Source organism: Ascaphus truei, chromosome 3 (genome assembly GCF_040206685.1).
Source record: "Ascaphus truei isolate aAscTru1 chromosome 3, aAscTru1.hap1, whole genome shotgun sequence".
Classification (NCBI taxonomy): Eukaryota; Metazoa; Chordata; class Amphibia; order Anura; family Ascaphidae; genus Ascaphus; species Ascaphus truei.
In genome coordinates, this window is record NC_134485.1 from 236,771,169 (window position 1) to 236,833,794 (window position 62,626).

A 62,626-nucleotide genomic window follows, 5' to 3' on the forward strand; every position below is an offset into this window, starting at 1 on the left:
AGTTGGAGGCCCCACGCGATCACCCAGCATTTAATTTAAATGCCTCCGGGAAGAGCGCGGGGCCTCTGCAACCACCCGTGCCCCCCTCCAGACAAATTCAGCGGCCTCCTCTTTGCTAACCCGTAACTGCACTTGATGCATGTGCACCAATGTGAAAGTTTTTTGCTTTTGTAAGCAAAGTCCCAGATGATTGTCAAGCCTAGGGTTTGCCCGTCTAACCAACGTAGCACAGAAACAAAGGCAGATTTTTAAAAAGCATAAAAATTATTGTTGATGTACATAATTAAAATCATCCTCATTGTGGTGCGTTTGCATTGGATTTTTATGGCCTGTGATGTATACATATTTAATTGCAAGCGTTCCCATAGTTGAACTATGAAGAGAATTGCTCACGAATCACAAGGTTTGGGTTCAATCATTTAATTGTCCCTTTTGTTGGTAATGGGGAAACACATTTTGATACCTCTCTTGTACTACAAGTATTTATTTTTTTGTTGCGATTAAACTGAACATATTTTCAACTAATGCTTGAACTTTCCAGTCACCATGGAGATTAAAAGAATAACGGAAATATTAACAATGATAATTTGTGCAGTAAAATGGATTAGCTTTAATTATATCGGGAAACAAACCTTGGCATTTGGAGATGGCAACGCTCATTATGTAAAGGACTTGTAGGTTTCTTTGATTTAAAATAACTTGAAAAATATAAAAGCATAGTTTGAATCTGAATTGGACCAAGAAGCAAAGATTAAACAAAAAGCTGTATCCTTTGGAAGATAATTCTTTAAAGTAGAAACAGATTTTTTAATTTTTTTTAATTTTTTAGAGCCTTCAAATTGAGGTAAAAAAAAATAATGATAAATCCCCCAGACACTGAAATTTACATTTCTGGGAATCATAACCACAGTGGCTATCAACACAACCCAAATCCATTAATTAGAAAAACAAGAGTCTGGATCTTTTTTTTTCTTTTTCTTTTATTAAAACGTGGCTTGTTCTGGCTCTACAAATTGGAGTTCAGCAAATGTTAAAACGGTGGGGTTTATGCATCGAGCAGTTTTGGAATAAAACGAACATTCATCCTGTCAATGTATCAAATTACTTTTCTTCAATTAATTGTCTTGTCTGCACCAGCTTGCGGGTCAGTGTGTGAGCCGGAGGAGGAGTTGCAAGAAGAATTATCTGCTGTATCAAATGCTGCATGTCTGAACATTGTACTTGTCCCCCTTTAAAGCAGCAATATGGAAACCATGTATAATTCTAGATTCTTACCTAAACTGGCAATTGTTTGGTTTCCTGATATAAATCTGTAAAAATTATCAGTGTGCCTAATTAAACGGCTGCCTTTCAGTTCCATTCAGTCAGAGTAAGATGGCGTCCATGCTGCCGAAGACTGCGCAGAGGCGTGATCACATTGCTGTAAGGCATTAATCGCGCCCACAGTAGGAGGGGGTGCGTGAGGAATCGGTTAAATCTAATTCCTCGGCGCGACGGGCTGGTCACGTGAAGGGTTCGACCAATGAGGGCAAACCAGCTCTGTGACATCCGGCACGCCACTGGACGCCGCCACCGCGCATCTACCTTGCCCACAAAACGCTCCCGCCTCACGCGGGTGACCAAGTGCACGCCTCCGCGCGGTCGAAGGCTGTATGGACACAACCTAACCGTTCCCTAACTCAGCAGCTACGATGCATCCGGATATTACTAAGGCTGCGTTTATAGTGCCGGCGACGCGATGTCGTGGCAAAACAAATGTATTGCCGCCGTCGTGTGCGCTTATAGTAAGCGCGACTGAGCGAAATTTTGAAGCCGGTCAAATTTGATTTTTTAGAGGCTGTTGCCACGTGACAGCTTCTGAACCAATCAATTGTGACGTCGCTGCAAAGCGAAATACAACTTTCGTGGGTGGCGACGACGACCGGTGACGTCATCTGTCGCTGTCGCGCGCACTATAAGTGCGGCAAAAGGTAACATTAACTATTACGGTTCATAGCTCAAACGGCTGGGAATATTTGCCAGAAATTATCACAAACAGGAAAGTGTTACAAAGATCTTGCACTGCGGGGGAGGTGGGCTAAAACCTGCTATAGCAATCAAAGGATGCTTAGTATATTCAAACTCCTTACAAATTGCATTAAAAGTTGAAAAAAATAAAACCTACCACGTTTTGCTCCTTTAATACAACCAGAAAATACATAAGTTGCACAAGTCCTACAATCTGCATAAGATGTAAGAAAATGTTTCTTATGGTCAATGCCAATTTGCTCCAAATAAAAAAGCAGTTTTCTGCGCCGATACAGACACTTACTTTTTTTTGCAGAGGTGAAATAATTATAGCTACATTCATACTGTATTTTTCTCTTTTTGTGTGTAAGATAATTAAACTGCTGTGTGATCTACTTCTTGCCATCTTATTCCAGCTTTAATGGGAATATAATGCAAATTTGCATTATTAAGAAACAAAGGAACAATCCCAACCATCTCCACAGTCACTTCTCATTCATACAAAACAAACAAAAAAAGAGCAGTATGATTCAATCAGACCATGTACAAGGTGGTCGTTAACATGGAGATGTAGGCCACGTTTACTAAGCTATGCAATTTCATAAGACATTTTAGCACAGCTTACTAAACATGTCCCCTTACAGCTTGTTCGAATTAATTTGCTGTAAGGTACCTACCGGCCCAAAAGGTGTCCTCTGGAATAACATCGCTTAGTGTCTCTTTATGGCCCACTTACTTGAATAGGCCGTACAGCGTCTTCCAGCATAGAAGTTGTCTTAGGCTGGATCCCCAGTGGGCACGGCGTGGAGTGTGACACACACCAGGCCCAGCCCTCTATCGAGCAGGCCCCAGTGGGCACGGCGTGGAGCGTGACACACACCAGGCCCAGCCCTCTATCGAGCAGGCCCCAGTGGGCACGGCGTGGAGCGTGACACACACCAGGCCCAGCCCTCTATCGAGCAGGCCCCAGTGGGCACGGCGTGGAGCGTGACACACACCAGGCCCAGCCCTCTATCGAGCAGGCCCCAGTGGCCGTGTGTGTGCGAGCGCTCACACATCACGATGGCAGGGAAGACCAGAATTTGTCTTTCCGTACTGCGATCAAGTGGTCGGCGGGCAGCCAATGGAAGGGCAGATATGCCCAGTCATGGCTGCGCCTGCCCCCCCCCCCCCCCCCCACACATCCAATCACTCCCCTCCCCATCCGGCTTTTATCTGTGCACGCGCCGCCAGGTGCTCATGCAGCAATAAACACGGGCCGTAGCCTTATGTAGTACTATTAAATACCTATAGCCCTAATTCTCAAGATATTCTTTATTTATTGGCTATATAAATAATATATAACACTTGTGAGCACATTCACATGTCTTAGACAGGTCTGCAACCCGCCTTTCAACAATTATCACCAAGCATACAGTGCTCCCACTGCAGCAAGGGATTCTGGGAAATGACATGCAAATGAGCATATATATATATATATATATATATATATATATTAAAAAAAAAATATATATATATATATATATATAGATGAGATATTACCAGATGGAGCAACAAAGAGACAGCACACCAGTGGTATATTCAAAGTAGTATGTATTGTAGAAACATACAGGCACCTCAGCCAACGTTTCGGTCTGCAGAGAGAGACCTTCCTCAGGGCTGTGCACAGTGTGCTGTCTCTTTGTTGCTGGACCTCCATCTGGTAATATCTCATCTATTTGATTTTTTATGGGATTAGCATCTGGATACCTTGTGACATGTGAGTGCTGGTTGTTGCAATTATCTATCTATATATATATATATATATATATAGTGCTCGACAAATCCGGTCGCCAGGGGCGGCCGGATTTGCCCCCGTGGCGACCCCGCCTAATGGCCACTTAGCGCACGCGGTTCTGTGATTAAAAAAAAAAAATTTTATTATTTTTTTTTTTTACAAATCCAGCAACCGAGGCGGGAGGTGGTAGTGGAGGTGATCCTCTGTCCCCGCGCTCCCACTGCCCGCCGGGTGGGAGGTGGGAGCGGGGATGCTCGTCCCTGGTGCTCGTCCCCACGAGGCGGGAGGTGGTAGTGGAGGTGCTTCTCTCCGTCCCTGCGCTCCCGCTGCCCACCGGGTGGGAGGTGGGAGCGGGGATGCTCATCCCTGGTGCTCGTCCCCGCGAGGTGGGAGGTGGTAGTGGAGGTGCTTCTCTCCGTCCCCGCGCTCCCGCTGCCCGCCGGGTGGGAGGTGGTAGCTGGGATGCTCCTCCCTGTCGATCGTCCCCGCGAGGCGGGAGGTGCTAGTAGAGGTGCTATTCCATCCCCGCGCTCCCGCTGCCCGCTGGGCGGGAAGTGGGTGCGGATGCTCCTCCCCGTTCCGGTGCTCGTCCCTGCAAGGCGGGGGTGCTCGTCTCCGGCGCTCCTCTCCGTCCCTCCCGCTGCCACCGGACGGAAGGTGGTAGCGGGGGTGTTCCGTACCCCCCTCTGCCCCAGCGCTCCTGCTGCCCATGATTGGCGTGCGTGCAGTGATGCTGCTGGTCGCAGCCTTTCCTCTCTTCCTCACCCCCCTGTGTGTGTGTATGTGTGTGTATGGGAGAGTGTGTGTGTGTGTGTGTATATGGGAGAGTGTGTGAGAGTGTATGGGAGTGTGTGTGTGTGGGAGAGAGTGTGTGGGAGTGTGTGTGTGTGTGTGTGTGTGTGTGTGTGTGTGTGGGAGTGTGTGTGTGTGTGTATGGGAGAGTGTGTGTGGGAGTGTGTGTATGGGAGTGTGTGTATGGGAGAGAGTGTGTGTGTGTATGGGAGAGTGTGTGTGTGTGTGTATGGGAGAGTGTATGGGAGAGTGTGTGTGTGTATGAGAGAGAGTGTGTGTGTGTGTGTGTGTGTGTGTATGAGAGAGTATGTGTGTGTGTGTGTGTGTGTGTGTATGGGAGAGTGTGTGTGTGTATGAGAGAGATTCGGTGTGTGGGTGTGCAGGACACCAGAGGTACCCCCCAATCAGTCACCCCCCCCATCTAGTTAGTCCGTCACCCCCTCCCCACCCAATCCCCCAGTCGGTCAGCCCCTCCCCACCCAATCCCCCAGTCGGTCAGCCCCTCCCCACCCAATAACCCGTCGGTCACCCCCCCCCCCAATCAGTCAGTCGCCTCCTCTGTCTCTCTCTCTGAACTCTGTCTCTCTCTACCCCCCTCTCTCTCCCCTCTTCCGTCTCTCTCTCCCCTCTTCCGTCTCTATCCCGTCTCTGTCTCGCTTCCCTGTCTCTGTCTCGCTCCCGTCTCTGTCTCGCTCCCCCCTCTCTGTCTCTCTATCCCCTCTGTTTCTCTCTCCCCCGTCTTTCTCCCGTCTCTCTCCCGTCTGTCGTCTGTCTCTCGTCTCTCTGTGTCTCGTCTCTGTCTCTCTCTCCGTGTCTCTCTGTCTCTCGCCCCTCTCTGTCTCTCTTGCCCCTCTGTCTCTCTCTCTCTCGCCCCTCTCTCTGCCCCTCGCCCCTCCCTCTGCCCCTCTCTGTCTCTCTCTCTCCCCTCTCTGTCTCTCTCCCCTCTCTCTGTCTCCCCTCTCTCTGTCTGTGTCTCTCTCTCCTCTCCCCTCTGTCTGTGTGCCTCTCTCTCTCCTCTCTGTCTGTGTCTCTCTCTCCTCTCTGTCTGTCTCCCACACTCTGGATCTGGATATCTAAGTTTACCCTATATATCTTAATTGAAATATACCTACACTCAAGCTTCACGCGGGAGACAATCGGAATCCCCGCTAACCCAGAAGATAGGTAGGGAACACCTCCCCTCCAACATATAACATTGCGGGAAAGCGGGTACCTGGACATTGAGGGACTGCGGATCAGGTAAGATCCCAGGCGGGATTGCTGCTTTAGATATTGTGAAGCGGGGGCATCCAGACACTGGATAATGGGTGCAGGAAACTAGTCACACACGCACCTAACGAGGGCTAATTGTAATTTTGGGGGGCGGGACTAGGGGCGTGGCTATGGGCGGGGCTAGGTGGCGAGTAGATTTTTTGGTTCGGCGAGTGGATTTTTGGGTGATTTGTCAAGCACTGTATATATATATATATAGATATATAGATATATATATCTATATATACCATAATACTGAGTTAAGTTATGGTGAGTAAAAAAAGTGACAAAAACCCTCAGTATTATGGTATAGCCTATCCCATAGCCTCTTTGCATACCCAGTTAAATCAGCCCCACACTGATGAGACCCATTAAGGTCGAAACAGCTGTCTGTGGGTGGTTTTCTGGGTATGCACCTTAACCCTGGCTGTTCTCAAAGCTGTGACCATGCAGCAAGCTTAAGCCTATAGGGAACCATGTTAAAAATGGTTTTTGAGGCAAAAAGTGACACTGTGTGTTCATTTGCATGTCATTTCCCAGAATCCCTTGCTGCAGTGGAAGTGCTGTATGCTGGGTGATGATGGTGAAAGGCGGGGTTGCAGACCTGCCTAAGACATGCAAATGAGCATACAGTTGTATTTGCATATATATATATATATATATATATATATATATATATATATATATATATATATATATATAATTGGTGCATTCATTGAGTGTCAATGTGTCAGTACTTATGTACAAGAATATCAATATAGTTTTCCCCTTAGTCTAGTAAAATGTATCATCACATCCTGCAATAACGCTTCATGAAAAACATTTGTAACCGTTCCGCCATATGACTAATGCAAACAGCGTCCTTAACACAGGTAACTATAACATTTATTAAGACAATGTATGATTAAAGATGTATTTAAATGGTTTTGTAGCAGCTAAGGATTCTGCTGACTCACTGTTCTGCAACATCCCTATAATTAATGGCGACTTCATTTGACAAATGCTTAGTTGACTTTATTGCAAATCCTTTAACTGGTTTGTGTCTTGGAAACAGGAACATCGGGTTGTAATTGGCTGTTAGCCGCTTGCTAGTTATGGCTCATGCCCCTGGTGTCTCCAAACACCAGGAGGAAAAGCCCAAAAGTATACTCTGTTATTAAATTGTAACAAAAAAAGGCCTCCATAATTATCACAATAAAACATGGGATGTCCTAGTCTCTGAGACTCCGATTTTATTACTCAGGCACTTCACACTTTTTCATTTCCTCTATTTGTGCAAAGCATCATACAATTCTTATTTCACACACACCACAAATATAAACAAGAGTGAATGTGGACGTGATAAGAAACTCGGAAACAAATGAAAGTCATTATGAAAAGAAATGTGGATGGGCATTTATTTTTATTTGCTCAAATTTGGCCTTGGGAAAGTTGTAATGATGAACTTGAAGCGTCCCAACTTGTCAAAGAAAACCCTTCAGGGTGCAGAAGCCCTGCCCTGCTATCGCCTAATGGTCAATGTTCCAACCTGCGGAGGCACAGGAGACTGACAATGGGGTCTTACAGTGACAGGAGGGACATAGACACTGGGAGATATAGAAACTGACAGAGGAAATTGAGTGACCAGTGGAAAGGGGTCATAAACAGAGACAGATGCAAAAAAAAAAATGGCCATTTTCCTGCATCAATAACCTAATTATTATTTTCAAGTTTGTGGAATCTTTACCCTTTTAAATGGGATTTTTGGGGAATTCATCCCCCGAATCGGAGACATCTTCTTTGTGTGCAATGAATACAGAATGGGTGACCCAAAGTAAAAACAAATGTTTTTGTGGGGCTGATTTAAAAAGATTGAGATCCATAAGGTAATGGTTTCAACCAGAGTAGATTTACTTTCTATATGGTTTCAGACAGGATTTCTATTGCTGCTGATTTTATTTCTACACAAATCACAGTAAAATGGTAGCGAAACATGTTTTCTTGTTTTCTCAGCATTTTAAAAATGTTCTACAGCAATAGCATCATGGCTGAGTGTATATTTTAAGTCTCAGGATCCTTCTCAATGTCACCATCGCATAATAGTCACTATTTCCAAGGCTTTGTGGTAAGGTTAAAGCCTGTCTCGTGGGAGCAATGATAAATGTGTAGGCAGTGTCAACGTTGACCTCTATTAACATTATAATAAGGAGAACGTAGAAGCCTGTCCCTGGGATGAATGAACACACATACTTATACAATGCCCGCCACCATTATGTTTAATGTATGTAACATGTCTTTTTGGATTGCCAGACTCCTGCAAATCTTGTGTTAGATAATCACTGTTAGCTGATGCAAATTGTAGTTTTGTTGTGGAAGTGGAAGGTTGAAGACTGAGAAACATATTTATCAGGTATCAATTTGAAGCACTTGGTTTCAAAACATACACATTATAAACACACATACACGCAAAACATCACACCCCATTCAATTTGTTACAGCCAGTCAAAAAGCTTTAATTTCTCTCTTTTTATATGTTCAGTGCAGTACATGATGATGTGAATGTTTGCCCTAGGTGTGACTGCGAAATGTAAACAGAAAATAAGGTTGAGCAGCCCCATGTCAAACTAATGAGTAAACCTTTAATAGATTGCAGTGAGTTATGCAAATCCTGGGATACTAAAAGCTGTGAAATCTTGCAGAGTTTGCATTGTGTTTTATCCAAGAGAATGTCAACTGGTCGCCGCTTTTGTACAGATTCCGCCGGTGTGGGATATTCTAGAGTCCTAGAAAACAATCACCGATACTTGTTCAGTTATATTTTGCACGGCTGATAAATAAGAAGAGACGCGTCCCAGCCTTCAGCTCATTATGAAGAGTCCTCTGCATTATTTTGTTATAACAATTGTAATGTAATCAGAGAATAGTGATGGGAAGTTATGATCAGGAGTAAGATCAGGCCAATGGTGACACGGACAGCAGAAACACAATATGTAAGCTACTCTGCTGCCAAGAGTCTCCAGTGCAGTGAACTGCGCGACTCCTTTGTAGCTTGAGTGTCAAATATCTGGTGCACAAAAAAAGAATTGTACAACGGTGGGTCAATCTGCCTCTTTTTTTCTTTTTTCTTTTTCAATCAAAGTTCAATTTATGGTTTGTTTAAACCTGTGAAATAAAAAAATAAAATCGTTCTAGCATAGTCTGTTTGAAAGGTCCCCAATGTAGAAGGTTAATAAGAGCTGTAGTTTCCAGAGGAGGGTATGTGTTCCCCTGATCCTTCATCATTGCCAGGATCATCATCTGCAGAGGGAGAAACGCACACGTCATGTTATATTGTTTAGAAATGCAGGGTTTACATGGAAGATGAAACTACCTGGTTTCATGTGCACACACTCGCATCAGTACAAGCATCACCCACTACAAAATGCTCAGCTCTGAGTGCTTCGGTGCCAATATATTTCTCCAATTCCCTTGTACAGGAATGTCCTGCCGGCTGCTCTGATTTATATATAAAATTTTATTCTTCTCACATGTAGTTTGCCAGAACCGATTCTCATTTCTAAATTCGGGAAACTGAATCGTTGATACAATTCATCATTGAAATATGTGAGCCAGATTCACTAAACAGTGCTAACTGATCTTATTAGGGGTTTTTTTCTAGATCAGCCGAAGCTGCCGATTGGTCATTTTGGCTGAAAATGGCCCAATTGATTTCAATCGGGAATGTCACCCAAAAACAGCTTGAACAGCCGCTGCAAATTCCTCCACTGCACGTGTCTGAACCCCATTTAATAAAGTAAAACAGACCAGCAGGAATTATTTAAATTAAAGATCAACCTATATTTTTCAGTATATGGGAGTGTCGGTGCTGAAAACAAAGTACAATGAAGACAGCACAAGCAGAACACAACGTGTGTGCACTAAGTAAGCTAGTTCATTTCTATCCAGAATATTACTGCATTTTTACTTTTCATGAACACCTCTGTGATCTAGAAAAAATAACACATTGTTGCCAAACTAATTCCCTACAGAGAATCTGGCCACACATATCACATATGTATCTAGAGAGGCAGTGAGTTTATTATGAGTGATTTTAGCGCCCGGAAAAGAAGCATGCTGCTCTATATAGAGATATCAGCCCTGTCTAGTTAGAACAAAGAAAGGAATGCTTTCCCCATGTGTGGCATTTGGTTCTGCTTGATGCCTACCCCTCCTGCCCTCTAAATCACAGCCAGTATAAGGTTTCTTTCACAGCAGGGTTTTTTAGATCAGTCCACGGAGGGGGTTAGAGGGCATTTGAGTGGCCATAGTTGTTTGCAGCTGTAAATATTAAAGGATCAAAAATATCTCCAACTTGAGAAAACTGCAAACCAAGCACAATATCAGTGTGAGACATTCATACGGAATACATGTCTTTTGCCTTGACTGTGCTCTTCAAATACGCTATGTTATTCCCCTGAGTTATTTCTAGGACATCCCAGAGTTTGCTGTAGTTCGTTTGTTGTAGTTTAATTTGAGATAGTTCTGTTCTAGATTGTAAGCTCCTTCCTATTGTCTCAGTTTGTCTTCACATATATGTACTCTAATCAGAACATTTTATTGTCCTCCCTCTCACATTGTACTGCTCTGCGGAAAATGTTGGCACCATACAAATAAAAGATAATAATACTACTACTTGGTTTGACACACAAAACAGCGCAGGTATGAAATGCTACAATAATCAACACAGTAAAAAATAATAATAGGGATAGCCAAAATCCCATGACAATATGCCATTCCAGACCAGGAGATCACGCGGAGGAGATGTGCAGTCTGCAGTCGGGTAAGGAGATCCAAGAAGCAGGAAAACAACCTGCACCAAATCTGTCCAACTTTATGTCAGACAAACGGAGACATCGCACAAATCCTTCTGAGGGGGCAGCCACATTCCCCGATGAAAGTTACTGCCCATGATGCACCGAGGCAGTCTGCAGGCCAGATTCCGTGCAGTCACAGACCTCTAGAGGGATAGTTGAACATCACTGCCTGTACACACCTAGTAATGCTGTGGTCTCCCCTGCATCTTCCTTGGGACTATTACATTGCTGTAATGTGTCGCCTGTAGAAGAAGACGCCAGGTTGTTCACTTCACTTCTGTTCTCCTCTTGAGGAATATTTAAAGTCACGACGGAGAGGCTGCTGCCGGCAATGGATTCAGGCACAGGGATCTCCAGAGTTTCTTCATTCTCCACCTGTGGCATTTTGTGAAGGGGGGGGGGGGAAGGGAGCAGACTTGTTAGGCAGAGTCGAAAAATGATTGTCACATTTAAACCAGCAGAGAACATTTAAACCGCGTTCACGTGAAGCTGCCCCTGTGGATTTTGTTCCGACGGAGGCTGTGTCGGAGAACGCGGGTCTCCCTGCTGATTGCAGTTTTCCTATGTAAGTAGACTGCGTCCGGACACCCTTGGTATATCAGCAGTGAGCTTCCCTGGTTCTCTCACCCCTCCTTGTCCCATATATTAGCGGTTATAGAATTTTGTGTGCCTATTGTTATTGTACCTACCCCTTGAGGTTATTAAACATTGTGCTTCTCAGTGCGCTATTCTGCCTGTTTGTTCTTTTTTGTGTGTCCATGAAAGCATATCAGAAAATTAGGCTCAAATGGTCGTAAACCATTTAGCTTTCTCTGCAATGCCTATATTGTTCAATGCGCTTGAATATGAGAGCACCTTATGCAGAAATAACAGATGTTTTGCACAAAAGGTGGGATGAGTTTTCAAAGTAATGATTGCCTCATTTCCATCTCATCTTGCACTTCCAATTTGAACTGGAAATCACTTTATTTATTTGGTTAAACAGAAGGCAGCCAGTTTCATCTGTAAGCAAGTTACAGGGGTTTATTGGAAGTTCAACGCATTTTCACCCTCTTACAAGCTCCATCACACCACATGCGACTGATTTAATTTGCCATGACACCGATTTTGTGTAATTCTCTGTTACTTAGGAACTAGTCTGCATACTTTATTACATTTGGAACAGAAAAGCAATGGACACCAAAATACAGAAGCACACTAATTGCTTTCAATAATGACAGAATATCTGTTTGTATTTCCTTTCCCTGATACAGACTCATGTAGAACAGAAAGTTGCAGAGAAAATTGACCGTGTGGCATAGAGCAGGGGTGCTCAACTCCAGTCCTCAAAACCCCCCAACAGGTCAGGTTGAGGATATTCCAGCTTCAGCACAGGTGGCTCAATTACTGTCTCAGTCTTCAACTGAGCCACTGATTGAGCCACCTGTGCTGAAGCTGGACTAATCTCAAAACCTGACCTGTTGGGGGGTCTTGAGCAGGGGCGTAGCTACAGCCCCGGCAGCCCTCCCGCACTCATGAAGCACCCGCTCTACGGTGAACAATGCATATATGTAGCGGCAGCGTGGAGTGCACATGTGCAAAGAACACTTGCCGACCGTGCACGTGCGATCTGCGTTTGCCGGTTGCTCATGCGCGATTGGAGCTTGCCGGTTGCACATGCACATGAGCGACCGTCAAACGCCGCTCGGGCAAGCGCACGAGCAGCCGGGAAGTGCCGCCCGTGCATGCGCGGCCAACTCAATACAAAAAGTGTGCCTGGCAACCCGCGCATGCGTTGCTACGCCGCTGGTCTTGAGGACTGGAGTTGATCACCCAAGGCATTTGCGATAGCGCCATCACATGGAAGTCAATGAAGTCGACGGGGCTTTTCGCGTAATAACAGTTTACAGAATTAGGGTTAGAGTAGAAAAAAAAATATGCTTAATGGGAACTTTAGATATGCATCGTAGTTGTACACATCTGTAAAGCAACATATTCAATTGAAACTCAATTCTCTTTTTACATGACAGCCCCTCATTGGATATGTTTCATCAGAGTTTAGCCTATTTGTAGGCAACAGAGTGAATATCATGTGGTTCATTTATTCTGGAGACTATATATGTGGAGCTTGATTAACTTATGCTGGAGCTTATAACAGACTCTAGTTGCAATCGACATCTACTATAATTGATGGTTACAGGCCTAACATTTATATGGCAGATGTCTATCTCTGTTATATAGACTGTAGGCAAGATGGCAATATAACCGCCACTATACTTTATTAAAGGTTTTAGGGAATATACCATCCTTTCACTATAATAGAGCTAACACATATCTCTTTCAGTAGACTACTATAGAGATAGCAGCACCACTTGGGATTTTAATATTTGTATTTTTTATTCACTTATTTCGCTTTATGTAGTCATTATATGTAAATATTATGACAAAAATTAAAATGCGCCTAGGAGTGTACCAATTAAATGTACTTTCTTTTGATGATTCCCTGACCTTGTGTTAGTTATTCATCTGTTTGGTCTCTCTTTTTACATTAATAGTCCCTACTTCATCTGAAAGCAATTATTGTCATCACGGAGTAAAAAGGGAATTACTCATCATCAACCTGAAACTTTCTGCAGTTCTGCGTTATATTACCTTGTTAGATGCGTCAGACTATACTACACTGTGCCTGTACCTCAATTTAGCTGGGAACAGACCTCTCATCATATTCACATACCCAGAATCCGAGAGCTTTGATGACATCCAGCTTACACATGGGGCACGTTCTGTGTTCCAGCAGCCACGGATCTATACACAGTCGATGGAAAATATGTCTGCAATAACACGAGCATAAACTTTTCAACAACTGGCTTTTATAGTGTATCAATGCAGTGTGTTACAATGTTTCCGTTTTCTACATTTTCTTCTTTTGTCCAGATTGGAGGAAAATCCCGACTTTCTTTGCCGTTACAAACACATTTCTTTTTTTTTTTTTAAAGATGTACTTAACCCACCCTAACTATCCTCCATTTTATTACAGGGTGCGAAATGGGCAGTCCTCCAGAGCTAAACCGCACTATTCTCAGCTCTTGGGACTTACTGGTAAATTTACAGGCATTACTTCCTGTTTTTTAAAGGGGCTTTAAATGACCATTCAATAGGAAGCTACAACCAATGATGTTGAAGTTTCCTATTGGAGAAAAAAATATGGCAGCAATTTTGTTTCCCCTGACAGATTTAAACTTGCCTAGTTCCTTGGTATGTTGAGTACCAGGGGGACCCGGGTTCTCACCCTGTAAAAAAATGGAGGGGAGGGGGTTTACATATTTTAATTTTTTATTTATTTATAAAAATGTTTTACCAGGAAGTAATACATTGAGTGTTACCTCTCGTTTTCAAGTATGTCCTGGGCACAGAGTTATGATGACAAATACATGGTTACAAATACATAGTTACAATAAGTGAAAAGGGTTATACAGAACATTACAGGCATACCCCACATTAACGTACGCAATGGGACCGGAGCATGTATGTAAAGCGAAAATGTACTTAAAGTGAAGCACTACCTTTTTCCTACTTATCGATGCATGTACTGTACTGCAATCGTACTGCAATCGTCATATACGTGCATAACTGATGTAAATAACACATGTGTAAAAGGCTCTATAGTCTCCCCGCTTGTGCACAACTTCGGTACAAGTAGGGAGGTGGTATTGCTGTTCAGGACGTGCTGACAGGCGCATGCGTGAGCTGCCGTTTGCCTATTGAGCGATATGTACTTACTCGCGAGTGTACTTAAAGTGAGTGTCCTTAAACCGGGGTATGCCTGTATATACAAGACATCGCATGCACAGTTAAAGATAATATATATTAAAGGTGTATATAGCAGTTACAGACCAGATTAAAATGTGAGACAGCTTTAGTTTTGAAAGAACATAGACTGGCGGCAGCTGTGAGAGTCTCCGGTAGACTGTTCCAGTTGTGGGGTGCACGGTAAGAGAAGGAGGAGCGCCGGATACTTTGCTGAACCTTGGGACCATGAACAGTCTTTTGGAGTCAGATCTCAGATGATAAGTGCTGCATGTGGTAGGGGTGAGGAGCTTGTTCAGATATATGAGTATTTGAAAGCAAGAAAGGAGAAATGAATTTTGCGCCTAGACTAAGTGATGACCAATCTAATTCTTTGAGCATTTTGCAGTGATGTGTGTTGTAGTTGCATTGGAGAACAAAACGGCATATTGAATTGTAAAGGGTATCAAGTTTGCTAAGGTGAGTTTGGGGTGCCGAGCCATATACTATATCCCCATAGTATATAATTAGCATTAACATCTGCTGTGCGATACGCTTTCTGACCAGCAGACTTTGGGAGGATTTGTTCCTATAAAGTATACTTAGTTTGGCATAGGTTTTGGATGTCAGGGTATCAATGTGCATCCCAAATGTTAAATGGGGGTCAAACCATATGCCCAAGTATTTAAAACTAGTAAGAGGAGCTAGGGTGGTGGTAGCGTTGGTTAGAAGTTACTTGAAGATGTGGCTTTGGGTGAGGCATTTTAGGACCTGATATTGTGAAGAAAAACAAGGAAAGATTTCTTAATGCAGCAATAGTAGACCACATACCTGCACGGCAGAATGCGAACCACGTCTTTGAGTTTGTAGTTTTCAATACACACAGCACAGTTTTCAGCGTCTATGTCGATTCCCTTGGAACACAGAGAAATGCAAAAGAGTATATGAATACATCTCCTGAACAATTGCAGCAGTAACTGAAGAAAAGCAACAAAGGAGTGGAGTCACATCCTGTGCAGTTTAGCTTGCAACTGTTTAAGTGGCTAAGTGGTGAATGATCACAGCTGGAATTGCTACCACTCCTGAGAAGTAAGTGACTCTGCAGTCAGTCATGAACTCAACCTCAACGAGTCTTTACTCTTAACAGCTCACAACCCAATCCCGCATGAGATTATGCAGCCTGCTCCTGGCAAACTCCCGGCATCTTTGCTGACTTTGCTACGCATCCAGTGCTGCGGCCTTTCCACTAGTATATTCCCCGTATCGTTTCTGCCCATGAAAATGGAAATGTTATATATACAGTGCATGGTTAAATAAATGAGATTTTCTAAATGGTAGTGATTGTTTTGAACCATGCTGTGCCCAACAACTGATAAATGTGTCACAAGAATTTCTGCCTACCAGATGGCTAATATCTCTTGCAGGCATTCATAACAGTTTTGCTCTCAATCTGGATCAGATTTTACATCGCAAACAGAAATAAAGCGTGAGAGGTCAGGATTTCCCAGAGTGAACTACTGTAGATGTAGTAAGAACATTTGGTTCCCGGTTTTGAATCCCCTGACTTTTTCTTTCCAATTTCACATAACGCTGGAGAAGATCACAGTGCAGGGGCAGTGGGATGCTTAATTACGAGTCACAAACGCTGATCCAGACTGCAAACAAGATTTTCATGACGTTTTAGTGGAGGGTTGTTTGAGAACAGCGACGAGCTGCTTTTCCCACATTGCCTTACAGCAAATACAAATATCACGTGTGGGGCATTTGCAAGTCTTCGACAGGTCTGCAATTATGTCTTTCCCCATTATGTGTCTGTAAATATACCTATGTGCTGTGTATCGCGCACTATACTGTAATTGTGAAGCGCTTTGCGTCCCATTGGGAGAAAAGCGCTACATGAAATAACGTTATTATTATCTCTTAGCATACAATGCTACCCCTGCAGCCAGGGATTCTGGGTAGTGACATGCAAATATGCACTCACAGTGAGTCACTCTTGACTTCTTATCCATTTTGACATGCAGTGCCCTATAAGCTCATGCCTGCCGTATTACACAACTTTTCAGCACAACATGGGTTAAAGAAGTGCATAGCCTTGAAATCTTGACTTCTGCATGGTCAGAACGGCAAGTGAAAATATTGATGATTTAATTTATTATTTATTTTTATTATATATCAGAAGCTTATTGTGTCCAATGATGTAAATTATATAGTTTTAAAATGTCTTAATACATTAATACCGGTAGGTACCCCTTCAGTGGCATAGCTAGACGTTCGTAGGCCCCGGGCAAAAATAAATTAATTCAGGGCCCCATTAATATTAATACTGATTGCAATTTTTTCTCCCTCGCCCCATCCTCTCCCTCATCATCATCACCCAGGAGGGTGGGGGGGGGGGGCCCAAGAGCACAGGCCCCCGGGCTGCCTGGGCTACAGCTACGCCCCTGTACCCTTTACAGATTATGATCCAAACATATACATTTGCTTGGATAGGGCCTGACATAAGAGAACATTAAAGTCTATGCACTCTGTATAATGGAATTTTAAACAATTAAATGTGATACATGTAAGATAAAAATGAAATAGGAAAAAACAACGTACAGATAATTTGGCTTCACCAAGTAACCAAAGCCATACTTTACTTTTCCATGCTTTGCAGCAAATTCTGAATAATTAACACCATTGGTGCTCAAGAGTGCTGCCAAATACATCTTTGAAAAAAAATTGTCTCGTTAACCCTCAAATATTCAGGGAAAGTACAACGAAATGCTAATCTGAACCCACTGGCTCAGGGGTGGCCCACTCCAGTCCTCAAAGCCCACCAACAGGTCAGGTCTTAAGGATATTCCAGCTTTTGCACAAGTGGCTCAATCAGTGGCTCAGTCTCTGAGTAGGGTAGCTGCTCTCAATGCAATCTTTTCCCAGCTCGCATGGCAGTGAAGTGGTTGACCAACTAGTTTAACCCCCACCCCACAAACATCAACCAGTACCTATTGCCCACTAGGAACACTAAGGACACAAGTATTCCATCTATGTCACCATCCTGAATGGAATGCGCACAGGCGGCGGGTGTGACCAGGCAAACCCATCTGACAAGTTCTCTCAGTTTCTAGTACGTGTTAATCATGGGGAAGTGCCAACATTTCCCAATACTTATTTTCTTACAGGTGCACCTCCCAGAGTTTGACGTGTGAGTATTGACCTGAGGACTGGTACATATTAGAGGTGTAGCATGTGGCACTGCACCCCCCCTCCCCCACGATAATTAAGTATATCCCACCTTAACTCGCAATATTGGAAGTTTGCTTAGGATTCAGTTGTTTTTTTAAGTAAGTAAACTAAGATTCGTACAAAGAGTTTTTTGTTTAGTATGTGTTTTTTCCCCATAATTAAAAAAATATAGACCGTGTTCCAGCAAAACTAAAACACAATATATTTTTAGAACCGAAACCAACCCCAAAACACCAGCAGAAGTGCACACCCATAGAATATTTAACTGTTAAGAAGAAAAACTATCAATTCCCCCCTCACCAGCAGAGATAAATTCGAGTTGTATTTGTAAAACTTGTAACTAGCGGGAAATACAACTGGAAACGAAACTTACCTTCGCTCCACGCTTTACTCTGTGTAACTGAAGCTGGCTGATTGCCTTTTTAGTTTCTTTCCTCTTACCCTTCAACAACAAAAATATACATAAGACATCAACTGTAATAATAATTGTTCAAAGAATTTTACATCTTAAAAGTGAAGACACTGATATTATTGTCCAGTTGCTGCTGCTATTCCTTGGAAAGTGAAAGCAAAGTGACGCAAACAACCTAAGCCCATTATTCTCAGGTTTGCAACTACACTACAGTACAGTATGTGGACACCCCAGAGAGCATAATCTTATCTGACTACTGTACATGCAAACTTTATATGTAATTGTAGAGCAAATAGAAGCTAGGTACGTTCAGCTACCCAATGTAATGTTAGTGAATCTAGATGGTGTCGAAAATAAAAAATAGAAATAAAGCATTCTTTAAAGAACATACATCATTATATGGAAGCAAGTACTTCAGTGATACCTGTGTTATTCGGACTAACAATTGATATTTTAGGACAAACGTTTGAGAGTTCTCTCTCTTCCTCAGGACAGTAATACTGATTTACAGAGATTCCAGGAGTTTAACGTTTAACACAGGTGTAAAATCCAAGATAACAATCTAGGGCAGGTTGTTCTAAGAAACACACACCACACTCAAGGTGGACTTTAATGTTTTAATGTAAGTGTGCTTCTTTAACATCTTATCTTCAACATACTACTGTGATTTAACCCTTCCTGATTGTGGTCCCTTTATCTGTTTACATTGCATGTGTCCTGGAAATCTGAGTAAGACATCGCGCCGGAGGATCCCCCCCCCTTCTCTATCATTATATATATATAAAATAAATGTCTATTTAAAGTAAGGAGACAAATATTACACACACACACACACACACACACACACACACACACACACACACACACACACACACACACACACACACACACACACACACACACACACACACACACACACACACACACACACACCTAACATTCAGGGACCATTTAACACCTTAAGTCATACATTGCATACAGCACAGGGGGGAGGGATAGGTTTCAGTCACAGATAACATTCCAGTATGCACTGTTTTTAAGTAAAACCCTTTCCTGCTTTATCCATTGTAACATCGCCGGAAGAAGAGATCAGTGTATCTCGAAAGCTCGCACAAATAAAAGCATTTCGTTAGCCACAGAACGGTATCGTCTATCCATTTTTGATTTTATATATATATATATATATATATATATATATATATATAGTCCATATTATAACAGTGTTGCATACTAGCCTTCTCAAAATGCTGATGCTTGCCCCATAAAGCAGATAATAAACTTGTATAGTTACCAGAGTAACCAGAACTGGTCCGGTGATCCGGTGACAGAGAGACAGCACACAGTGGTATAGAAAAAAACTGTATTAAAGATAACGCAGGTCACCAAAACCAACGTTTCGGTCCTCAACAGGGACTACCCTACCCTGAGGAAGGTCCCTGTTGAGGACGGAAACGTTGGTTTTGGTGACCTGCGTTATCTTTAATACAGTTTTTTTCTATACCACTGTGTGCTGTCTCTCTGTCACCGGACCACGGACCAGTTCTGGTTACTCTGGTAACTATACAAGTTTATATATATATATACAGTGTTTGACAAACCTATACATTTGCACGCCCAGGGCAAGTGGATTTAACATCGTGGCGAGCTCCTATTGGCCCAAGCAGCACACGTGTGGTACTAGGTGGCGAGTAGATTTTTTTGTTCGGCGAGTAGATTTTTGGGTGATTTGTCAACCACTGTATATATATATATATATATATATATCCACAGTTTTGCCTATTAAGACTGAAACTGCAAATAACTATAGCTGACAAACTTTATACCCATCTACCCATTCATCTTTGAACCTCATTACTATTGATTTCAGCTACACAACCTGTAGTGGACAGTTCCAGGAACCACGGTGTGTATGCCACTAACTTTATATGTTTGATCATAAGCGTATAGTGCTTATTATAGTGCCATGCTGTGCGACCCCAGTCTCCATATCATGAATATGTTTACGGACTAATCCCAGTATACTTTTGATATTTGTTGTGTTGATTTCTTGTTCTTTTTGTTGGCTGTGATTTTATACTGTTGATACATAGTTACCAAAACATTAACAATTAGTTAACAACCCAAAATTCTGTCATAACCACCTGTCATTAAGTCTGTTTATGCAAAAAATAAATAATAAAATAATGTTATTGTTTATGTGTTTGCTACTCCTATCCTTAGATGTTACTACTGTATGTAACGGTTATCCTGCGCCACATGGATTCTTTCGTTACCACTGTATTTGCTACCTTTTTTTGCTACTTCCTCATTTATCTCGTTTGTATTTTGTGTTCACTTTGTGTTACTGTTTTAAGGTTTTCTTTTGTCCATTACTGTGGTTGCTGTATTCACAGTGTTTACCTACTGTTGCACATTACTGTGGCAGCGGATTTTTCCGCCACGATTCCTTTGATGAAGTTCTGCACTCGCTATTTAAATGTTCTTTGGAGTGGTCAGGGTATCACTGATGGTCTGGAAAAAGGTCCCAGTACAGGGACCGAAACATTGACTTTATAATAAACCACTTGGATCAAAGTCCTCTGGATTGCCTGATGAAGGATAAATCTGATGAAGGACCCAGAGAGGTTTGAAAGCTTGTAACATTTCAACTACTTGTTGGTGGAATAAAAGGTATCATACCATCTTTTCCCTCTCCCTCCTTTGTTACTACTTGGAATAAAGGACCAACACAGTTACCCACTATTCTTTGCCTAGGCAATGCTGTAGTCCGTAAGACACCTTCCAGCACATTTTAGTAAATATGGCCTCTTACCGCACCTTTAAATAAACGGACTAGACGTTTTCCAGCATGGAAGGTGTCCTATCACACAGCACCACTTAGAAAAGATGGCCCTAAACCTATTACAACAAATCAAACAATAAAAGCTGTCACAGCCACCTGGTTTCCAAACTGTGCTCCGGTGTACAGGAAGCGCTGAATGTAGTAGAATATTAGCCAGGCCAGTGAGATAATCATCATGGTGATAAATGCAATGGCAACAAACACCACAGACTGACCGCTGATGAATTCTTGGACGTGGCGGGTACCCACGGTGATGACCATATTTACAGGAATGTCTCTTCTCAGGGGTTCCAGAATCTCCATCCCCTTTGGATACCCCACCATGATCACCACTGTGTTTCCAGTCCCTAAAGGGAGAAAATAAGACGTCAGCTGTTATCTAGGCTCTTACATTGTTTTTTAAACTATTGAGTCGCAATGCTGATTTTGTATTAATGCCCTGAAGATCTTGTGTACACAATCAGTGCATTAAGAGAAAGTCAATGCAGGGGCCAGAGATATTAGCAAACAGCTTACACTTTAAGAAGGCCCCAGGCGGGGACACGCGAGACCCTTGTATGAGACTGTGATAGGGTAGTTTCACTGCCTAATTACTTTGCATGTGTAACTTCCGAATCCAGCGCTGAGCTGGTTAAACCTTAGGCTGAAGAAATTAGCCAGTTCTCAGCTGCATCGTTAGCAGGGATTAAAAGGCCTGGGACTTGCTGCAGTTTGTGTTTTACCCTGGATCCCGGCAGGACCACGCTGTTACTGGAATCACAGAACCCTTTTCTTGCTTAAAGATGGAGCCTTGTGGACACAGGGCTCAGCCATGTTATGGGCTGTTTGAATGGATTATTCTAATCCTTCTGAAAGTTCGCTGCTTTATGTTATTTTGCACATACGCTGAATGTAAGCTCTTTCTGTGTTCCACGCTTTAAGGCTGAATAAAAAAGCCTATACTCAGAACCTCATGTGTCGTTGCCTACTCACTGCAACAGAGACAAAGTACCACTAGACCTTGTGAAGGGCAGTGTATCTATCTATGCTTTCATCACAAAATAAATATTATTTGTATCAGTTTAGGTCAGAGGTTACTTTCAGCAGTAAAGCGAAATGATGTATATATTGATACAATATCTCGGCTAAATGTTTTTTTTATTAAATCAGATTGATGCATTTGATTTATAGGTAGAGCAGTCAGGGCTGAAGAAGTGGCTTCATGAGTAAAGACACTGACTCTGTACACAGTGACACAGAGTTTGTATTGGGCGACGCAGGGTTCAGATCCTTAAAGTGACGTGCTCAAGGTCACAAGGAGTTATCTCCCTGGGCCTCAGCCACCAAACATGGATTGTACACTCTACAGGGCAGGAACTGTCTATAAACATTCCTATGTGCCGTTTACTGTGCACTATACTGTAATTGTGAAGCGCTTTGAGTCCCATTGGCAAAAAAAGCACTATATGAAATAGTTATTAAGAAACAACGTTATTATTATTATGACATCAACATATCTAAATCTATATGTACACAGATGTATCAATGGTTAATGCGCCCGCTGATATCGCATTATAATGCAGAATATTACAGATTTTCTGTGATTCACTTGCAGTGATAATGTAAAATATCCCAACATATCCCCCATAACGCACCAGTGGATGCCACAACCTTTGGTACATCTGTAGTAATACTGTACTAATCACCAAGCTGCTTTCATGGGCTGAATTCTGTTCACAATCAATAGGGACAAGAGAGACTCTGAGCTCTAACAATCCATGTGACTAACGATCACCATCTAAATAACTGAGTGGGAGCTGAGCAAAACCATCTTGTTTGTCGAGTCTGTGTGGTCTAAAAAGCAATGTGAGATAAGTACCACAAGAGCCTGGAATACTGGGTGCTTCATGTGATTGTGTAGAACTGCAACCACAAGCTCAGAAATAAGCAAAATGAAACCAATATAGGATTGTGAGCTACTGTATAAACAAACAGCCCTTCACAATGACCTCAATGACAAACAATTCATGGCTCTCAGTAGCAGACGTCACTGGGGACTTTTTAAGATATCTGCACAGCAGGAGGGAACTGAAACTTGAATACATTCAGAATGAAACCAACGGAAAGTCCTCCTTTAATAAATAAAATATACACAATATGTAACTAACTGGAGTTGATGGATACAAATACCCCAAAAAAATCACCACACTAAAGTGATCAATATTAATACAGATATATATCTGTCAAGCATGTCTTCTGGCTTATGGGTCATCCAGATGCAAGTCCGCTCTCCAAGCGGGCATGAGGAAAGCAGATGTCTGGGCAGGTGCTCAGAGACCTCTCTAGACACAGAGGAACAGCTGGAGCCTTCCACTCTTGGCAAAACGATGTCACCATCGCCCTTGGGAAACAAACAGTGCATAAGAACCAGCAGAGCTCTCCATTTATGTACGTACGAACTATAGACTAGGTTAACGTAAGCATTAATTTCCTAATTAAAGCAGCTACAAAATGCCAACCAGACAATGTTAAACGTAACCCCTTCAGCGCTTTAAATTGTGCTGCTGTCCCTTCAGTCAGTGAGAGGGCGAAGGCAAGATCATTGCTTTCTAATATAATCCTATTGGTGAATCTATGACACATGGAGATCGAGGGAGGGAGAGAGGGAAGAGAAGCAGCTCAAATTCCATCATCCACAATGTTCTGGAGCATATCTGGGTTTGAAACTGGTACAGGACACACAATGTTGGCACTTTTGTGGGGTCCGTAGCTGCCGTGTGCTGTTTCCAATGGAGTGAGCTTCAAGTGTGCTGCATATAAACAACTGAATTGAGCCGTTTGTACAGTCATAAAACATATTGGCACATGAAATATTGATGGCAATGTTCTTTTCTCCTAAAGAATTTTTGGTGCACCCAAGCAGTGTGGTTACCATAGAAAAGTCTATAGGGATGCTTTCAGCACTGGCTGGCCTACTAGTGTACATCTGTAATTGGCTCAGATTTGGTTAATCCAGTGAGGTTCTCACTCCTATACTCCCTTTATTATTCCTCCCCCACCAATATATCAGCATCCTCCTATTCTGGTGAAGGAGAAAACTGGCAGAGCACTACTGCAGGTATCCAGAGAATAATAAAGGGGAGGGTGCGTGTCCCATAACAATTATTATTTATTGGTCATGGAAAAAAGGGCTCTTACCTTGAGAAAGCGCTCTGTGAAGCGTGAAACGTTGGTGGGGCTATCCTTTGCCCTTTTTTTCCATGACCAATAAATAATAATTTTTATGGGACACGTACCCTCCTCTTTATTATTCACTGGATACCTGCAGTAGTGCTCTGCCAGTTTTCTCCTTCTTCACAAGTTTACCCATCGGACGGAGGCACACCTGGGGACCCCTCACCTGTGGATCACATGGACGTTGCAGCACTCAGAGTGAGTCAATCGCTTGCTACATGTTTTCCTGTTAAGGACTTAATGACATTTGGTACATTCTAGGGTTGTCTTCATGCTCATTTCTCCCGGCTTTATTGCATACATTGGTGTCACTTTATTAGTGAGTTCATCATCCAGGATTTGTTACCCAGTACCTGTCTTCAATCAAGTTTTATGTCTAGGGGTCCCCCCACAAGTATCCGTTTATTTACCTATCTTACTGCTTTGGTCTTTTAGCATTACGCACTCACATGGTTTTCCTCCTATTCTGGGCCAGCTCTATACAAAGTCTTCTATTCACAAGGGGCATAATGCAGGGCCCTTCTAACACATCCCTCCAAGTCGCAATCTGAAATCCCAACAAGACTCATTTAACCTTTAATGTTTTCATTGGCTGAAATGAGCCCCAGTTTGCAACAGTAAAATAATAGCTAAAATGACCTTAGCACAAATGCCTTCGTGCGAGATTTAGGTCAGCCCATCAGCTTCTTCATGACAACATCACACATGAGACCTCTAAGTATTTTAACTTTATTACTGACTAACTGATATACCCGGCGTTGCCCGGGCGTGGAAGGGCAGGGAGCATGGAGTGGAAGGGCGGGGGGGGGGGGGGGCCAAAGGGCGGGGGGGGAGGGGAGTCGAAGGGCGGGGGGGGGGGCAAGGGGCGTAGAAGGGTGGGGAGGGCAAAGGGCAGGGGGGCAAATGGCAGGGAGGGGCGGGGGGGCAAACGGCAGGGAGGGGCAGGGGGGGCAAACGGCTGGGAGGGGCGGGGGGGGGCAAAGGGCAGGGAGGGGCGGGCAAAGGGCAGGGAGGGGCGGGGGGGGGCAAAGGGCAGGGGAGGGAGGGGAGGGCAGAGGGCAGGGGGGGCAGGGGGAGGGAGGGCAAAGGGCAGGGGACAAAGGGCATGTGGGTAGGGGGGCAGGGGGCAAAGGGCAGGGGGGGCAGGGGGCAAAGGGCTAGGGGGGCAGGGGGCAAAGGGCTGGGGGGGCAGGGGGCAAAGGCCAGGGGGAGGGAGGGCAGGGGGCAAAGGGCAGGGGGAGGGAGGGCAGGGGGCAAAGGGCAGGGGGAGGGAGGGCAGGGGGCAAAGGGCAGGTGGGTAGGGGGGGCAGGGGGCAAAGGGCAAAGGGCTGGGGGGGCAGGGGTCAAAGAGCTGGGGGAGGGAGGGCAGGGGGCAAAGGGCAGGGGGAGGGAGGGCAGTGAGCAATGGGAAGGGGAAGGAAGGGCAGGGGGCATGAGGCAGGGGGGTAGGGAGGGTAGGGAGGGTAGGGGGGGTAGGGAGGGTAGGGGGGGGCAAAGGGCAGGGGGAGTCAGGGACGCAGTAAATAACCCATTCCCCTGCGTGTACTCACCTTGTACACGGCTGCGCTCCTCTTCCTCCGGGTCACGGCCGCCCTCCTCCTCCACCTCGGGCTCCTCCGCGGCGAGGCTGACACGCTCCGGTGAGGAGGTGCTGTGCCTCTCGCGTGGAGAGGCGGAGACAGCCGGAGGAGCGCCCTCGGGGACGGGGAGCGGCCTGTGTGAGGGGAGAGCCGTAGAGAGCGTGCTGAGTGTGTGTGTGGGGGGGGGGGGGGGGTTAGCGGGGGGGGGGGTGAGCGAGGGGGTGAGGGGTTGAGCGGGGGGTGAGCGGGTGAGGAAGAGCGCCGGGTGAGGGAGTGGCCTATGGGTGGTGAGAGCCGTGGGGAGCGCTCTCGGGGATGGTCAGTTGGGGGAGCGGTCTATGTGAGTGGAGAGCCGCAGAGAGCGAGGGGGGGTGGTGTGTGTGTATGTGTGTGTTTTGGGCCGTCACTCCGCCTCACGCCAATGAGAGGTGTGCGGGGGCGGGTGGCCCAAGGGACCAATGAGATTTCCCCTAGGGACACAGGCCATACAGACAAACATACAGTGCTTTCACAAATATATAGTAGATAGTAGATTGGCTTTTAACCTCAGTAGCATTCTCAATCCTGACCAAATCTACTTACATATTGTCAGACCAGGAGCTTTGCATCTCTATTAACCACAAATAATTTAGCAAATCAATAAATAGCCAAAAATAACAACCTTGAGTCCTTGATGTCATATTAAAAAGTGTTTGTAACCTTGAGCATGGTGAATATAAAACATAAGGGAGCTAAAGGAAAAGGAACGCCCTTAAATAGTACTTTACATTATGAAGTAAGTTGCCGCACTGGTAAGAGGTTTGCCAATGCATCAAAAACAGCTTCATTATGAGCCACACAATGGCAAAAGCTATGGAATATGTATGCTATTATTATTATCGTTTATTTGTGAATCGCCAACATATTCCACAGCGTGGTACAGTGGGGTACAAAGCGGGTCTTTCTTTTTTGGAATGAGTAACAGGGACTTATCACTGTTGAGAAAACCCTTTTTTCCCAGCAGTCTTTAAAAGAAGTCTTTAAACCCAGCAGTGTACTGATTAATTGCACAGACAATCAACCATACTCCACCTGGCTGATTAGGACTGTGTTAGAAAAAGCCTGTTTGAGAAAAAGGAAGAAGATTTTCTTAGCCCACGACTATATGTTTGGGGTGGTAACTAGCTTAGCTACCCACCCAGTTAGAAAGGGACGGAGTAAAGGTGTAGATATTCTCCAAAGCGGAGTAGGCCTTTATTTGGTTTATTTTGACTGTTTTTGCCATGTTAAAGGAACAGATGCAATAAAGCCTCATTTTAGTTTCACCTTAAAACGGTCTCCATTGCGTACCTCTGCACACATCTCTTTTGTGTATACATAAACCGTTACATACAAGTGAGGACAAACATGCACAAGCAGATAGAGCGGTAATGAGGGCTTGTTCATGAGATCTTACAATCTAGAGGGAATGAGGGTACATTTTGAAACAAGGAGGTAAGGTGGCTGCTTATTGTAGGATAAGTTATGGCTCAGGTAAGAATATGGCCCAGTCTAGGGGGCGGGGGAGGGGGGGGATTGGTCTAGCCACACAGCTGGTCCCAGTGGGGTTGGAAGCTTAAGGGAGTTGGATGTTAGAGGTACAGTATGGCAAGTAGGTTTCTTTAAAAAGGTGAGTTTTCAGGGCATTTTTAAACATCTGAATGCTGGGGGGGAGTCTGATGGTGCATGGTAGGGAATTCCAGAGAGAAGGGGCAGCAGGGGAGAAGTTTAGGAGTGGTCACTAAGATAGGGAAAAGAACAATCACAATACATATTAGTGGGCCAAGCAGAATTATTTTGCAAGCAGAATACAAGCTATTTCCTCTGCCTGAGCTTTTTTCTGTCTCTCCGCCACACACCCACATAATTTCAAATGGAGTAATAAAGAGGACACCTTTGCTGCCTGAAGGCTTTCAGTATGTCTCCTTGCATACCGCACAGGGAAACCTTGCATTTGTGTTGCAGATCATCATGGCAGGGTGAAGTTACTGAGGAAATTCATCACAAGTACCCTCATATTAGATACATCTTCGCTTGGGAATTTCAGTATAGAATCCAGGTGAAAAAGAGAGTCCAATGTTTAGGCACAAAGTGGAAGGCACCTGTGCTACAGATTTCTGCCCCCCAAAAATGGGAGTTATTTATTAGTCTTTCAGCTGAAAACTGGCTAACACTATTGCAAAAGAATACAGTAAGTCCTCGTTTTACGACACTTCGCTTTACGACGAATGGCTTATCCGACGCTGTCCAATGCATCCCTATGGCCGGTTTTACGACGCCGAAATGGCCTATCCGACGCTCTTACAACGCTTTGCAAAGTTGCAACATTATGTCAATCAGAAAGCTGCAGTCAGGGAAATCATCCAGATCAGTTTGTGTGAAGGTTTAGTGGTGTATTTATGCCTTTAAACATGTCTAACAGTTTTATTATACAGTTCTGGATTCAATAAATAGAATCTTTACATCATAATGTATGTGTGTGCAGCATAATCTTATTGTTTGAGTAAAATATTTTGTGTATTTTAGCATTAAAAATGCCTTCAGGAACGGAACGTTTCATTTAAACAGTGTTCCTATGGGAAAACAAGTTTCGCTTTACGACGCTTCGCTATCCGACGCCATTTTGAGTAACGCATTGCGTCGGATAACCGAGGACTGCCTGTAAAGAGAAAGATCCCATAGATTTTAATGGCATTCCCTTTCTTTGATAAATAAGGTGCCCCAGTTTTCCAGCTGGAAGACTACTTAGTTAGACCCCTAAAACCCAGTTGTGAGGTCACTCCCAAGAAGGTGAAATTGCAGTACCAATATAAAAATGCTCTCTGATAATTCTGAAACGTACTGTACAAGAAAATGTAATGTACATGCTCCTTCTGACAATGGGCCAGGCTAAGGCCGTGTTCATACTGCGCGACCGCGCGCAGTGCGAACAACAGGCCGCACCTCTATGAGACAGGCCATAGAGCTCGCGACCGCACACGATTAAGCGCAATGGCGTTTTCAGCTTACCAAAATTCGTGATTTTGTCACGCGACGGCCAGGTCACGCGAGCAGTTCAGCCAATGATGGCAAACTGCTCACGTGACATCACGGCCACGCGTCGGCCATGCCTCCGCCACGCCTCCCCGTCACTGGAGATCTCAGGCCACAGATCGCTAGGCCGACCGGCGCGTGACACCAATGGGCGCCCACTATATCCGAGGCCTAACACTTTCGCAGCCAGAGGGGACTACAATGCATTGCAAAATATTTGCCAGCCTGATACAAATGGAGTCAGGCAGTTAAGGATAATGATTCCCTGTTTCCATCAACCAATCTTTAGATCAACACAATGTAAAATGTATCACTCAAAACATTGCTTTTATCTGCTGATGTTTCTGTACTAGTAAGCACTATCAATACTAATGTAATATAATGCAAGGAATGCGCACAGGGCATTGCTCGAGTTGTTTGAAAAGATTGCATCATCCTTCAGCTGAATGGATGCAAGCCAGGTACGCCCAGCAGCATTAAAGGCTGCAGCAGGCAGTTCCACTATCAAAACCCCTTTGTTTCGTTTTTCCTTATTTTTACATTGATTACATACTTCATGTGAAAGCCTTCTGCGGTTTTCCTTGGTGACACAACATCTTAGGGAGACTCCTAAAATGGCCATCTTTGTGATTTGCATGGTGCTATTAATATAAAGACAATTTTATTTATTTATTTATAACATGTTTTACCAGGAAGTAATACATTGAGTTACCTCTCGTTTTCAAGTATGTCCTGGGCACAGAGTTATAACAATACATGGTTACATTAAGAACAGGGGTTATACAGCCAATTCACATACATTTCATGGACAGATGGAGTTGGGGAATTGGGTACAGGGGATAAAAGGGCAGGTGAGTTTCAGGTTGAAATAGAGAAGCTTTAACATCAGCGAAGTTTTTTGCAGTTGGCTTCTGAAAAGCACAGATGATACAGACAGTGAAGAGAGAGAGGGCCCCAGTGGTCTTTCAAAAATAGAAAATGTATTACAGTGCGATCGAAACTGTAAAAATGTTAATATTTTTCAAAGACCACTGGGGTGCCTCTCTCCCCAGTCTCTGTATCATCGGTGGTTCCGTGAGTAGCGGGACTACTTTTGCTGAGCACCCGTGGAGTCTACATCTGGTTCCGTGAGTGCACTGTTACTTGGCCTTCTAAAAAGCACTGCCATCTTCAAACATTCTCTGTGGCACCACAACCCCACTTTGCTGGCTATACAGGGCTATGTTTCTGGCAACACGACAAGAGTAAGAGGGTGAATCAGTATATATGTTTTATAACTTCAAAATCTCACTCACTTAATTGCTTTGGATATTGCTAACAATGTTAATAATTTAAAGTGACCCAAAAATATTAAATGCTATGTGCTTGCTACACCATGTAATCTTGAGAATGGTCTGATAGTGGACTGAAAGATTGATTGACTATAAAAAAAAAAACTTTTTGATTTCCTTCATAACACAATGAAGCAATGCCATAGTTTTTCTCATCCTAGGAAATTAGACAACGAATACCAAGAACTACAGATCAGTCTACTTCCAATCACACAAGATTTATACAAATACTCACTAATCGGTTGCAACAGACTCTGGACGCTGTCCAGCCTAGAGAAAAGGCGTGAATTCACAGTGGATACAACACAATGGACACATCCAAGATGTACATGAAATGGTTTCCTTCATTAATGAATATGATTTACCACTCATTAGGATTCATAGAGTATGAAAAAGCATTTGAATCTGTCTACAACTTAAATGCAATAAGACCCCATGTCACCAGAGATTTCCACAGCAACACAAATCAGAGAACTCGCTGAAGCAAGTAAGAACGTGAGCCTCCATTTGTATCTCAGCAAGACCAACATGGTATTCAACAAATGTGTCAACTCTACAAAGATTGAAATAAACTAGGAAAAGTCAAAGACTAATGTCTACATTTGCCAGCAAGGATCAATAGATGGGAACCGTTAGAATTAAATCAATGGGAGAATGAAGATGGAGCGCATTTTGAAGAAACAAGACAACCTTACAATGGAAACGTCATGTACCTCAAAAGGAAAGGGGTTGAGCAATATATTCTGCCTGTGCTCACATATGGATGTGAAACTTGGACTCTAAACGTGAAGATTCAGATGTTTCATACAACTCAAGGGAATATATAGAGATATATGCTGGGTATTACCCAAACAGACAGAAAAAATAATGAATTGGTTTAGAAGGAAACTAAAGTATGTTACATGATGACATCGGTGAAGGAATTAAAATGGCAGTGAGCTGGACATATCGCAATAGGAAATTATGATCGTTGGACAGAGATAGTACTCGACTGGATTCCAATGAACAACAAAAGACTTAGACGAAGACCCAAAGGTAAGATGGGCGGGTGAAATTAGGAAATATGTTGGAGTAATGTGGAGAACAGAGGCACGCAACAACAGTATCTGGAAGATCATTTCTAAGGCCTTCATCCAGCAATGGCCCGACGGGGGCTGCAGATGATGATATATTCACATACAAAACTCAATATTAATATTTGTATTCAGGAGAATAAAATATCAATCTATGGGGTCACTGTTGAAATGAATGAGATTTTAGCCAAATGGATGAGAATTGTGGTCTGTGTTAAAATAGATTCAGCGCATTTACTGTATGAGCCTGTACATTTGAGACTGTACATTTAAGGAGGCGGAAAATACCTTTTTTCAAACTTCTTAAGACTTGAAATACATAACTATGATGTGATTTTGAAAATTGATTCTATCCTAAGTGATAAAACACCTCTAAATCAACCCTAAACAACAACTCAAACTTGTTTCTGTTATGTTCAAAAAACTAATGTGTAAACCAAAATTAGGTGATGTTCTTTGCACATATGCTGTTATGTTGATAAAATAGTTGAATACTGTATTAGGTCCAAAGTCACACAAAATCCACCTTTTGGATTGAGTTAATCTGTGAAGTGTTGTGTGAATTTCACAGCTAAATTACCCACGAGCTGTGAATATTACTCATATGGGAAACTGATAGGAAGCAGATCTCTTAAGGCCTAACTAAGTGTTAATATAAATTAAGTGATAGCTAGAAAGGCATTTCAGGGCCCAGTGTATGAAAAGGAAAAACACTTTGATCATACAGCGTGGGCTTGGGGAAATGTAAATATTTGATCAGCATCTGCTTGCGCTGTAAGAGTCACGGAGTTCACCTAATGTGTCTAGGTAAGTGGAATAGGTAAATGTATCCATATCACTGGCACTGTACGCAAATTCTCGAACCACTGTGATCTCTATCTTGTTTTCCAAAGCCGCTACCTAATACTACGTAAGAGCATTAGTGTTAGCACAGACAGAGAGCTATCATATTAATGGATTTCCAAATGACCGGATAAAATACAGTGGATTCAACAACTGATAGCCAGGCTAAGATAACTTATACAGACGCGAAGCACAATGAAAGCAAAGTTCCATAAAACCTCTCCATGTTGCTTTTTCATTTTATACTAAATGGATCAAATGTTTCCTTTTGCTTTATTTTATACTTGAAGATACCGGGAAGAGCAAAAGACAGACCATGTTTCAATTTACATCATGCATGTTAATAGAGATAATGAACGTGTAATTTACCCAACTGTAATTTGAACAAGGGTTATTTGCATGCAGATGTAAGGATTGTTCTGGGGGAGGAGGGAACATACACTGGAAAACCTCAGAAAATGTACATTGCTATGATGACGATGATGATACTCTGTAGATGTATGCTATTTTAAGTTGCGTTTCCTGTAAGGCATGCTTGAAATTATACAAAAGGACAGTGTTCATTTTTTTGTTGTTGCAGGTTAGATGTAAGGAGTAAATTCTGCTTTGTACATCACAACTTAAAAGACATCAGTCCAAAGTGATCTCAGATTTTTGACCAATGAAGGCCAAGAAAACCGTAGGCTTTGAATCTAGAGGTATTAAATAATTCATTAATCACTATGTGGATTGACGGTGGTCTAGTTAACTCTAGTAGAACAATGACCGATTTAGATTTCCTTTTCCCATCACCTCCCATATGCTGTTTCATTTTGAGTGTGTGGGTGTTTAACAGCTTTATTATATTTAGCACTGATAAACACGGAATTGCTTCAGTACTTTTTTCCCCCCCCATCCGCTAGATTTTAAATAGGCTCAATATATTTTATATACTGTGATTTTAGTCGTCATATTGTTAACGGATAAAATAGAAAAATGTTGACACAAATCTGAGGCTTTAAATATGTAAGACGCCCCATACCTGAGAGCTTATACTTTAGCATAATTACAATGCATATGTTATGTGCCAGACCAAGTCTCAGCCTGCCTCTTGTTTGTGTGTAAACATTTGCTTTAAATAGCTGCATCTGCTTCATCAATAGCAGAACAATTGAAACATCAATGCAACTCCCTCCCTGGAAGCTGCATGGAACCTGTGATTTTATTTAAATGGCTTCTACCCTTTTTATCATCTAACATGTTAAATGGTTTCTCAGTCTCGTTATTTCACAAAATTATCACCAGTCCGACTGCTTCATCATCTTTGATCCCATGCCGGTTCTATCATTTTATATTAAAACACAGACACACACACACACACACACATTAAATGGATTAAATATCCTGACCAAGCTCAAACTGCTTTCAAAATGAAACAAAAGATATGAACGGTAGTTAATAGGAACTTAATCTGAATTTGTAACAATTGGTCACAGTGAAGTTAATACCAGTGAAAGAGGTAACGGGCATAAAACAAGAATTTGTATTTATTTTAGAATGTGACCTTCCTGTAACTTTCCCAGCCTCCTACTCTTTTCTCAGGCACAAATAAAACTCAAAGGAGTTGCACATCTCTCCGTGACTGTGCCTGTCAGAGGGTGGCATTACTGTGTACAATAGGCTAATTTGGTGCCCCCCGTTGCAGAGCGTAGAGTGCTGTGTAATTGCAGCACTCTGCTACAAACAGTCAAGCCAGTCTATGGTCTTTGCAGAAGAGCCCAGCCCCCTATATGGTGATATATAAGTGATCACCAATATAGAATGTGCAGGCATACCCCGCATTAACGTACGCAATGGGACCGCAGCATGTATGTAAAGCGAAAATGTACTTAAAGTGAAGCACTACCCTTTTCCCACTTGTCGATGCATGTACTGTACTGCAATCGTCATATATGTGCATAACTGATGTAAATAACGCATGTGTAACAGGCTCTATAGTCTCCCCGCTTGCGCACAGCTTCGGTACAGGTAGGGAGCCGGTATTGCTGTCCAGGGCGTGCTGACAGGCGCATGCGCGATCTGCCGTTTGCCTATTGGGCGATATGTCATTACTCGCGAGTGTACTTAAAGTGAGTGTCTTTAAACTGGGGTATGCCTGTACACAGTTTGCTATTTGGACATATCCCTTCATCCTGTTCTCCACGGTTGCATCTATGAATGTTTTCAAAGCAAAACATTAGAAAGGTTTATTAAGGGATGTAGCAGCATAAATACAAATGTACTTTGGCGTCATTGCTCTATTCTTTGCTCTCCTATTGTGTTATGTCTAAGGCTACGGCCTCAGTCAGTGTGCGTGCTCGCGCTGGAGCGCCTGGCGGCGTCCACCTGTTTTTGCAGCGATCAGTGGACTTCTGATTGCTCGTGACGGGGGGTCAGCCATGAAATCACGTGGCTGGTTCACCCTCATTGGCTGAGCCGCCGCAGAGACGTAGCCATGTATGTATGTATGTTTTTATTTATATAGCGCCATTAATGTACACAGTAGTAATATACGTGAAAGTAGTCACGTGACAATCTGATACAGTTCGATAGTTAGAAAGACAGGTAGGGTCAAGCTTGCTGTTTTTGAGTAATGGTATAACGGTTGCATGCTTGAAGGAGGATGGAAAGGTACCAGAGTAGAGGGAGGAGTTAAAAATGTGTGTCAGTGTAGGGATAATAGTAGGAGCAAGAGGTTTTAGGAGATGGGAGGGAATGGGGCCATGAGGGCAAGTGGTAAATGGGGAAGAGGAGATCAGCAGTGACACATCCTCCTCTGTGACAGCGGAAAAAGAGTCAGAGAAGGCAGGAGGAGAGTTAGGAAGAGGTGTAGGATGGGAGGAGGATACAGAGGGGATGTCCTGACGTCTGGATTCCACCTTTTCCTTGAAATGGTCAGCAAAGTCCTGAGGTTAGATGGAGGAGGAAGAAAAGGCAGCTGAGGGTGGTCTGAGTAGGGAGTCAAAGACAGAGAAGAGTCGGCATGGGTTAGACTTGTGCGTGTTGATTAATGAAGAAAAGTAGGTTTGTTTAGCCTGAGAGAGGGCAGAGTTGAAACCGGATGGCATAAATTTGTAGTGAAGGAAGTATGCGAGAGTGTGAGATTTCCTCCAGAGGCTTTCAGATGAACGCGTCGAGGAACACAGCATGCACGTGTGGGAATTTAACCAGGGTCTGGGGTTAGAATGGCGAGAATGGCAGAGAGAAAACGGGGCGTGTAGATCAAGAGAGGAGGATAGGGCAAAGTTATAGTTCTTGATCAGGTTGTCAGGTTCTGGAGCAGAGCTGAGAGAGGGAGGAGCGTAAAGTGGAATCAAAAGCTGGTAAGTTAATAGAACGCAGGTCTCTTCAGAAACAAGGGGTAGATGGAAGTGGAGAAGAGGAGGTGATGGTCAGAGAGAGGAAAGGGGGAAATGGAGAAATAAGAGAGAGAAACGTTTTTAGTGATAATCAGGTCTAGGTTGTGGGCATCCTTGTGGTGCTGGCTGGAGTCCACTGTTGAAGACCAAAAGAAGAGGTTAGAGAGAAAAAGCGGGAGGCCCAAGGGAGAGAGGGGCCATCAATGTGGCAGTTGAAGTCCCCAAGGAGAATAACAGGGGAATCGTGTGACGTCTAAATTCGTAGACAGACTGAGAACTCACCGGCCAAAATGGTATAAAATAAAAACAACTTTATTAAGCTACATAAAAAATGTTCCTTGAGAAAGCGCCAGTGACGGCGTGAAACGCGTGGGAAGAGCTTTTTTCACATGTGGATGTAACACATTTTTTATGTAGCTTAATAAAGTTGTTTTTATTTTATACCATTTTGGCCGGTGAGTTCTCAGTCTGTCTACGGATTTAGACGTCACACGATCCCCCTTCTTTGTACTGTTACTGTTCGGATTGGATACAGATGCCGACAGAGACACAGGATCTACACTGTTCCTGCGTGGCCAAGAGGAGAGGGGACATGGCGACTTATCGTAACAGCGTATTCAACGCCTTACCTGTCTACCGAGTGTTGGGATTTATATGCTTTATTTAGCAACTTATACACTTCAGAGACTTTTTTAGTCTGTTGTTGGCTGATTCGCTCCCCCACGGAGGCTCCCTACAACTCATTTACCGTGATGATACTTATTACCAAATACCTTCTGTGCAGGTTTAATGCCATGTCACACCTGGTGGATTTTATAACGCACTTTAAAGAGAAAGAAATGGAGCAAGATAGGAAGAAAACGTTATACGTCATGTCCCTGTTAACTCACACTTCACAAATTGAAGCCCGATATGCACGAGACTAAACTGGAGCAGTATAAGAACTGAAGTGCATTGATGCAATGAAGCGCAAAGAGAACATTTTACTGTGTGCTTCACTTTTGTTCCACAATTGCCTTAGTGCAGGGGTGCACTCAAATATATAAAACCTAGCAGCCAGGCAGACTTTTTAGGAGCCAGAAACTTGCTGACGGAGGTTTTTTTGGGAGGGGGTGTTGTTTGTTAACCAAAGGGAGGGAGGGATAGGAGAATGTTTAGGGTGTTTATTGAGCAGGATGGAGGGAGTTTCTCAGGGGCAAGACATAGTGACAGAGACACACACACACAGTGACAGAGAGACTCAAGGGGGTAAGAGTAGCCACAGAATGGGGAAGAGGGAATAGTTCCATGAAGAGGTAAGAATTGAGGTGAAGGGGTTGTGACCCTCTGGTCTTTGCCTGTCAAAGGAGAGAAGATCTGTATGCTTGTTGCAGCACTGCACACGGTCTCATTGAGCTGCCAGGCACTCTCCTCCTCTCTCCCTAATACTATGATGCAGACAGAAACATGGCTGGAAGAGGGAGGGGAGCGTGGCTGACAGCTCCCTGAGAGACACACACACACTCCTCTTCCCTTCCTACCCCAGTGCAGCTCTAATGTCAGCATTGGCAGGAAACAGGGAGTGCCGGCCGACATATGCAGCACAGCTTTAAGCGTCAGAGGTAACATTTTAGGCACACAGTAATTTTTCATGCAGTACAAATGTAGTTAGCCTTGCAGTTTTCGGCGCTGCAACCGAAACGTAGGAAAAATCTGTTTTCTTCCTCCCTTACCATCAGTATGAAGACGGCCTAATGCAGGCCTAGTCCTAGCGGGCCGCTCCAGGGGTCCCAGGTATTCCGAAACTGTGGCATTTCTTTATTGAGCATAGCTGTAAGTTTATCCATGGCCATGACCTCGTCTATTCTTCTCAACACCGTGTTTCTCGCTGGGGCTTTGGTGTGTTTCCACGCCGCTGCTATTGAGCATCTGGCTGCGGTTAGGATAGCTGATACTAGTCTACTCAGGGGGGTGGGGGGGCAGGTCGTCTATGGGTTTGCTCAGCACGAAGGTCAAGGGGTCCAGGGGGAAAAGAAGCACCGTAGTTTCTTGTAGGAGCTTCTGGATCTTTGTCCAGTACCTCTGAATCTCCAGACATGACCACCAAATGTGGGCCATGTCCCCCTTTTGGCCACATCCCCTCCAGCACAGGTCGGGAGTGCCGGGGAAGATCTGGCTCAGCCTAGCCAGGGTCAGGTACCACTGGAATAGTATTTTACATATGTTCTCTTTTGTCACTGTACAGATTGAGGTCTTTGTGGCCAACTCTCAGATATCCTCCCACTCGTCCATATCTATCTGTACATTGAGGTCCTCGGACCATTTTTGCATATACTGGAAAGTACCACTCTTTTTAAAGAAAATTGGATTTATTTCATAAAGAATACCCCCTCTCTGTTTCCATAGTATACATATTGGATTCATCTTCCTAAATTGCAGCCCCCAGGCAAACCCCCTCCCAACCCCCCGACCCCCTCCAATGCTTAATCATTGTAGAAGCGACTTTGATACTGGTTTAGGCCAGTATTTTCCATACCAGGAGAATTACATAACCAATTTTCTTGCGTAACTGATGTTTATACAAAAAGTTCACTAGATTAGCTGTATAACAGTGCTGTATTCATTACAGCAAACGCACCAAAGAGAAGGAAATAAGTGACTTGGCACAATGAATATTAAGCTTCCTCGCACTACATGTGATTTCATATCCATTTGCTAAGTCCTGGGACGGCATTTAATACCATAAATTATTGAGGGAAATGAAGCTTTCTACTTTATAAGTCAACATCTCTGTATTTGCAGTACTGACACAAACAAACACATACTCCATCACAAACCTCCATAATAACCTAGTTAGAATATTTCCCTGTTCCTCTTTCATTTGACTTAGTCCTCCGCTCACATATCCAGTCCTGTGAAAGGCAGAACAGAAGACGAAGAGCTTGCAGTTTAATTCTGGTACGACAGGACAGCAGCTAACAGAGTGACCTGCCTAGTCATACATTGCTAGTTTTACACATACAGTAGTTTACTTTCCATGCTTCAATATGTTGTTGTGAAAAAAACATAACGTATTAAGATATATATAAAGAAGCACACAGCTTTTGGCCAATTCTGTCTACACATTTAGTAGACTGATTACTGATTTTAGTCTCGGCTCCCTTGTCTTTAAAGCAGCAGTCCACGCTGCCGTTTGCGCCCCATCCCTTTTAATATGTGCATCAATACAATCCACACAATGATAAGTCATTAGCGAAGTTGCCGATCCGTTCTGCTGTGACCGATCGGTGAAGATTGGTCTCAGGGGTTCACTAAATGGCTGTTAGTGCAGCAAAAGAGGACCAAAGATGCAAAGTTCTGTGGGGAAGATCACGTGACCAGTCACTAGATACAATTGGTGCACTGCTGGAGAAAGGGTAGGGCTCAAAAAGGGGTGTGCTAGAGCCTGTTTCAGAAGAGGAAGGGGATATGACTTTGTAAATGGTTGCTATAGAAACAAAAAAATATAATACATTAAAAATGTCATTCATAGCTGTTTAAAAAAAATGCTACAAGTATTTTCTCATAGTAAAGAACTGATTTATTTAAAAAAATAAACACATGTAGGATATTGCTTGGACTGCAGCTTAATGCTCCTTTCTATCTGAAGCTTTATTTTGTTATTATTCTGTTGCCTTTTGTCCTTACGATCACTGCTTGGAGTCTGATCAGTGGATTCACTAAATTTTTTGTGAATAAGCATTATCACTATATTCCAGGTTCATCACCTGACCTCTTCATGACCTTTTATTTTAAAAATTATTATGTTAAGTTAAAAAGACACTTTGTTAAATTATTTTAAAATGCCACATCTCCCTGTTTTCTGCATCCTGCTCTCATTGTGTATATATTTTGCAGTTCATTATTATATTTCCTGCTACAACTTTCTGTGAAAACCTTGTTTCATTTTAGCTGCTCTTCTCTAGACAAAGGAGAAGTTCCCCCTCTGAGTACCCCCTTTTTTAAATTAGGTATGCATGGGGTCCCTTGAGTTGAACAGAGTTCATTTCAGCTCCAGGGACCCCCTTGTTTCCCAAGATACATACTGTACCGTGCCAATCAGGGCACGATCGCAGTGAAACTCCCATTGACCTCTATAGGAATGTCAGTGCATGATTGGCACTAACGCAGTTTAATTAAGTAATAATCCCCGAAGAACAGGGCATAACTGGCCAATAATGCCCTGGCTGGAAGAGTTGAAGGCCCAAGGCGAAGCCGAGGGACTTTAATCCAGCCAAGGCATTATTGGCCAGTATTGCCCTGTTTTTAGGGGATTATTACTATTATAGGGTATTTTTGTAGTCATATTGATTTTTATCAGCATGATTGTCTACATTCTTATGCTTTTGCTGCAAGTTTATTAAAAGGAAATTGTACATACACCCAGCCCCCTCTACACACACACACACACACACACACACACACACACACACACACACACACACACACACACACACACACACACACACACACACACACACACACACACACACACACACACACACACACACACTCTGCAACCCACCTCTATATACACAAACACACTATGCAGTCCCCCCTACACAATGTGCATTCCACCTCCTCTACACCCACAAAACACACTGCAGCCCTCCTCCACCCTCTACACTCGCAAAACACACACAGCAGCCCCCCTCTACACCCACAAACACTGATACACACACACCAAAACACACTGCAGCCCTCCTCCACCATCTACACTCACTGACACACACACACACACACACACACACACACACACACACACACACACACACACACACTGCAGCCCCCCTCTACAACCACAAAACACACTGCAGACACACACCAACAAAACAAACGGCTGCTCCCTCTATATCCATAAAACACACCAGCAGCCCCCTCTACACCCACTGCAGCCCCATGTAAACCCACACACTGCAGACACACACACACGCCACTCTGCACTCCTCCTCCACCCACAAAACACACACTGCAGCCCCCCTGTGCACCTACAAAACACACACTGCAGACACACACAAATCAACAAAACAGACTCTGCCACCTCTACATCCACAAAACACACAACAGCAGCCCCCCCCTCTACACCCACTGCAGCCCCCTGTAATCCCACCCACTACAGACACACACACCAACAAAACACTCTGCACCTCTCCTCCACCCACAAAACACACACTGAAGACACACACACACTGCAGTTCCCCCTCTACATCAACAAAACACACACACACACAGCAGACACACACCAACAAGACTCGGCTGCCCCCTCTACACCCACAAAACACACACCAACAGAAGACACACACATTAATAAAACACTGCTGACCCCCATTACACCCACAAAACACACACACGCCTTTCCCCTCACTCTCCTGTGCGGAGCTCTCTGCAGGCACGGTGGGGTGGAGTCAGTGCCTTGCTGCTGCCTCCTGTCCAATCACCTCCCCTGTCTGAGAGCAAATTTCACTCTTTGTGAATGAGAACTAAAAGCTGATTGGCAGTAAAACTTGTCAGTGTGCCAAAAATTCCGGCCCATTACTGATTGGATAATGCCCGGAATTTTAATCAATCAGAGAGCAGGGATTTCAATAATGCCCGGAATTTACCAGCTTTAGACTATAAGGTACAACAACAGCTATATTCTCCACTCTTCCCATGACCTTCTGGAAATGTGGTTCTAAGAGCTGCACAAAAGCATCATAGACAATGTATTGCCAGTTAAAGTTACGTGCCATAGTTACCCACTACTCTTTCTGTTGGTGACATATTTTCCCACACAACCCATAATCCTTCTGCCATGTCACATTAGTCAATTTTAGATGATTTCATATGATTTTTCCTCTCCATTTTAACCACCCCATGGAATATCCAATTTGCAGCAGAAACTGCTTCAATCCAATAGCAATGTCACTATAAGGACACTTCCAAATCTACCTGTACTGTATAGTTCCCAATGGAGTTGTAGTACAAGCTTATGGTTTGTGGTGAACGCTCTCTACACATTAATTTATACTACACATAACAGTTCTTTACTTTTTAAACCATTAAACCACAGGTCGTGACAAATTATGGTGATTATTAACAATGCAGCAAAAAAAAGCAACACTTTTTTTTTTACATTCTTTTTTGGTTTGCCATACTAACACTTTTGTTTTCTCATTAAATACACTCCCTCGGTAACAGCAGTCTAAGTATACTAAGCTCACTTATACGGTTTATAATTAAGTAATAGTCACTGAAGAATAGAGCAGGGGTGCGCAAACGTTTCCCCGTGCGCACCCCTGCCTGCTCTCCTCTGTGCCTCGCACCCCTCCCCCCAAGTGTCAAATGATGCGCGGGGTCATGTGACGTCACGTTGCCATGGTAACGTGACCTCACGTGACCCCGCAGCGTCATTTTCCGCTGGGTTATCAGGACGACGCGTCGCTGGAAGGGAAGTCCCCCGGGATTAAATTTAAATTCCTGGGGGGAAAGCCCGGGACCTCTGTAACTGCTGCTGCCCCCCCCCCCCAGAAAATCAAGCGCCCCCCAGTTTGTGCACCGCCGCTGGAATAGAGCATTAACTGGATACTGAGATGTTAGCTTGACAAGTCGTTACGTTAAAATACAGTTAAAGCACCATTCCCAATAAACCCCAACATGCTTAAGTTATAGTAAGGTGAAATAAGCACCTATGCTCTACATCTAGCACAGGATCGTGGCCATCTGCACTACTTACTTCTGTGGTCACAGGTTAATACCATGCCTCTCAACTTCCATTAGGGGTCCACTGAGAATGCTTTACTGAGTGTTTAATAACTGATGCCTTTTCACATCTAGACCCCAAAGCCATTCCACAAGGCACAAATTGTGATGTGAGGAAACGTCATCAATGCTGCTGAAACATGCTGATGGGCATATGTATGGTCTAGCACAGTGGTTTCCAACCTTTTTGAAGTGAAACTTGTTTCATGGCAGTGCCATCCCAATAAATCTCATAGGGAAAAAAAACTGCAAATTGTCCCAAAATAAATAATGGAAGTGACTGATTACGCATGTGCAGAAATGTATTCTGCGCATGTGCAGAAGCATTGCTGGTATTTCGCGCATGCGCACATACATTCACGCTACAAATCTGCTACTTACCGGTCATCAGGGCCAAGGTCACGGCACTAGGACTCCACACACACCTCACAGTCCCTGCAGTCGAAACGTGCACTCCTGCACCGGGCCGGGGCTGCCCGAGTAGGCCCTGCCCCTCCAAAGCACAGTACCGCTGCGTCTGAGATCAGATCATTGTAAGGAACCCCAACCGTCTCTAACAGCGCATCTGATATCAGATCATTGTAAATTCTTCTGTATTTGGTACAATTTAAAATTACCTGAAAATGACAGGAAACCCTTTAGGGATGCCTGGGGAACCCTTGTAGAAATACACTGGTATAGCACAACATACAGAGGCGGATTTCAAAACCTGCCGACCCTAGGCAAAGCTGTTGCGGCCGCCTCCTTACATGCCCCCTCCTCCTTGTGAACCGCAGAGTCGACGTCACGCACGGCATCACGTTGCCATGGTAAGGCAACGCCATTTGACGCTGCGGTTCAGAAGAAGGAGGGCGGCAGGTAAGGAGGCAGCCATAACAGCTAAATGACTTTCCACCAGGCTCGATAAGCTAGAGTGCATGGCAAAAGTAATGGGGGGGCAGACATTTTTGCTGCCCCCATATTTTGCCGCCATATGCCCGGGCCTAATGGGAAATCCGCCATTGACAACATACGAAGCTGCAATAGTTACTATAACAATCATGGTCATGTTCACAAAAACCCGCAAATATATTGTAAGTGAAATGTGAAATTGTTGCGAAATGTTACAATTAAACATTAAAGAGGGTAAAAATCAACTTTATTAAACTACATAAAAACCAAAGAAACAAACAGTGCTAACTACTCTCTCACGCGTTTCACGCCCACTGTGGCGCTTTCTCAAGGAGTACAGAGGTGGGGGAGGTCAAGGGTATTTAAACCTCTCCCCATCATGCAAGACAGCTGTTGGTAATGATTAACTATACCTTGCAAAACACAAAGAATAGATGAAAGGAGAAGGAAAGGAAGAAAAAAAGAAAAGAGGAAAAAAGAAAAACCTAAAGACATGAATAAAACATTGGAAATATGACAAGGGTAATAAATGTATAAATAAAGAATACAAGAAAAATCGAATAATATAGGTTGTATTGTAGTATTGGCGTCCTTGTTATATACAAAGCGACCAACTGAGTGAATGAATTAATCCACTCAGTTGTTGCCAATGATATGTATTAATTATCAAAGGCAAAGCATAATAATCATAATAATTATAACATAATAGATCTAACAAATAAATAAATAAATATCCTAAAGCAAACAACCATAACTACTGTAACAAACAATAACAAGCTTAACACATATAAATATATGTGAGATTAAGTATTGTAGGAATAACCTATGAATGAAAAATGAAGAAAAATAAAAGGAGAGAAAAAGGAAAAAGAAAAAAAGAAAAAAAAGAAGAAAAGAAGAAGAAAGAAAGAGAAAGAAGAAAAAAATGATCAAAACTGACAGATAATAAATAATTAACAAAGGTGAGATAAATGTGACTGTGGACGAGTCCTGATGTGGTGTAATGTAGTCACACTGAGCGGTGCTTTATGCTTTCATGAAGTGCTGCTTTCAGTTACACATTTACGGCAAATCTTTACAATTTCCATTCCATACACACACTTAAACATGATGTCTCTCTAAGAGTCATTCATTAAACAGCAATAGTGGTGATCGAGGCACGGTCACCATTAACTTCAAAGGCAGTTTCCGTGCGATAGTGTCACGCACACATCCAACATTATTTATCTCCATCAAAAATCAGCCCCTGGAAACAATGTCTGCTTTGCTCGTTGTCTATGCCTGTATATACTTCTTAGCTGCATACAGAATTAGCAAGAGCTTCATGGTGAATCCCACCGACACGTGACAATTCATGATCCAACCCATATGCCTGACTGGCACAAAAGGAGTTAGGGGAGAGCCAGATTGTCCAACCCAGTTGCCATTCAGACATGCCGAGTCTTGTTATGAATGATACAGGCAGTCACCACCAGTCTAAGTTCTTTCAAAACTAAAGCTGTCTCACATTTTAATCTGGTCTGTAACTGTTACATTCGTCTATAATATATATTATCTCTTAGGCTGAGTCCCCGCTGGTGCTGAGCTCGCTGAGCTTGGCGTGGTTACATGCATATATATATATATATGCATGTTCCCGCTCACGCGATGCGCGCGGGCACACACGCTCGGCGCTTTAGTAAACACATTTTTTAAACTTTTCCGCTTGCTCGATAGCCCGCAATGCGCCCCCTCCCCCGCGCGCGTGCCCGCAAGTTGCAGGACACCCGGCGCTCATGCTCTAAGCATGAGCACGCTCAGCACCAGCGGGGACTCAGCCTTACTGTGCATGCAATGTCTTGTATATAATGTATACCCTGATCACTTATGAAACTAGATATTTGTAACCATGTATTATCTGGCATCCTAACTCTGTGCCCAGGACATACTTGAAAATGAAAGGTAACTAACTCTCAATGTATTACTTCCTGGTAAAACATTTTATAAATAAATAAAACAAATGCAGGCAGCCTACAAGATATTTCTACAGTCACACAGATGCTTTCACAAACAAATCTTCCACCCAGCCCATTAGAACCGGCACTCCCACTTACTCGGCAATTCGGAGTATGTGGATCTGTGATAACACAAATGAAAACCTTGGCATCCAGAGCAATTTATGCTGTTGGACTTTTTCTTTATTTGAATATTTTTTTTTTTTAACTTTATTTGATCTTAGGAGGGCCACCGGACCTGAATAAAAACTTTGTTTTTCTAGCAATTTATTGAACACATTGGGCATCTCCTAATAGAAAGCGGTAACATCATCTCCCAATACTGTTACGTTGTCTTGGCAGCTTGAGCGAGGCTGACCTCTCTAATCAATGCTTTTCTACCTGTGGTCTCCCCAAAGCCTTTCAAAATATCCTCAATGCTGCTCTCTCCTGCAGCCCATGCATTTGCTATAACTACCAGGGGCTTATTTTAAATACAGGTCCAGTCATTGTTTAATCCATTTTAGAAGTATATATATAATTCCTCAGTGCCGAAATATTACAATGGTGTGAGACTGCTTATGCTGCCCTTGCAGCTTAATTACTTGGTCAAAAAAAAAGACAAACTCTATGTTATTTTAGAAACCAATATTTCCACTGCAGAGTAAATAGGATGCAGGAAAGTTATTTTTAATTGCAATCCTTATCCTGTGGCCAGCACTGTGTTCTATAAAACAATACACCCCAGTGTATGTCTCACTTGAAATGTTTATAGTTTGCCACAGACAACAGAGGCACAAAAAGACTAACAGCATACCACACATGACCTGCATTTGAACCCCTGTTCTTCACAAACAGCCTGGACTACCCTTTACCTACCTCACTAATGCAGTTACAATGTCCTGTAATAATAATGGCACAATATGGTGTATGGCGGATTGGAACCTGCAAGGACTGAGAAGCCCACAAATACAGTAGGGCAGGATTTTAGGACAGCATATACTTTTACATTTATCACCCTATTGTGTTTACATCTAATATAGTGATATATTCAAATGAGTGATGCTTGAAATTTGCCTGCTTGCTGCCTGGATATTCTACCATTTTCCATCTCACATTTGAAACTTGTACTGTATTGGTGAATGTATGTGTTAAATAGCACCACTTGGCTAAATCATTTACTGTCCCTCTAAAACCTCCTATTGATAATCAGGAATAACAGTAGGATTCCAGGGAAAGGAGTAACCCTGATGATCAGACTTGACTTCGTTGCTCAGTAAGTGGCACTGCCGTTTTAAACAAGTTTTAAACATGTACCATCATGCACCAGAAATAGGAGTTATATTCACCATTGCATTAGTACAAACTCTTTCTAATCCAATGAAAGTTGTTTCAAATAAATAAATAAAAGGCAATGCTGCTATACTGTTAAAGGGACAAATATTTGTAAAAAATAATAATAATAAGACTGCTCTATGTAAAGTTTTCAAGTTTACTCTGAAGCCTGGGTGGCCAATCCGTGGCCACTGACTGAATTTGGTATGGCTCGAGTGATGACACTCGGAGATCAGCCGCTCCAGGGGGTGGGAGCTCCACCGGGGGCCTCTATGCACCATGGGGCACCAGCTCCCCTCCGCTGCGGGATCGGAGGGTCTCTCCCTGCCCCCATCTAAAAGGGGAGGGGGGACAAGAATTGAGCGAGAAAGAGGAGGAATTGCGTGAGAGAAGCCTATGGAAACCTGAAGTGACTGTAAAAAATAAATATATTTCTCATATCAAATATTGAAATGTAAACTAGGCTATATGTCCTTAAGATCTCCAAATAATAATATTACTTAAAACCCAGTTTACATCTTCAACAGTATCACTGATAAAAGATGCAATCACACTTATCAGTGTGTGTGTGTGTGTATATATATATATATATATATATATATATATATATATATATATATATATATATATATATATATAGTTGCCTTTTTCACTCACCATAACTTAAAAATAAATAAATAATAAATTTAAAATTATATATATATATATATATATATATATATATATATATATATTACATTTAAGTGAAAGTTAACTTCACTTAAACCTGTAACATCTGCCCTGCTATTAAAAACTTTGAACAGCATGAGAACAAACACCAAGGACAATTAAATACATCATTTTGCATGGACTACTACATAGATAAACAATATTTACAGCTCTGTGAAAATGTTGCAGCCATTCAAAAGTTGCAATGATCATACAATTACATTTATGCTATGAAGCAGCCTCTAGAAACATTCTCCAGCTGCAGTTTCTGATAATAATACATTACACGAGGGGTGCGCAAACTTTCCCCGCTGCGCCCCCTGCCTGCTCTCCCCTCCTGCTCGCACCTCACTCCTTACCTTGTCTTCGGCGTCACACGTGACCCGTGGCGTCGCCAAAGACAAGGGAAGTTGCAGAGGTGTCACGCGACGTAATTTAAATGCCTTTGGAAAGAGCGCGGGGTCTCTGTAACTGCCGCCCCCCCCTGGAAAATCCTGCGCCCCACAAGTTTGCGCATCCCTGCATTACACTCTTCTCTCATATACAGAGCAGCACTAGCAGGGTGCTAGAGGAACAACAAAAGACAGAAATGCCCAGTGCTACATCAAAAGTGACAAAATACATATTATTACTCATGAGAAGATTAGCACTGAAGTATTGTACTGTGTATTTTGTCACTTTGGATGTAGCACTGGGCATTTCTGTCTTTTGTTGCATACATTTGGCCACCCTCAGTAGCTCTCCTTTTTGACATAACTATATATGCTGTATATCTGATGTGGTGGGTTTGGGGGTTTCTTGAGCGTGCTGGGATTTGTGTGTTTGCTAGTGGAAAATGACTGCGCAACTTCCATTGCACAGGCCAATAACATTACCAAGAAGGGCCTCTTTCTTGCTAAAAAAAAAAAAAAAGCAATTTTCAAATGTTAAAGTTAGGTAAAGGTTAAAAAAATAAAAAAGGGTGGGCGGAGGGGGAAATAAAACCACAATGATGTTGATAATGTCTAAAATGAAAAGCCCACATACAAGAAATATATATGGTGTTACATCAGAAAATGTAACCAGAGGATACATTTATATGCATATACACACATATACAGTATATAGAGTTAGAGTGTGTGTATACTGTATATATATACTCTTCCAATGAAAGCCAAGTTTGTTTTGGAAGTTGTGCAATGAGAGAAGGGGGAATATTAAACAATGATTACCAAACTGTATGATTAGTTAACATTCAGGTTTATAGTCAAAGGACTGAGAAGTGAGAACATGGGTAATTATTTATTGTCTAGTGGACGGTGACCAACAAACAGATACCATTCAGTACTACAGAACATCTATTTTCTCCATCAGAATGGGATGGATTATATTAACATGGGAGATGGAATTAAGCAGAGAACATGACCAACTACGGTATTGAGCAACATTAAAGTGGGAGTCAATAACCTTAAGTAATATCTCCAGCGAGCCATAATTAAGGTCTAGAATTTAGTACCCTGAAGCTCTTTTACAGATCACATACCACAGTAAATTGGCCAACTGCACAGAGACATTTCATATTGCCATTTGTTTTAAATGAAACAGCCCTAGAGGCAGAATAATATGTCTAAATTGTGGTTCACCGTCTTCTTCTTTACACATGACAAGGGATACTGTAAATGATCAGTTTATGAATACTGAATAAGAGGGCAGATTAGTAACGAGTTGCCCACATAATTGCCTATTTCCTCACTCCTATGTTTGTCATCCATTATTACATTACATAGATTATTAAGGATAATGCTACAACAGCAGCCTGTCAATGCTGTCATCAGTCTCATCTATAAAAGCAGCAATACAGGTTTTGTTTTCATTATTATTACAGGTTTGAAGTAGAGGGTCTGCAGAGCTGAACTGTTTTAATTTCAGCTCCGGGAACACCCTGCTTCCCGAGATACGGTGCCGGTGTACCTGTGATGCTTAAATATACCTGTCAGGAGGGCCAATAGGAAGCCGCACAGGATGACGTCACGGCTTCCTATTGGCCTGCGTGACAAGGGAAATGTAAACATCGCCATTTAGTAGGTACACAGCTCATTGGCTGCTGCGATACCGGCACCCCTACGGAGGTAAGCATCTTGGGAGGCAGAGGGTCCTTGCACCGGATATAAACACAGTTTAGCTCCGGAGACCCCCTGCTTCATTCCTGTATTACAAAAACAAACAAAAAATGATACCGGTATTGCTGCTTTAAGACTCTTTAAAAAAAAAAAACAAAGAAAAATGTTGTGGTGCTTGGTTTTACTCACTGGGGTAGATCCACTAACTCAGTTTTTTCAGGCTTCATAATGTTATGCAGGGCTGGCTGGGATTCTGGTGCGGGGCCTCTTACCTTCTCCGGCGGCATCTCCTCCTCAGTGTCCCGTCATCATAGCGCTGCAACATCAAATGGCATTGCGTTGCCATTACAACGTGACATCACGGTGCCACATTGTCATGGCAATGCGGTGCCACAGGGCATACCATTGTCATAGCAATGTGACACTTCCTGGCGTAGCATCGTCCCATTGTCATGGCAATGCGACGCCATTTGACGTCGGGACGTCATGATGACGGGACCCTGCAGGAGGAGATGCTGCCGGAGAAGGTAAGAGAGAGTTACAGAGGCCCCGTGCTTTCCCCTGACAATCAGTTTAATTTTTTGGGGGGGGAAGACAGCGGGACCTCTGTAATTGCGGGACTCAGTGCACAGGCACCGACAGCACCGCCATAACGCCGGCACCGTTTTGTGATGTTACATAAAACCGCAACGGACATTAAGTTCCCTGCGCTAATATGTATCCTTAAAGCCAATTATAATCAGAAACAAAGTCCAAAATACATCTCATTAGCATAGGCTTAATATCACATTATTGTTGCATATTGTTGCGTTATCTTCCAAGAACGTGACGTTATACCAGTCTCGTCATTACTCCTCAAATAGAGCTTCTTCTGAAGTGGAGAGAGAAAGGAAAGAAGGGGGAATAACACTACGTTAGTTAACAGTGGCGTTACACCCATGAATACACTGCAAAAGCCCCATTTCACGGTCTGGGTAGGAGTAACACCACATTCAGGTATAACTTCAATAATATAACTTTAAGCCCCTGCATTAACCTTAACAGACTTTGCCTATCCCCTAAATTATGATAATGCCTCATTTCATCTGTGTGTCATTATCGCCAATGTCCATTATTGAACACTATGCTCTCATCAGGAGAATATACGGCTTAACATCATGTAATTGTCCTTTGAAGATATACAGTACTGTTAGTCCTAAATAAGGTTAACGCCACGTTAAGTGACTTAATGGAGCTTTATGGATCTGGGTTATAGTATGTAGCTAATCCTTTAGCTTAGAAGAAATACCGCTTTTGTTATATTTTTTCATAGAGGGAAAAGAAGAAAAAAACACACAAAACACAAACATACACAGAAATAAACACCCATTATATTTACATATATACAAATCTGCAGACACAGGCCCCTACTCAGTATGATGAGACGTGGGGTAATGTACAGGGACCAAAGTTATGTTAAAAGTGTAATATCAATGAACTAGTTTTTATAATGTTATCATTATAATGTAAATAGGCAGTTGAAGTTGCCCTCTGGATATGTGTATGTTTATAATGTCTTTTATTCACCTATAAAGTCAAGGAAAGGAGACAATTGGGGAAAAAAGAACACTATTGTCTAAGCTTAGTATGCCGCTATATCCTCTCCCGCAGCCAAGAATTTAGCTCAGATAACTATCAGCTTAACTTATGTTTCCACATTGTTGTTCTTTTGTCTTCCAACAATAACCTGTTTTGGCTGCAGTCTCCCAGAAGAGCTGAAGCCAAACACCTACTCAATGCTGCACTTCAAAGCATGTCTTCTTAAAAAGAGAAAACAAACATAAGATTACAGCACTGAGACCATAAAAACCACAATGGGTGGATGGCCAGGAAAAGCGGCTCCCTGAAGAACATGTCTGGCGAGGACAACCTTCTGATGTGTCCAACAACAGTATTCAACAAGTGGGATTGAGCACGCAACATACCTTCTCAGAGGCAGCAACATACCTTCTCAGAGGCAGCAACATACCTTCTCAGAGGCAGCAACATACCTTCTCAGAGGCAGTGTTAATCCCTAAAAGGGAAGTATTTATAGAATACGCTTGTGTGAAGACCAATGTGATAAACCAAGCCCCAAGTTTATTTGAACTGTGAAGCAATGCGTAAATTTGGTGTCAGTCCATAGCAGGGTTGAGTATCCAACATAAAACCTCTTGGCATTTGGTACAGATCATTAAGACAGCACATTACAACATAGGAACCCAAACATTGTTCACTGTAAGAGACTCCTGGCATAAAACAAAACAATGGGAGAAGATGTATCTTGAACCAAAGTGTTTACAAGGTCAGTGACTTCTGCCACAATGACAAGACATGATGGGTGTCCATCATTATAATATCTACCAATGGAAGCATCCAATACACAGCCCAGATTCATCCTCAGTGAGGTCATATGCTATAGTAAAGTACAATCTCTTCTGTTATGCTTTAATGGTGAAATCCCACCTACTGTAGGTCCTGCATGAACTCCTGCAAAAGCATATACAGTATACGTAAGGGGTGAGATTTAGTAGGTAATTTATGTCTTATTAAAAATATGCACAAGCATAAGTTTGTTTGTGTTGTAAATTCATACAGTAACCGGGGGCTTCAGAGGCTGCAATACTTATAACATCTCTTGTGATTAGCTCTTGTTTGTGAAGTCTGTTTTTCTCACAGGTAAAAGTGTCAACCCCAAGATATTCCTTTTTTATTCTTCTTCAGGGAAAAGCAGGATGCAATTATTAGCCAAATCATTACCAATATTACGACAAATTGAAAAAAATATAGGGGGTAAATAACCATTATGCAATAAAAAATAAATGAAAATGTATTAATGTAATGTATGTACATTACACAGGCCCTACCACGCAAAATGTTGCAATCTCTTCAAGGCCCATCCTCAAATCACAGGGGTTAGCTGCATTTAGGTTTAGGATATGTGTATATACAAAGCCTGCCTACGTTTCACATTATTCAATCTCGTCATTTGCATAGGCACCTGGTTGTTCTGGTTGTAGATATGAAGAGCAGCAAAGATTCATGGCCTGGTTTACAATACACACCTAATGGAACCTGAACAAAGCGCTTGACAGCTCAGTTCTATGTTGCTGACTGAAGGATGAACAAGCAAAACATCAACCTTTTGCTGCCAGAGGGCTACGTAGCTCATTGGAAGAGTCCCTCTGGCAGTACAGGGGGTCTTCACAGCAGCATATACAACACACACAACAAAGGTGTGTGTAACAGTGCAGAAAAGAACTTCAAAAAAGGCTCTCTAATCAAAGTAGAGGACGTTGTAGGATGTAAAAAACAAAAAAATTAAGAACAAGTCAAAATGTTATCAGGTCAAGTCTTTTTATGTGTGTGTGTGTGTGGGTGTGGGGGGGGGGGGTGTGTGTGTGTGTGTGTGTGTGTGTGTGTGTGTGTGTGTGTGTGTGTGTGTGTGCATACAACTATGTGACCCAATTACGGATATTGGGGTTCTGGACCTATTAATCACATTTTAATGGAACACTGATCACTTTTAGCAGTCAGACGCCTCACTGTATGAGGAAGCCGACTATTCAGAGACTTGCAGTAAACCAATAAGACATTGACATGCCTGCTGTCGTTTTACAGCCATGATCACTACAATAGGGAATGGTATTAAAAAAAACAAAAAAAAGAGAAATCAGGGATACATTTGACAAGAAAAAAACAGTCTAAATAAAACTGAGCAGCTGTGACCCCACTACAAGTGCACAATGTATTTGTTTGGAAAGAACAATAGCTTTAACAATGAGGAGTCAGTGCACTTTCTCTTTCATATTGTCATTTTCAGTCCACAACTCCAGGACTGCTAATCTACAGAGTACTGTAAAGATGATTTAACCTATTACATTAATGCTAAATATAAAGGATCCAACATTTAAACAAATAAAGATTCAATGTTCAAGAAAGATGAGTATCGTGTTGTTCATGCATAGGGGTGAAGCTATGTGCCGGGTATATAAAAAAACTAATATATATGAGATACTTTATTATCACTTTTGTGTAGAACATACTGTATTAATGTTGGGTAGTAGTTCTGTATCATGGTAAGTTTATCATAATACAAAAGTTGACTATACTCATATTGTAACAGAGGAATAAATCAATATAGATAACTATTACGTGATGTACTCCGTTGTGCAAAGTATGGATACCCCTTAAAGTTCAGGTGACTTTGATGGAGTAAGATGAGTGAAGCCTCTGTCTTCAGTGGAAGCAGTGGACACTGGAGTGAAACTAATGGGAGTTAAATGAAGGGAGGGTGACAGCCCCACAATGAGGGTCAGTAGAACTGTATTTGCACCCCCGGTGTGATCCCACTCCAATCTATAGGGGCAGATGGTGTGTGTGTGTGTAAGGTGCTGACATCTAAGGGAGACTTGTACAATGAAGACAATGAGGACAACTGGTGGTGTGCAAGAAGAGGGGCTCACACTGAGCCCAGTGTGTACCAGGCTGGGTGCCACCGATACCATTAGACAGCCCTCCCCCCCCCCTCTGCTTACCTAGGTGTGACATGGGCACAGTGGCATTGCCGAACTTGGCCTCGTTGTAAATGACCACAGCAGATGCCCTCCTGCGGGCGGCGTTAAACACTTTCTCCTTGAAGGTGCAGCCCCCCCGGGCCACCAGCGCTATCCAGGGCTGTGCCTCCCCCCCCTCCTGCGCCCCGGCGTAGGGCATGCCAGGCACGGTGTACTGGGTGTCCGGGTTGCAACCCTCGGTGTGCCCGGGGTCTCTGGGGATGCCCACCCAGCCCTGCACGCTCTCCTTGGGGGAGCTGTCTCCGTAGCGCCCGCTCTCCGTGGTGCCCAGCACGGTGATGTTACTGAGCGGCTCCGTGTGCTCGGTGCGCACCAGGGCGGTGAACCACTCCAAAGAGCGGCCAGAGGAGCCCGCGGGCAGACAGCACAGCGCCGCGCACACCCACATCCAGCGTCCGGGCAGCATCCTCCTGCAACTCAGCTCTGCATGCATCTGGCTGACCCGCACACTATCAGCAAGGGGGCAAACACCCACCCCCTATCAGACACCGGAGACTGCCCCCTGTCAGCACAGAGCAGGTACCAGGGAATGTCCCCCTGTCAGCACAGAGCAGGTACCAGGGAATGTCCCCCTGTCAGCACAGAGCAGGTACCAGGGATTGTCCCCCTGTCAGCACAGAGCAGGTACCAGGGATTGTCCCCCTGTCAGCACAGAGCAGGTACCAGGGATTGTCCCCCTGTCAGCACAGAGCAGGTACCAGGGACTGTCCCGATGTCAGCACAGCGCAGGTACCAGGGATTGTCCCCCTGTCAGCACAGAGCAGGTACCAGGGATTGTCCCCCTGTCAGCACAGAGCAGGTACCAGGGATTGTCCCCCTGTCAGCACAGAGCAGGTACCAGGGATTGTCCCCCTGTCAGCACAGAGCAGGTACCAGGGATTGTCCCCTTGTCAGCACAGAGCAGGTACCAGGGACTGTCCCCCTGTCAGCACAGAGCAGGTACCAGGGATTATCCTCCTGTCAGCTCAGAGCAGGTACCAGGGATTGTCCCCCTGTCAGCACAGAGCAGGTACCAGGGAATGTCCCCCTGTCAGCACAGAGCAGGTACCAGGGATTGTCCCCCTGTCATCATTAGGATATAGTTGGTATGACCTCTGTCAGCAGAGTGCAGTCCCCTGGTCTCCGGGGTCAGGCTCCTGTAACTCAGCGTCTCTTGTCCGCACAGAGGCACAGTGCAGCTCTCACTCCGGCTCCACTCCTCTCGCTGCTTGACTTCCCCTTACAGCACACAGACTCCTCCCTTTCCTCTTTCCATTGTGTACAATCTATTTAAAACCAGAGACATAACATAAAACACAGACAGAGCTCAGTTTTTAGCACATCTAGTGAGACTCATACACGGTACAGTGCCTAAATATATATGGATAAATATCTAATAAGTAAATGGTCTTTTAGTTTGACATTTTTGGCCAAAATATGTTGTGGGTATTTTGGGGGTTTAATAGGAGCTTGCAGCAGAACTTTGCAGCTAATTTTGACAGATTTACTATAAATCATTCTTCCTGTTATTAAACAGGTTATTAAGAATTTATATTAGCGTTAGGGACCCCTGATATGTGGTCTGCCTTGGCGCTGGCTCAGGGGCTTACAACAATTTTGGCCAAAAATGTCAAACTAAAAGACCATCTACTTATTAGTTATTCCATATATATTTAGGCACGGTACCGTGTATGAGTCTCACTAGATGTGCTAAAAACTGAGCTCTGTCTGTGTTTTATGTTATGTCTCTGGTTTTAATGCAATTGCCAGCTCAGTAGCACTCTTCTGACACTCATATGCTTATATATATGTTGTGGGTATTTTGGGGGTTTAATTGGAGCTTGTTAGGTGTCCAGTATGTTTTACAATTCTTGTCCAGCTAGTCATAGCTGATTGGAGGTTGGCAACCTCCTACTTAATTTAAGCTCACCCCCTCCACATTTAAATGGTTATGGGCTCACTCCATAGCATCTTCCACTCAGGGGAACTTGCCTGCTTGCAGTTTGGCTGTGACATCTCTAATACAGAGTGCTTTTCCTGGTAATGTACAGGTTAATAAAAGCTTCAGTCAGACAGAACTTTGGCTTGCAGTTTGGCTGAGACATCTCTAATACAGAGTGCTTTTCCTGGTAATGTACAGGTTAATAAAAGCTTCAGTCAGACAGAACTTTACAGCTAATATTGACAGATTTACTATAAATCATTCTTCCTGTTATTAAACAGGTTATTAAGAATTTATATTAGCGTTAGGGACCCCTGATATGTGGTCTGCCTTGGCGCTGGCTCAGGGGCTTACAACAATTTTGGCCAAAAATGTCAAACTAAAAGACCATCTACTTATTAGTTATTCCATATATATTTAGGCACTGTACCGTGTATGAGTCTCACTAGATGTGCTAAAAACTGAGCTCTGTCTGTGTTTTATGTTATGTCTCTGGTTTTAATGCAATTGCCAGCTCAGTAGCACTCTTCTGACACTCATATGCTTATATATATGTTGTGGGTATTTTGGGGGTTTAATTGGAGCTTGTTAGGTGTCCAGTATGTTTTACAATTCTTGTCCAGCTAGTCATAGCTGATTGGAGGTTGGCAACCTCCTACTTAATTTAAGCTCACCCCCTCCCACATTTAAATGGTTATGGGCTCACTCCATAGCATCTTCCACTCAGGGGAACTTGCCTGCTTGCAGTTTGGCTGTGACATCTCTAATACAGAGTGCTTTTCCTGGTAATGTACAGGTTAATAAAAGCTTCAGTCAGACAGAACTTTGGCTTGCAGTTTGGCTGAGACATCTCTAATACAGAGTGCTTTTCCTGGTAATGTACAGGTTAATAAAAGCTTCAGTCAGACAGAACTTTACAGCTAATATTGACAGATTTACTATAAATCATTCTTCCTGTTATTAAACAGGTTATTAAGAATTTATATTAGCGTTAGGGACCCCTGATATGTGGTCTGCCTTGGCGCTGGCTCAGGGGCTTACAACAATTTTGGCCAAAAATGTCAAACTAAAAGACCATCTACTTATTAGTTATTCCATATATATTTAGGCACTGTACCGTGTATGAGTCTCACTAGATGTGCTAAAAACTGAGCTCTGTCTGTGTTTTATGTTATGTCTCTGGTTTTAATGCAATTGCCAGCTCAGTAGCACTCTTCTGACACTCATATGCTTATATATATGTTGTGGGTATTTTGGGGGTTTAATTGGAGCTTGTTAGGTGTCCAGTATGTTTTACAATTCTTGTCCAGCTAGTCATAGCTGATTGGAGGTTGGCAACCTCCTACTTAATTTAAGCTCACCCCCTCCCACATTTAAATGGTTATGGGCTCACTCCATAGCATCTTCCACTCAGGGGAACTTGCCTGCTTGCAGTTTGGCTGTGACATCTCTAATACAGAGTGCTTTTCCTGGTAATGTACAGGTTAATAAAAGCTTCAGTCAGACAGAACTTTGGCTTGCAGTTTGGCTGAGACATCTCTAATACAGAGTGCTTTTCCTGGTAATGTACAGGTTAATAAAAGCTTCAGTCAGACAGAACTTTACAGCTAATATTGACAGATTTACTATAAATCATTCTTCCTGTTATTAAACAGGTTATTAAGAATTTATATTAGCGTTAGGGACCCCTGATATGTGGTCTGCCTTGGCGCTGGCTCAGGGGCTTACAACAATTTTGGCCAAAAATGTCAAACTAAAAGACCATCTACTTATTAGTTATTCCATATATATTTAGGCACTGTACCGTGTATGAGTCTCACTAGATGTGCTAAAAACTGAGCTCTGTCTGTGTTTTATGTTATGTCTCTGGTTTTAATGCAATTGCCAGCTCAGTAGCACTCTTCTGACACTCATATGCTTATATATATGTTGTGGGTATTTTGGGGGTTTAATTGGAGCTTGTTAGGTGTCCAGTATGTTTTACATTGTGTACAATCCCCTCTCCGCATGCACAGCCTCTGCCTGGAACTGCTTTATTACACTACCACCATCCTGCTGTCAGTCCCTTCCCTGCCCTTCATCCTCACCTCCTGCCCTTATCCTCACCCCTTACCTCCATCTCACCTGCACCACTCTCCTCCTTCCCACTAAATTAAAACAAATTAATTCACCTATAAGGAAGTCAGCAAATGTCATTTAGTGTGCACGCGAGCCTTGCTAACTAGTTCCAATTTACTGCAGATCTTGACTTTAAAAAAAGTTATTGTGCAAAGGGAAAAAGCTACTTATCAACAAACACGTTGCAATTTGCACCAAAAATGTATAAATAACCTTGTTTTTTTTATTTTGCATTTCTCACATCTGGCACTGGTCTTTTGATCACAGAGATTAATGTCATTTGGTGGATTGAAATACTGTAAAGTGAAAGGAAAACGACATTATTTACATAACAAATATTCAGTGGGACACACTAAAAAGAAATGAAGAAGAAAAAGGATAAAAAAAAATGAAAATGATATAAACAAGGAAGCAATAGAGGAAATGGAATGAATATTCAAAGTAATTAAAAATATGAAAAAGATATGGGGGGGAGGGAATGGAATGCAAATGTAACTGGGGATCAGGAAGGACATATGACATTCTAGGAAATGAAATTAACATCAAATATAATGTATGAAATGGAGTGAACATGAGTAAAAAATAAAAGAAAATAGAATGAACATAATATAAAGAACAGTAAACGGTATGAAAATAAGAATACAATGCAGAAAATGGAGGAACATAAGATATGTTAGAAATGTAGGAACATAAGGCAAATTGTAGGAAATGAAATGAACACCAGATGTAATGTACAAATGGAATAAACATCTAGTACATATTAAAGAAAATTGAATGAACACACACTATCATATAATGTTAAAATTCAATGAACATAAGAATATAATGCAGAAAAATAGAACAACATAATACCGGTAGTATAATATAGGAAATGGAATGAAAAATATATAATGTAGGAAATTGAATGAACATAATAATACGATATAGGAAATGGCATGAACATGAGTATATATTAGGAAAAAAAGAAGGAACATAATATGCTGTATAATGCAGTAGATTGAATGAACACCAGTAAATAATAATGAAAATGGAATGAACATAATATATAATGCAGTATATGGAATGAACATAGGATATAATGTAGGAAATGGAATGAACATACAATATACTGTACAGTAATGCAGTACATTGAATTGGCAAGTTATAATGTAAGACATTGAATGAACATCAGTAATAAGTAAAAGAAAATAGAATGAACACAAGATATGCAGTAAATGTAATGGACATAAGAATATAATAGAGAAAATGGAATGAACATAAGGTATAATGTAGGTAGGAAATGAAAAGAACAAATAAATATTTCAGGAAATGGAATGGACAAAAGATATAGCGTGGAAAATGGAATGAATCATCAGTATATAAGAAAATAGCATGAACATAAGATATCATGCAGTTAATAGAATGAGAATAAGATATCATGCAGTTAATAGAATGAGAATAATATATCATACAGTTAATAGAATGAGAATAAGATATCATGCAGTAAATAGAATGAGAATAAGATATCATGCAGTAAATACAATGAGAATAAGATATCATGCAGTTAATAGAATGAGAAGATATCATGCAGTAAATAGAAAGAATAAGATATCATGCAGTTAATAGGATGAGAACAAGATATCATGCAGTTAATAGAATGAGAATAAGATATCATGCAGTTAATAGGATGCGAATAAGATATCATGCAGTTAATAGAATGAGAATAAGATATCACGCAGTGAATAGAATGAGAATAAGATATCACGCAGTAAATAGAATGAGAATAAGATATCATGCAGTTAATAGAATGAGAATAAGATATCATGCAGTAAATAGAATGAGAATAAGATATCATGCAGTAAATAGAATGAGAATAAGATATCATGCAGTTAATAGGATGAGAATAAGATATCATGCAGTAAATAGGATGATAATAAGATATCATGCAGTAAATAGGATGAGAATAAGATAAGACGCAGTGAATAGAATGAGAATAAGATATCACGCAGTTAATAGAATGAGAAGATATCATGCCGTGAATAGAATGAGAATAAGATATCATGCAGTGAATAGAATGAGAATAAGATATCATGCAGTAAATAGAATGAGAATAAGATATCACGTAGTAAATAGAATGAGAATAAGATATCATGCAGTGAATAGAATGAGAATAAGATATCATGCAGTAAGTAGAATGAGAATAAGATATCATACAGTAAATAGGATGAGAATAAGATATCATGCAGTAAGTAGAATGAGAATAAGATATCATGCAGTTAATAGAATGAGAATAAGATATCATGCAGTTAATAGGATGAGAATAAGATATCATGCAGTGAATAGAATTAGAATAAGATATCATACAGTAAATAGGATGAGAATAAGATATCATGCAGTAAATAGAATGAGAATAAGATATCATGCAGTAAATACAATGAAAATAAGATATCATGCAGTTAATAGAATGAGAAGATATCATGCAGTTAATAGGATGAGAATAAGATATCATGCAGTAAATAGAAAGAATAAGATATCATGCAGTTAATAGGATGAGAACAAGATATCATGCAGTTAATAGAATGAGAATAAGATATCATGCAGTTAATAGGATGCGAATAAGATATCATGCAGTTAATAGAATGAGAATAAGATATCACGCAGTGAATAGAATGAGAATAAGATATCATGCAGTTAATAGGATGAGAATAAGATATCATGCAGTAAGTAGAATGAGAATAAGATATCATACAGTAAATAGGATGAGAATAAGATATCATGCAGTAAGTAGAATGAGAATAAGATATCATGCAGTAAATAGAATGAGAATAAGATATCATGCAGTTAATAGAATGAGAATAAGATATCATGCAGTTAATAGAATGAGAATAAGATATCATGCAGTTAATAGGTTGAGAATAAGATATCACACAGTAAATAGAATGAGAATAAGATATCATGCAGTTAATAGAATGAGAAGATATCACGCAGTAAATAGAATGAGAATAAGATATCATGCAGTTAATAGAATGAGAAGATATCACGCAGTAAATAGAATGAGAATAAGATATCATGCAGTTAATAGAATGAGAATAAGATATCACGCAGTAAATAGAATGAGAATAAGATATCATGCAGTTAATAGAATGAGAATAAGATATCATGCAGTGAATAGAATGAGAATAAGATATCATGCAGTAAATAGGATGAGAATAAGATATCATGCAGTAAGTAGAATGAGAATAAGATATCACGCAGTAAATAGAATGAGAATAAGATATCATGCAGTGAATAGAACGAGAATAAGATATCACGCAGTAAATAGAATGAGAATAAGATATCATGCAGTTAATAGGATGAGAATAAAATATCATGCAGTAAATAGAATGAGAATAAGATATCATGCAGTGAATAGAATGAGAATAAGATATCATGCAGTTAATAGAATGAGAATAAGATATCATGCAGTTAATAGAATGAGAAGATATCACGCAGTGAATAGAATGAGAATAAGATATCATGCAGTAAATAGGATGAGAATAAGATATCATGCAGTAAATAGAATGAGAATAAGATATCACGCAGTAAATAGAATGAGAATAAGATATCATGCAGTTAATAGAATGAGAATAAGATATCAGGCAGTGAATAGAATGAGAATAAGATATCACGCAGTAAATAGAATGAGAATAAGATATCACGCAGTAAATAGAATGAGAATAAGATATCACGCAGTAAATAGAATGAGAATAAGATATCACGCCGTTGATATCATGCAGTTAATAGAATGAGAATAAGATATCATGCAGTAAATAGAATGAGAATAAGATATCACGTAGTAAATAGAATGAGAATAAGATATCATGCAGTGAATAGAATGAGAATAAGATATCATGCAGTAAGTAGAATGAGAATAAGATATCATACAGTAAATAGGATGAGAATAAGATATCATGCAGTAAGTAGAATGAGAATAAGATATCATGCAGTTAATAGAATGAGAATAAGATATCATGCAGTTAATAGGATGAGAATAAGATATCATGCAGTGAATAGAATTAGAATAAGATATCATACAGTAAATAGGATGAGAATAAGATATCATGCAGTAAATAGAATGAGAATAAGATATCATGCAGTAAATACAATGAGAATAAGATATCATGCAGTTAATAGAATGAGAAGATATCATGCAGTTAATAGGATGAGAATAAGATATCATGCAGTAAATAGAAAGAATAAGATATCATGCAGTTAATAGGATGAGAACAAGATATCATGCAGTTAATAGAATGAGAATAAGATATCATGCAGTTAATAGGATGCGAATAAGATATCATGCAGTTAATAGAATGAGAATAAGATATCACGCAGTGAATAGAATGAGAATAAGATATCATGCAGTTAATAGGATGAGAATAAGATATCATGCAGTAAGTAGAATGAGAATAAGATATCATACAGTAAATAGGATGAGAATAAGATATCATGCAGTAAGTAGAATGAGAATAAGATATCATGCAGTAAATAGAATGAGAATAAGATATCATGCAGTTAATAGAATGAGATTAAGATATCATGCAGTTAATAGAATGAGAATAAGATATCATGCAGTTAATAGGTTGAGAATAAGATATCACGCAGTAAATAGAATGAGAATAAGATATCATGCAGTTAATAGAATGAGAAGATATCATGCAGTGAATAGAATGAGAATAAGATATCACGCAGTAAATAGAATGAGAATAAGATATCATGCAGTAAATAGAATGAGAATAAGATATCATGCAGTAAATAGGATGAGAATAAGATATCATGCAGTAAGTAGAATGAGAATAAGATATCATGCAGTTAATAGAATGAGAATAAGATAT

General features: G+C 42.0%; 1 protein-coding gene across 1 annotated transcript; it reads right to left on the bottom strand.

Annotated features, from left to right (window-relative positions):
* Positions 1-7,036: 7,036 nt before the first annotated feature.
* Positions 7,037-54,965, bottom strand: RNF149 (ring finger protein 149). The gene is made up of 7 exons (XM_075590398.1): positions 53,699-54,965; positions 21,006-21,256; positions 18,029-18,097; positions 15,256-15,338; positions 13,373-13,469; positions 10,839-11,034; positions 7,037-9,103 (listed from the first exon to the last, which is right to left on the bottom strand). The coding sequence occupies exons 1-7, from the start codon at positions 54,168-54,170 to the stop codon at positions 9,033-9,035; spliced, it is 1,239 nt and encodes a 412-aa protein (XP_075446513.1). The 5' UTR covers positions 54,171-54,965; the 3' UTR covers positions 7,037-9,032.
* Positions 54,966-62,626: the final 7,661 nt, after the last annotated feature.

Bases quoted from the DNA above. Each gene is read 5' to 3' on its own strand.
- RNF149 (XM_075590398.1), bottom strand. From the start codon at position 54,170: ATGCATGCAGAGCTGAGTTGCAGGAGGATGCTGCCCGGACGCTGGATG. The intron at 18,098-21,005 runs GTGGCTGTGACA...TTGTTGTTGAAG, and splicing joins GAGCACAGTTTGGAAACCAG to GGTAAGAGGAAAGAAACTAA. The intron at 9,104-10,838 runs GTGTGTACAGGC...CTCCCTCTGCAG, and splicing joins GGAGACCACAGCATTACTAG to ATGATGATCCTGGCAATGAT.